Raw genomic sequence first — 63,378 nt, forward strand, 5'->3', positions numbered from 1 at the left:
ATCAGAATATTACAGATACAGAACACTGAAGACCCAGCAGAATATTACAGATACAGAACACTGAAGACCCATCAGAATATTACAGATACAGAACACTGAAGGTCCATCAGAATATTACAGATACAGAACACTGAAGACCCATCAGAATATTACAGATACAGAACACTGAAGACCCATCAGAATATTACAGATACAGAACACTGAAGGTCCAGCAGAATATTACAGATACAGAACACTGAAGACCCATCAGAATATTACAGATACAGAACACTGAAGACCCATCAGAATATTACAGATACAGAACACTGAAGACCCATCAGAATATTACAGATACAGAACACTGAAGGTCCATCAGAATATTACAGATACAGAACACTGAAGACCCATCAGAATATTACAGATACAGAACACTGAAGACCCATCAGAATATTACAGATACAGAACACTGAAGACCATCAGAATATTACAGATACAGAACACTGAAGACCCATCAGAATATTACAGATCCAGAACACTGAAGACCCATCAGAATATTACAGATACAGAACACTGAAGACCCATCAGAATATTACAGATACAGAACACTGAAGACCCATCAGAATATTACAGATCCAGAACACTGAAGACCATCAGAATATTACAGATACAGAACACTGAAGACCATCAGAATATTACAAACCCATCAGAATATTACAGATACAGAACACTGAAGACCATCAGAATATTACAGATACAGAACACTGAAGACCCATCAGAATATTACAGATCCAGAACACTGAAGACCATCAGAATATTACAGATACAGAACACTGAAGACCATCAGAATATTACAAACCCATCAGAATATTACAGATACAGAACACTGAAGACCATCAGAATATTACAGATACAGAACACTGAAGACCCATCAGAATATTACAGATACAGAACACTGAAGACCCATCAGAATATTACAGATACAGAACACTGAAGACCCATCAGAATATTACAGATACAGAACACTGAAGACCCATCAGAATATTACAGATACAGAACACTGAAGACCCATCAGAATATTACAGATACAGAACACTGAAGACCCATCAGAATATTACAGATACAGAACACTGAAGGTCCAGCAGAATATTACAGATACAGAACACTGAAGGTCCATCAGAATATTACAGATACAGAACACTGAAGGCCCATCAGAATATTACAGATACAGAACACTGAAGACCCATCAGAATATTACAGATACAGAACACTGAAGACCCATCAGAATATTACAGATACAGAACACTGAAGACCCAGCAGAATATTACAGATACAGAACACTGAAGGCCCATCAGAATATTACAGATACAGAACACTGAAGGCCCATCAGAATATTACAGATCCAATTACATTTAATTACAAACAGAAAGTAAAGTAGTCTGAACAATAAAGAAAACTACGCTTTGTTCAAAGCTTCTCTTTTCTTAAAGCATTTCTTAACTCTCTCTCTCTCTCACACACACACACACACACACACACACACACACACACACACACACACACACACACAGACACAGACACACACAGACACAGACACACAGACACAGACACGTGTGCACACACACACACACACACACACACACACAGACACAGACACAGACACAGACACAGACACACACACGCACGCACGCACGCACACACGCACGCACGCACGCACGCACACACACACACACACACACACACACAAGGGACTTAATAAGATTGCATTCTGTCTCATTGAAAGAGGCATTTCAATTTATATTCAAGCCACTAAAGCAGAGACGCTCTGTCACTGTAGAATAATGACTAGTCAAGCCTAAACTAACCAACAGCTGAGACAGAGGCACACAGATTCTCACTACAACCCAAACAGATGTGGAATGTTGAAGAAAACCACACAAATGATGGAGAAGTACTATTTTCATGGACTGTCACCTTACAATGACTATGTCTGTCTCTCTCTCTGTCTGTCTCTCTCTGTCTCTCTATCTCTCTCTCTCTGTCTCTCTCTCTCTGTCTCTCTCTCTCTGTCTCTCTCTCTCTGTCTCTCTCTCTGTCTCTGTCTCTCTCTCTGTCTCTGTCTCTCTCTCTGTCTCTCTCTCTCAATTCAATTCAATTCAATTCAAGGGCTTTATTGGCATGGGAAAAATGTGTTAACATTGCCAAAGCAAGTGAGGTAGATAATATATAAAGTTAAATAAACAATAAAAATTAACAGTAAACATTACACATACAGAAGTTTCAAAACAATAAAGACATTACAAATGTCATATTATATATATACAGTGTTTTAACAATGTACAAATGGTTAAAGGACACAAGATAAAATAAATAAGCATAAATATGGGTTGTATTTACAATGTTGTTTGTTCTTCACTGGTTGCCCTTTTCTTGTGGCAACAGGTCACACATCTTGCTGCTGTGATGGCACACTGTGGTATTTCACCCAATAGATATGGGAGTTTATCAAAATTGGATTTGTTTTCGAATTCTTTGTGGATCTGTGTAATCTGAGGGAAATATGTCTCTCTAATATGGTCATACATTGGGCAGGAGGTTAGGAAGTGCAGCTCAGTTTCCACCTCATTTTGTGGGCAGTGAGCACATAGCCTGTCTTCTCTTGAGAGCCATGTCTGCCTACGGCGGCCTTTCTCAATAGCAAGGCTATGCTCACTGAGTCTGTACATAGTCAAAGCTTTCCTTAATTTTGGGTCAGTCACAGTGGTCAGGTATTCTGCCACTGTGTACTCTCTGTTTAGGGCCAAATAGCATTCTAGTTTGCTCTGTTTTTTTGTTAATTCTTTCCAATGTGTCAAGTAATTATCTTTTTGTTTTCTCATGATTTGGTTGGGTCTAATTGTGCTCTCTCTCTCTCTCTCTGTCTGTCTGTCTTTCTCTCTCTCTCTCTCTCTCTCTCTCTCTGGGAGCCCGGCATTCCACTCAACAATGACACGATTCACTGCGTGCAGGCGCAGAATGCATTAAGCGCTGCGCGTCGTCAACGGGATTAAATGTCATTGATGGAATTCCTCGTTTAATCGCTTGAGAACTACTCTCGTTTAGCCAATTCAATGAAAGCCACAAACTTTCCGTCCCACTTAACGCGCTTTTTATTTTTGGAACAGGCGGAAAAGGGTCCGATTGTCTTCTAAAAAAAAGTTTTGAATCTTCTTCATCGTGCCGTGCAATTTGAGGGACAAAAGTCAACCGTCAGATCTAAGCAGCTTTGGGCCGTTGGATATATAGAACTGTGTCGCTGATTTGTCCGTTCAGGTCGCTTACCTACACAACCTGTCTGTCTGCTGAAACAACCTCACCTCTATTAAGCTCGCAAGCTGTTCTAAACCGCCGAGATCCAGGAAATACGTTTAAACTATGATATAATTAGTCTGGGTGCTTCTACATATTTGAAGGAGACACTAACTGCATTGCTTGAATTTCAGAGTCATTTTCTTGGGAAATCGGAAAACGCTTTCAGAAAACATTTGTGCCCTCTACGACTCTCCGCGGGTCTGGTGCTGATCTCCTGCAACAACAAAAAAACATCAGTCCTGGATGGGTCTCACTCAAGAAGAGGAAACTTAGCGATTTTAGCACAGACCAGACACCGGACCACGCGTGCTGCAGGACGACCGGGAATAATGCATAGATGAAACCCCGTTCCAGTAACGCCGTTCTCGCACGGAAAAGGCGTCGCAGAATCTCCGGGCGACAATGTCGGACAACTTCACCGATTTCGAATTCAACAGCACGACGCAGCCGGTGGCAGCTGCCGTGGCTCCAGACTACAACTTTCCAGCTCTTATATTCGGGATATTGCTAATCATTGTGATTATCGGTGGAAATGTGCTTGTGTGTCTTAGTGTTTACATGGAAAAAGCTTTAAAAACTACAACAAACTATTTCATTGTGAGTTTGGCTGTTGCGGACCTACTCTTGGCAGTGCTGGTGCTGCCACTGTTCGTGTTCGCAGAGGTAAGTAGCTTAGGTTTTAGCCCTTAGCCTACCTGAGATATGTTGTTTAGTTAATTAATAATACCTGCTTGGCCTATTTCACATGTTTAGTCATGTGGTGGCCGGTTGGTAGGCTATATATATGTTTTATTTTAAGTTAATTTATTTCACTAGGGGACGACTAGGCTATTGGTTATGATTATGAATCAAATTATACTATTTATTCGCCTCTAAATTACCATAATTATAATCATGCATAATATCAGCTGTCTAATAGTTAGTTGCACGGTATTATAGTACCGGTAAATAATAGCGGCTTAACCCTCTAATCATCCAAATCAGAGTCATCAGACCAACCCATTAAGTTCATTACTAAAGAGGGGGCAAGAACATCCCGTTCCATTCTCTACTCTTGTTCTCTCTGTGTCTCTCACCTGTTCATTTCTCAATTACTATCGAACTGGGAAAGGTCAGTCGTTTTATACTGCACAACGTCTTCTGCGTCATCTTGAAATGCTATAGGCTACGGCCAATTCGTTTGATTCAAACTATCAACAACAACAGACTAACAGTGGAATCAGATCTATCAAGGAGGTTAACTCAAAGCTGTTAAAATGAGAATGACTGAGATATTACATAACATTAATTGGTAGTGTCTATTGTTGAGAACAGGTATGCATGTGTGTGTGTGTGTGTGTGTGTTTGTTTGTGTGTCTGTGTGTGTGTGTGTGTGTGTGTGTGTGTGTGTGTGTCTGTCTGTCTGTCTCGCTCTCTCTATTGTGGTTGACTACTGAATAGTCTTTACTTAGAGAATTAAGGGATGTCTGTCTGTCTGTCTGTCTGTCTCTCTCTCTCTCTCTCTCTCTCTCTCTCTCTCTCTTGTGGTTGACTACCCAATAGTCTTTACTTAGAGAATGTCTGTCTGTCTGTCTGTCTGTCTCTCTCTGTCTCTCTCTCTCGCTCTCTCTCTCTCGTGGTTGACTACTCAATAGTCTTTACTTAGAGAATTAAGGCATGCCTGTGTGTGTGTGTGTGTGTGTGTCTGTCTGTCTGTCTGTCTGTCTGTCTGTCTGTCTGTCTGTCTGTCTGTCTGTCTCTCTCTCTCTCTCTCTCTCTATTGTGGTTGACTACTGAATATTCTTTACTTAGAGAATTAAGGCATGCCTGTGTCTGTCTGCCTGTGAGAGACCAGTGCCTAAGTCTTCCTAAATTGTGACGCCATTATCTCGTTACAGGAGAGTTGTTCCAGATAGGTAATCTACTGAGCCAGCCAGGCAGAGTGTTAACATGCTCGTTACAGGAGAGTTGTTCCAGATAGGTAATCTACTGAGCCAGGCAGTGTTAACATGTCGTTACAGGAGAGTTGTTCCAGGTAGGAAATCTACTGAGCCTTTAGTTTGTGGCTTGTTCACCTGATGGTGAAGGGCAGGCTGAAAGTCAACTTCATTATACTATTGATAAGCCAAGAGAGGCTGATCATTAGTATGGACAATAGAAGACAGAGAGAGAGAGAGAAAGGGGAGAGTATGGAGACAGAGAGAGAGAGAGAGAGAGAGAGAGAGAGAGAGAGAGAAAGGGGAGAGTATGGAGACAGAGAGAGAGAGAGAAAGGGGAGAGTATGGAGACAGACAGAGAGAGAGAGAGAGAGAGAGAGAAAGGGTAGAGTATGGAGACAGACAGAGAGAGAAAGAGAGAGAGAGTGGAGAGTATGGAGACAGACAGAGAGAGAGAGAAAGGGGAGAGTATGGAGACAGAGAGAGAGAGAGAAAGAGAGAGAGAGAAAGGGGAGAGTATGGAGGCAGAGAGAGAGAAAGAGAGAGAGAGGAAGGGGAGAGTATGGAGACAGAGAGAGGGAGAAAGAGAGAGAGAGAGGGGAGAGTATGGAGACAGACAGAGAGAAAGGGGAGAGTATGGAGAAAGAGAGAGAGAGAGAGGAAGAGAGAGAGAGAGAGAAAGGGGAGAGAGGAAGGGGAGAGTATGGAGACAGAGAGAGAGAGAATGTTAACACATGTTTCCCATGCCAATAAAGCCCTTGAATTGAATTGAATTGAAAGAGAGAGAGAGAGAGGGGAGAGTATGGAGACAGACAGACAGAGAGAGAAGAGAGAGAGAAAGGGGAGAGTATGGAGACAGAGAGAGAGAGAACGAGAGAGAGAGAGGGGAGAGTATGGAGACAGACAGACAGAGAGAGAAAAGAGAGAGAGAAAGGGGAGAGAGAGAAAGGGGAGAGTATGGAGACAGACAGAGAGAGAGAAAGGGGAGACTATGGAGACAGACAGACAGAGAGAGAAGAGAGAGAGAGAAAGGGGAGCGTATGGAGGCAGAGAGAGAGAAAGAGAGAGAGAGGAAGGGGAGAGTATGGAGACAGAGCGAAAAGAGAGAGAGAGAGAGGGGAGAGTATGGAGACAGACATAGAGAGAGAAAGGGGAGAGTATGGAGACAGTGAGAGAGAGAAAGGGGAGAGTATGGAGACAGACAGATAGAGAGAAAGGGGAGACTATGGAGACAGACAGACAGAGAGAGAAGAGAGAGAGAGAAAGGGGAGCGTATGGAGGCAGAGAGAGAGAGAAAGAGAGAGAGAGGAAGGGGAGAGTATGGAGACAGAGAGAAAGAGAGAGAGAGAGAGAGAGGGGAGAGTATGGAGACAGACATAGAGAGAGAAAGGGGAGAGTATGGAGACAGTGAGAGAGAGAAAGGGGAGAGTATGGAGACAGAGAGAGAGAGAAAGAGAGAGAGAGAGGGGAGAGTATGGAGACAGACATAGAGAGAGAAAGGGGAGAGTATGGAGACAGTGAGAGAGAGACAGGGGAGAGTATGGAGACAGAGAGAGAGAGAAAGAGAGAGAGAGAGAGGGGAGAGTATGGAGACAGACAGAGAGAGAAAGGGGAGAGTATGGAGACAGTGGAGACAGAGACAGACAGAGGTAATAGAAGCAGCACTACACATGGTTTCTGAGATTAATAGTTTCTCAGATTGACACCTGATCAACATAATCAATGTCCACACGTTTTTCATAGACATGATGCTGTCTGTTGTGTTCAGTTCCAGGGTGGTGTGTGGTCCCTGAACATGATGCTGTGTGTTGTGTTCAGGCCCAGGGTGGTGTGTGGTCCCTGAACATGATGCTGTGTGTTGTGTTCAGGCCCAGGGTGGTGTGTGGTCCCTGAACATGATGCTGTCTGTTGTGTTCAGTTCCAGGGTGGTGTGTGGTCCCTGAACATGATGCTGTGTGTTGTGTTCAGGCCCAGGGTGGTGTGTGGTCCCTGAACATGATGCTGGGTGTTGTGTTCAGTTCCAGGGTGGTGTGTGGTCCCTGAACATGATGCTGTGTGTTGTGTTCAGGCCCAGGGTGGTGTGTGGTCCCTGAACATGATGCTGTGTATTGTGTTCAGGCCCAGGGTGGTGTGTGGTCCCTGAACATGATGCTGTCTGTTGTGTTCAGTTCCAGGGTGGCGTGTGGTCCCTGAACATGATGCTGTGTGACGGTCTGATGTCCATGGATGTGATGCTGTGCACAGCCTCCATCTTCAACCTCTGTGCCATCAGCGTCGACAGGTCAGTCAGACACACACACACACACACACACACACCGAACCCCAGGTCCCTCTACCATTATGGTTTAAGTCGTCAGGTTTTCAGACAAGGTTCTCATTAGGCCAGAGAGGTTTTGGGATCCGACTCTGTTAAAGGAGGTAAACATGACGTTTATTTGGTGCTTTACTTTATACTGTGTGTTTCCTGTCCCAGGCTTCCTGCTGTGTAATTATCAACAGTCCCAACTAAGGGCCTCCCGGGTGGCGCAGTGGTTAAGGGCGCTGTACTGCAGCGGCAGCTGTGCCATCAGAGTCCCTGGGTTCGCGCCCAGGCTCTGTCGTAACCGGCCGCGACCGGGAGGTCCGTGGGGTGACGCACAATTGGCCTAGCGTCGCCCGGGTGGGAGGGATTGGTCGGTAGGGATCTCCTTGTCTCATCGCACACCAGCGACTCCTGTGGCGGGCCGGGCGCAGTGCACGCTAACCAAGGTGGCCAGGTGTGCTCCGACACATTGGTGCGGCTGGCTTCCGGGTTGGATGCGCGCTGTGTTAAGAAGCAGTACGGCTGGTTGGGTTGTGTATCGGAGGACGCATGACTTTCAACCTTCGTCTCTCCCGAGCCCGTACGGGAGTTGTAGCGATGAGACAAGATTGTAGCTACTACAACAATTGGATACCACGAAATTGGGGAGAAAAAGGGGTAAAAATAAACAGTCCCAACTATCCACATGGTGTCCAGGGCTAACAATATCTGAAGCGTTAGCAGAAATACTTCCAAAACGCTGCTGCGTTGAGTCCATCTAATGAACTGCTTCCTGAAACAGACAGACACGTTCCCCAACTGATGTTTGATGCATTAAAAATGTATACATTTCCATTCATAGCTAGTCAGGACGTATAGCCCGAATCTCCCTAACAGACAGACACATCTCATCTTCTCCTTACTGAGTCTCTCTACTTCTAATGGTGTTGACCCCTCTACTTCCTGAGTCTCTCTACTTCTAATGGTGTTGACCCCTCTACCTCCTGAGTCTCTCTACTTATAATGGTGTTGACCCCTCTACTTCCTGAGTCTCTACTTCTAATGGTGTTGACCCCTCTACCTCCTGAGTCTCTCCACTTCTAATGGTGTTGACCCCTCTACCTCCCGAGTCTCTCTACTTCTAATGGTGTTGACCCCTCTACCTCCTGAGTCTCTACTTCTAATGTTGTTGACCCCACTACCTCCTGAGTCTCTACTTCTAATGGTGTTGACCCCTCTACCTCCTGAGTCTCTACTTCTAATGGTGTTGACCCCTCTACCTCCTGAGTCTCTCTACTTCTAATGGTGTTGACCCCTCTACCTCCTGAGTCTCTACTTCTAATGTTGTTGACCCCTCTACCTCCTGAGTCTCTCTACTTCTAATGGTGTTGACCCCTCTACCTCCTGAGTCTCTACTTCTAATGGTGTTGACCCCTCTACCTCCTGAGTCTCTACTTCTAATGGTGTTGACCCTTCTACCTCCTGAGTCTCTACTTCTAATGTTGTTGACCTCTCTACCTCCTGAGTCTCTCTACTTCTAATGGTGTTGACCCCTCTACCTCCTGATTCTCTCTACTTCTAATGGTGTTGACTCCTCTACCTCCTGAGTCTCTCTACTTCTAATGGTGTTGACCCTTCTACCTCCTGAGTCTCTACTTCTAATGGTGTTGACCCCTCTACCTCCTGAGTCTCTACTTCTAATGGTGTTGACCCTTCTACCTCACCTCTCCATATCTCAGGGTCTGCTGTTGAGAGATAAATAAACACATTGTGTGAAATGCGATGCGATGGGACCAAACTAAAAACCATTACTTAGTTGGAGAAAAATAAGCCCCGGCATAGCAATGTCTGAAAGCCACCCACAGTGATTCTAATAGATTTATAACATTTTAACATTTTGACCAATTTGAGAGTATAAATATATTTACATAAATTAATAAATTAATTTAATAATGTTTAGCCTCGGTCAATAGTGACCTGATGCAAATGCAAATTCATAACAGAAATAGACTGTTGACGCAAGGGAAACATGTGCGCTTGTTTATTAACAGGAAAGGACTGTAAATAAACAATAAACAAGCATACATTTTTCCCTTTGCTAGAAATGTGCTCTTGTTTATTAACAGGAAAACACTGTAAATAAACAATAAACAAGCATACATTTTTTTTCCTTGTGTCAACAGTCTATTTCTGTTATGAATTTTCATTTGCATCAGGTCACTATTGACTTGTTGCATCGGGCTGAGAAACAACCAATTCACGACTTTCACTCAAATCCTGCATTTGTATCAGTAGAAGTTCTGCACTAAAGTTTAAATGAATCCAAGTGAAGAGTCATACTGTAGGTAAAGGGTCATACTGTAGATAAAGGGTCATACTGTAGGTAAAGGTCATACTGCAGGTAAAGGGTCATACTGTAGGTAAAGGTCATACTGCAGGTAAAGGGTCATACTGTAGGTAAAGGGTCATACTGTAGGTAAAGAGTCATACTGTAGGTAAAGGTCATACTGCAGGTAAAGGGTCATACTGTAGGTAAAGGGTCATACTGCAGGTAAAGGGTCATACTGTAGGTAAAGGGTCATACTGTAGGTAAAGGGTCATACTGTAGGTAAAGGGTCATACTGTAGGTAAAGAGTCATACTGCAGGTAAAGAGTCATACTGCAGGTAAAGAGTCATACTGTAGGTAAAGGTCATACTGCAGGTAAAGGTCATACTGCAGGTAAAGGGTCATACTGTAGGTAAAGAGTCATACTGCAGGTAAAGAGTCATACTGTAGGTAAAGGTCATACTGCAGGTAAAGGGTCATACTGTAGGTAAAGGTCATACTGTAGGTAAAGAGTCATACTGTAGGTAAAGGTCATACTGCAGGTAAAGAGTCATACTGTAGGTAAAGGATCATACTGTAGGTAAAGAGTCATACTGTAGGTAAAGGGTCATACTGCAGGTAAAGAGTCATACTGTAGGTAAAGGGTCATACATACTGCAGGTAAAGAGTCATACTGTAGGTAAAGGGTCATACTGTAGGTAAAGGGTCATACTGCAGGTAAAGAGTCATACTGTAGGTAAAGGGTCATACTGCAGGTAAAGAGTCATACTGTAGGTAAAGAGTCATACTGTAGGTAAAGGGTCATACATACTGCAGGTAAAGGGTCATACTGTAGGTAAAGGGTCATACTGCAGGTAAAGAGTCATACTGTAGGTAAAGGGTCATACATACTGCAGGTAAAGGGTCATACTGTAAGTAAAGAGTCATACTGTAGGTAAAGGGTCATACATACTGCAGGTAAAGGGTCATACTGTAGGTAAAGAGTCATACTGTAGGTAAAGGGTCATACTGTAGGTAAAGAGTCATACTGTAGGTAAAGGGTCATACTGTAGGTAAAGGGTCATACTGTAGGTAAAGGGTCATACTGTAGGTAAAGGGTCATACTGTAGGTAAAGGTCATACTGTAGGTAAAGGGTCATACTGTAGGTAAAGGGTCATACTGCAGGTAAAGGGTCATACTGTAGGTAAAGGGTCATACTGTAGGTAAAGGTCATACTGTAGATAAAGGGTCATACTGTAGGTAAAGGGTCATACTGTAGGTAAAGGGTCATACTGTAGGTAAAGGTCATACTGTAGGTAAAGGTCATACTGTAGGTAAAGGGTCATACTGTAGGTAAAGGTCATACTGTAGGTAAAGGGTCATACTGTAGGTAAAGGGTCATACTGTAGGTAAATGTCATACTGTAGATAAAGGGTCCTACTGTAGGTAAAGGGTCATACTGTATGTAAAGGTCATACTGTAGGTAAAGGTCATACTGTAGATAAAGGGTCATACTGTAGGTAAAGGTCATACTGTAGGTAAAGGGTCTTACTGTAGGTAAAGGTCATACTGTAGGTAAAGAGTCATACTGTAGGTAAAGGGTCATACTGCAGGTAAAGGGTCATACTGTAGGTAAAGGGTCATACTGTAGGTAAAGGTCATACTGTAGGTAAAGGGTCATACTGTAGGTAAAGGGTCATACTGCAGGTAAAGGGTCATACTGTAGGTAAAGGGTCATACTGTAGGTAAAGGTCATACTGTAGATAAAGGGTCATACTGTAGGTAAAGGGTCATATTGTAGGTAAAGGTCATACTGTAGGTAAAGGGTCATACTGTAGGTAAAGGTCATACTGTAGGTAAAGGTCATACTGTAGGTAAAGGGTCATACTGTAGGTAAAGGTCATACTGTAGGTAAAGGGTCATACTGTAGGTAAAGGGTCATACTGTAGGTAAAGAGTCATACTGTAGATAAAGGGTCCTACTGTAGGTAAAGGGTCATACTGTATGTAAAGGTCATACTGTAGGTAAAGGTCATACTGTAGATAAAGGGTCATACTGTAGGTAAAGGTCATACTGTAGGTAAAGGTCATACTGTAGGTAAAGGTCATACTGTAGGTAAAGGGTCATACTGTAGGTAAAGAGTCATACTGTAGGTAAAGGGTCATACTGTATGTAAAGGTCATACTGTAGGTAAAGGTCATACTGTAGATAAAGGGTCATACTGTAGGTAAAGAGTCATACTGTAGGTAAAGAGTCATACTGTAGATAAAGGGTCATACTGTAGGTAAAGAGTCATACTGTAGGTAAAGGTCATACTGCAGGTAAAGAGTCATACTGTAGGTAAAGAGTCATACTGTAGGTAAAGAGATACTGTAGGTAAAGAGTCATACTGTAGATAAAGGGTCATACTGTAGGTAAAGAGTCATACTGCAGGTAAAGAGTCATACTGTAGGTAAAGGTCATACTGTAGGTAAAGAGTCATACTGTAGGTAAAGGGTCATACTGTAGGTAAAGGTCATACTGTAGGTAAAGGGTCATACTGTAGGTAAAGGTCCTTTGTCACTAAAGAGTCTCTAGAAGAAGATTTTACATTTGATGATCGTGATACACCTGCGCTTCATCAGACTCACCTGGACTCCATCACCTCCCTGATTGCCTGCCCTATATATGTCACTCCCTTTGGTTCCTTCCCTATATATGTCCCTCCCTTTGGTTCCTTCCCTATATATGTCCCTCCCTTTGGTTCCTTCCCTATATATGTCTCTCCCTTTGGTTCCTTCCCTATCTATGTCCCTCCCTTTGGTTCCTTCCCTATCTATGTCCCTCCCTTTGGTTCCTTCCCTATCTATGTCCCTCCCTTTGGTTCCTTCCCTATCTATGTCCCTCCCTTTGGTTCCTTCCCTATCTATGTCCCTCCCTTTGGTTCCTTCCCTATCTATGTCCCTCCCTTTGGTTCCTTCCCTATCTATGTCCCTCCCTTTGGTTCCTTCCCTATCTATGTCCCTCCCTTTGGTTCCTTCCCTATATATGTCCCTCCCTTTGGTTTCTTCCCTATATATGTCTCTCCCTATGGTTCCTTCCCTATATATGTCCCTCTCTTTGGTTCCTTCCCTATCTATGTCCCTCCCTTTGGTTCCTTCCCTATCTATGTCCCTCCCTTTGGTTCCTTCCCTATCTATGTCCCTCCCTTTGGTTCCTTCCCTATCTATGTCCCTCCCTTTGGTTCCTTCCCTATCTATGTCCCTCCCTTTGGTTCCTTCCCTATCTATGTCCCTCCCTTTGGTTCCTTCCCTATCTATGTCCCTCCCTTTGGTTCCTTCCCTATCTATGTCCCTCCCTTTGGTTCCTTCCCTATCTATGTCCCTCCCTTTGGTTCCTTCCCTATCTATGTCCCTCCCTTTGGTTCCTTCCCTATATATGTCCCTCTCTTTGGTTCCTTCCCCAGGCATTATTGTTTCTGTTCCAGTGTCATGTCTGTGTGTTGTTTGTGTTTCTTCCCTATATATGCCCCTCTCTTTGGTTCCTTCCCCAGGCGTTATTGTTTCTGTTCCAGTGTCATGTCTGTGTGTTGTTTGTGTTTCTTGTCTATATATGCCCCTCTCTTTGGTTCCTTCCCCAGGCGTTATTGTTTCTGTTCCAGTGTCATGTCTGTGTGTTGTTTGTGTTTCTTCCCTATATATGTCCCTCTCTTTGGTTCCTTCCCCAGGCGTTATTGTTTCTGTTCCAGTGTCATGTCTGTATGTTGTTTGTGTTTCTTCCCTATATATGCCCCTCCCTTTGGTTCCTTCCCCAGGCGTTATTGTTTCTGTTCCAGTGTCATGTCTGTGTGTTGTTTGTGTTCCTTCCCCAGGCGTTATTGTTTCTGTTCCAGTGTCATGTCTGTGTGTTGTTTGTGTTCCTTACCCAGGCGTTATTGTTTCTGTTCCAGTGTCATGTCTGTGTGTTGTTTGTGTTCCTTCCCCAGGCGTTATTGTTTCTGTTCCAGTGTCATGTCTGTGTGTTGTTTGTGTTCCTTCCCCAGGCGTTATTGTTTCTGTTCCAGTGTCATGTCTGTGTGTTGTTTGTGTTTCTTGTTTTGTATTTAGTTGCATTTATTTATTAAAACACTCCCTCCCTGAACTTGCTTCCCGACTCTCAGCGTACTCATTACTCTGCCACTGTGTACTCATTACTCTGCCACTGTGTACTCGTTACTCTGCCACTGTGTACTTATTACTCTGCCACTGTGTACTCGTTACTCTGCCACTGTGTACTCATTACTCTGCCACTGTGTACTCGTTACTCTGCCACTGTGTACTCATTACTCTGCCACTGTGTACTCATTACTCTGCCACTGTGTACTCGTTACTCTGCCACTGTGTACTCGTTACTCTGCCACTGTGTACTCTCTGTTTAGGGCCAAACAGCATTCTAGTTTGCTCTGTTTTTTTTGTTAATTCTTTCCAATGTGTTAGGTAATTATCTTTTTGTTTTCTCATGATTTGGTTGGGTCTAATTGTGTTGCTTTCCTGGGGCTCTGTGGGGTGTGTTTGTGTTTGTGAACAGAGCCCCAGGACCAGCTTGCTTAGGGGACTCTTCTCCAGGTTCATCTCTCTGTAGGTGATGGCTTTGTTATGGAAGGTTTGGGAATCGCTTCCTTTTAGGTGGTTGGAGAATTGAACGGCTCTTTTCTGCATTTTGATAATTAGTGGGTATCGACCTAATTCTGCTCTGCATGCATTATTTGGTGTTCTACGTTGTACATGGAGGATATTTTTGCAGAATTCTGCGTGCAGAGTCTCAATTTGGTGTCTGTCTTTCCTGTGGAAATAAATGTTAGTTTTTTTTGCCCATTTTAACTGCTACACTTGTTTGTGTACATGGATACATGCATTTTATAATGGAGGATGTTCTTCCCCCGACACCACTTTCCATTCATTTGTACAACCCTCATGCCAAATTGAGTCAAGCTTTTTTGAAATCAACAAAGTGTAACGGTCTGAGTGTAGTGGGTGAGGAGTCAGGCGCAGGACGCAGAGAGTTCAGGGGAGTGCTATTTTAATGCACTGATAAACGCTGAACATAAGCCAACCCTCACAAAAACACAGGGCGTACTGAACAAACAAATGCCCCAAACAGGGGGACTTAAACTGTCCAGGGAAAAACCCACAAAATGGGAAAACACACAACCCAATAGACGTGCACACAAGTACACCAAACAGACGATCACAATAATTAATCCCGCACAAGGAACCCTGCGGGCCGGCTGACTAATAAAGCCTACTACCTAACTCAAAACAGGTGCACACAATCAACACATAAGGAGGGGGAGCAGCTAGTAGGCCGGCGACGACGACCGCCGAGCGCCACCCGAACGGGAAGGGGAGTGTCCTTCGGTCGGAGTCGTGACACAAAGTATGAGAGAACTTTACATGTTTGTTTGTCAATTAGGGTGTGCAGGGTGAATACATGGTCTGTCGTACGGTCATTTGGTATATAAAAAAAGCCAATTTGACGTTTGCTCAGTACATCTGGTGTTAACTATAATGCAGAGGATTTTCCCAAGGTTGCTGTTGACGCATATCCCACGGTAGTTATTGGGGTCAAATTTGTCTCCACTTTTTGGTGGATTGGGGTGATCAGTCCTTGGTTCCAAATATTGGGGGAGATACCAGAGCTGAGGATGATGTTAAAGAGTTTAATAATAGCCTAATTGAGTCTGTATATTTAATCATTTCATTTAGGAAACCATCAACCCCACAGGCCTTTTTGGGTTGGAGGGTTTGTATTTTGTCCTGTAATTCATTCCATGTAAATGTAATTCTCTCTCTACCCCCCCCCCCCCCCCCCCCCCCCCCCCCCCCTTCCCTCAGGTTCATTGCTGTGTCAATCCCTCTGAACTACAACAGGAAGCACGTTGACCAGCGTCAGATCATCCTGCTGTCAGGCACCTGGCTCATAGCCCTGGCCGTGGCCTCCCCAGTCATGTTGGGTATCAACAACATCCCACACCGGGACCCCACCGAGTGTAAACTGGAAGATGACAACTACGTGATTTACTCCTCTGTCTGTTCCTTCTTCATCCCCTGTCCCATCATGCTCCTCCTCTACTTCGGCATGTTCCAGGGCCTGAAGAGGTGGGAGGAGGCGCGCAAGGCCAAGCTGAGGAACAGCATCCAGACATGCAGGAAGCTTCAGCATGCAGCCGCAGCCGCCGCCATGCCGACCTCAGGGACCATCCCCGGGCCGCTGCCCATGCCCCTGCCCAGGATCATCGAGAGGGACCTGGCTCAGGCCCGGCTGGGGCTGGAGGATACCGATGACTATCTGCAGCCAGACTGCCCCCCGTTCCCCTCGGCGTACAGGGAGAGGATCAGCTCCGTGCCGTCTATCTCCTACCAGCAGAAGCCGCCGCAGAAGAGGAAGCGAGCCAAGATCAACGGCAGGGAGAGGAAGGCCATGAGGGTTCTTCCTGTTGTGGTGGGTAAGTGCCACAGATTAAAGTTACAGACTTGTCAAAAAGTTGTCAAAAAACTCACAAAAGGCTCCCCTGACTTGTCAAAAACGATTAAGTTCCCCTCAAACCTGTCAAAAACTTACAAAGGTTTCCTTCAAACTTTCGAGTCAGAGTCCTATGAGTCCAGAATCAAGTTTCAAGTGTTTGTGACTGACTCAAGTCCCCATCTCTGCTCCTCCCCCTTTCTCTTTTCTACTGAGGCCTCATAGGGTAGGTTCTACTGAGGCCTCATAGGGTAGGTTCTACTGAGGGCTCATAGGGTAGGTTCTACTGAGGGCTCATAGGGTAGGTTCTACTGAGGGCACATAGGGTAGGTTCTACTGAGGGCTCATAGGGTAGGTTCTACTGAGGGCTCATAGGGTAGGTTCTACTGAGGGCTCATAGGGTAGGTTCTACTGAGGCCTCATAGGGTAGGTTCTACTGAGGGCTCATAGGGTAGGTTCTACTGAGGGCTCATAGGGTAGGTTCTACTGAGGCCTCATAGGGTAGGTTCTACTGAGGGCTCATAGGGTAGGTTCTACTGAGGGCTCATAGGGTAGGTTCTACTGAGGGCTCATAGGGTAGGTTCTACTGAGGGCTCATAGGGTAGGTTCTACTGAGGGCTCATAGGGTAGGTTCTACTGAGGGCACATAGGGTAGGTTCTACTGAGGCCTCATAGGGTAGGTTCTACTGAGGGCTCATAGGGTAGGTTCTACTGAGGGCTCATAGGGTAGGTTCTACTGAGGCCTCATAGGGTAGGTTCTACTGAGGGCTCATAGGGTAGGTTCTACTGAGGGCTCATAGGGTAGGTTCTACTGAGGGCTCATAGGGTAGGTTCTACTGAGGGCACATAGGGTAGGTTCTACTGAGGCCTCATAGGGTAGGTTCTGACTGGTCGTGATCAGACCTGGGTCAAATGCATGTTTTGGGTTCATACTGAATAAACCCCTTATGGCCGGCCTCAAAGCACACATTGCTTTCTCCAAAGGCTTAAATAAAATAAAAAATTAAATACATAATTAAAACACACACGTTGGGAGCCCTAAAAGCTAGACTAGACAGTCACTATCAGATAGTACTGGGAACCGGTTCTCCAGTTATAATGACAGGCTACATTTATAAAATGATGAGAGTATTGTGTTTCCAGCTTCTGATTCACTGACCTGCTTAATGGATGACAATGTTCATCAAACCAGAACCTGGAAATGGATAGAAATGTTAAATCATGAGATGAAGTGATGAAAAGGATAAAATACCCAGCAGGCCGAGCTGGTTGATAGGATGTCATCCAGTTTGGTCCACTGGGAGAGTATTGTGTTTCTCTGGAGTCACACTGACCTGGACATTGATTAAGGGGGCCGTAACAGTCTAAATGGAAAAGATGCAGTGATATACCTCGGGGAATTCTCTATCTCTCATTTCTGAACTTATTCACTTTTGGCCACAGCGTCATCATTCATGAATAATTTGAGGTGGTTGAGTCATTTTCTCAGTGTCAGGCTGATGAGGTGCATTTTTTATGAAACATGCACTATGTTTGAGTGGTGGATGCTGGTGGCACATCCTTCATCTTCATCGGTGAGAGAAAAAAAAACAAAAAAAACCTTCTATAAAAAAGGTGCTGTGTCCTGCGGTGCTCTCATGGCTTCCTGATCCGTCACAATGAACTGCTTCACACTTTCAAAAAGGCTTTCAGAAAGAGGTCATTTGGCTGGCCTAATAGGAGAACTCTTTGGAAGAACCTTTTTTGGGGTTCCGGGTAGAACCCTCTGTGAAAAAAAGGGTTCTACATGGAACCCAAAGGGTTCTGCTTGGAATAGGACAACCAAATATCATTTTTTTTTAGGTAGAACGGTAAGTGTGGTGTGCCTACTGCCATGAGCTACTTTTATTTTTAAATGATTAATGGGAGAAACGACCTTTCTAATGTACAGTGAATGCTACAGTGTTGACAGCAGATACACAGCTTGTTAGGAAAATGCTACAGTGTTGACAGCAGATACACAGCTTGTTAGGAAAATGCTACAGTGTTGACAGCAGATGCACAGCTTGTAAGGAAAATACAGAATGCTACAGTGTTGACAGCAGATACACAGCTTGTTAAGAAAATGCTACAGTGTTGACAGCAGATACACAGCTTGTTAGGGAAAATACAGAATGCTACAGTGTTGACAGCAGATACACAGCTTGTTAGGAAAATACAGAATGCTACAGTGTTGACAGCAGATACACAGCTTGTTAGGAAAATACAGAATGCTACAGTGTTGACAGCAGATACACAGCTTGTTAGGAAAATACAGAATGCTACAGGGTTGACAGCAGATACACAGCTTTTAGGAAAATACAGAATGCTACAGTGTTGACAGCAGATACACAGCTTGACAGCAGATACACAGCTTGTTAGGAAAATACAGAATGCTACAGTGTTGACAGCAGATACACGGCTTGTTAGGAAAATGCTACAGTGTTGACAGCAGATACACGGCTTGTTAGGAAAATACAGAATGCTACAGGGTTGACAGCAGATACACAGCTTGACAGCAGATACACAGCTTGTTAGGAAAATACAGAATGCTACAGTGTTGACAGCAGATACACAGCTTGTTAGGAAAATGCTACAGTGTTGACAGTAGATACACAGCTTGTTAGGAAAATACAGAATGCTACAGGGTTGACAGCAGATACACAGCTTGTTAGGAAAATGCTACAGTGTTGACTGCAGATACACAGCTTGTTAGAAAAATGCTACAGTGTTGACAGCAGATTCACAGCTTGTTAGGAAAATGCTACAGTGTTGACAGCAGATTCACAGCTTGTTAGGAAAATGCTACAGTGTTGACAGCAGATACACAGCTTGTTAGGAAAATGCTACAGTGTTGACAGCAGATTCACAGCTTGTTAGGAAAATGCTACAGTGTTGACAGCAGATTCACAGCTTGTTAGGAAAATGCTACAGTGTTGACAGCAGATACACAGCTTGTTAGGAAAATGCTACAGTGTTGACAGCAGATTCACAGCTTGTTAGGAAAATGCTACAGTGTTGACAGCAGATACACAGCTTGTTAGGAAAATGCTACAGTGTTGACAGCAGATGCTAAATTATTATGCACTATTCATCAATAATGAAAAGTTAATGATAAGCAACTACATGTTGTCGGCAAGCAACACAAAACAAATGGTCAAACAGGTTAAAAACATTTACCAATCAAATCATACCAAAAGGTCATCAGACCCAGCCCATAGCTAATACTGTATACCTAGGAGGCTGTGTTTACTAAACCCAAATTAGGAAAGCCCTTGGACATCAGTAGCATCTTATCGGAGAAACTGATGACGAGGGACTACACTTTATCATGTAGGCTCCTGTAGACTTCCCAGGCAACATAACTAAGGTAAAGGTTTGTGGTCATCAGACGTTAGGTCTGACAGAAGGTCTGTAGTCATCAGATGCTAGGTCTGACAGGAGGTCTGTAGTCATCAGATGCTAGGTCTGACAGAAGGTCTGTAGTCATCAGATGCTAGGTCTGACAGAAGGTCTGTAGTCATCAGATGCTAGATCTGACAGAAGGTCTGTTAGACAGAAGGTCTGTAGGCATCAGACACTAGGTATAACAGAATGTCTGTTAGACAGGTCTGTAGTCATCAGATGCTAGGTCTGACAGAAGGTCTGTAGTCATCAGATGCTAGGTCTGACAGAAGGTCTGTAGTCATCAGATGCTAGATCTGACAGAAGGTCTGTTAGACAGAAGGTCTGTAGGCATCAGATGCTAGGTATAACAGAATGTCTGTTAGACAGGTCTGTAGTCATCAGATGCTAGGTCTGACAGAAGGTCTGTAGTCATCAGATGCTAGGTCTAACAGAAGGTCTGTAGTCTTCAGATGCTAGGTCTGACAGAAGGTCTGTAGTCATCAGATGCTAGGTCTGACAGAAGGTCTGTTAGACAGAAGGTCTGTAGTCATCAGATGCTAGGTCTAAAAGAAGGTATGTAGTCATCAGATGCTAGGTATAACAGAAGGTCTGTTAGACAGAAGGTCTGTAGTAATCAGATGCTAGGTCTGACAGAAGGTATGTTAGACAGAAGGTCTGTAGTCATCAGATGCTAGGTCTAACAGAAGGTCTGTAGTCATCAGATGCTAGGTCTGATGGAAGGTCTGTAGTCATCAGATGCTAGGTCTGACAGAAGGTCTGTTTGACAGAAGGTCTGTAGTCATCAGATGCTAGGTCTAATAGAAGGTCTGTAGTCATCAGATGCTAGGTCTGACAGAAGGTCTGTAGTCATCAGATGCTAGGTCTGACAGAAGGTCTGTAGTCATCAGATGCTAGATCTGACAGAAGGTCTGTTAGACAGAAGGTCTGTAGGCATCAGACGCTAGGTATAACAGAATGTCTGTTAGACAGGTCTGTAGTCATCAGATGCTAGGTCTGACAGAAGGTCTGTAGTCATCAGATGCTAGGTCTAACAGAAGGTCTGTAGTCATCAGATGCTAGGTCTGACAGAAGGTCTGTAGTCATCAGATGCTAGGTCTGTCAGAAGGTCTGTTAGACAGGAGGTCTGTGGTCATCAGATGCTAGGTCTAACAGAAGGTCTGTAGTCATCAGATGCTAGGTCTGACAGAAGGGCTGTTAGACAGAAGGTCTGTAGTCATCAGATGCTAGGTCTAAAAGAAGGTCTGTAGTCATCAGATGCTAGGTATAACAGAAGGTCTGTTAGACAGAAGGTCTGTAGTCATCAGATGCTAGGTCTGACAGAAGGTCTGTAGTCATCAGATGCTGGGTCTAATAGAAGGTCTGGACATCAGATGCTAGGTCTAATAGAAGGTCTGTTAGACATGAGATGCTAGGTCTAATAGAAGGGCTGTAGTCATCAGATGCTAGGTCTGATGGAAGGTCTGTAGTCATCAGATGCTAGGTCTGACAGAAGATCTGTAGTCATCAGACGCTAGATATAACAGAATGTCTGTTAGACATGTCTGTAGTCATCAGATGCTAGGTCTGACAGAAGGTCTGTAGTCATCAGATGCTAGGTCTAACAGAAGGTCTGTAGTCATCAGATCCTAGGTCTGACAGAAGGTCTGTTAGACAGGTCTGTAGTCATCAGATGCTAGGTATAACAGAAGGTCTGTAGTCATCAGATGCTAGGTCTGACAGAAGGTCTGTAGTCATCAGACGCCCGGTCTGACAGAAGGTCTTTTGTCATCAGATGCTAGGTCTGACAGAAGGTCTGTTGTCATCAGGTGCTAGGTCTGACAGAAGGTCTGTAGTCATCAGATGCTGGGTCTAATAGAAGGTCTGGACATCAGATGCTAGGTCTAATAGAAGGTCTGTTAGACATCAGATGCTAGGTCTAATAGAAGGTCTGTAGTCATCAGATGCTAGGTCTAATAGAAGGGCTGTAGTCATCAGATGCTAGGTCTGACAGAAGGTCTGTTAGACAGAAGGTCTGTAGTCATCAGACGCTAGGTCTGACAGAAGGTCTGTAGTAATCAGATGCTAGGTTTGACAGGTCTGTTAGACAGAAGGTCTGTAGTCATCAGATGCTAGGTCTGACAGAAGGTCTGTAGACATCAGATGCTAGGTTTGACAGAAGATCTGTTAGACAGAAGGTCTGTAGTCATCAGATGCTAGGTCTGACAGAAGGTCTGTAGTCATCAGATGCTAGGTCTGACAGAAGGTCTGTAGTCATCAGATGCTAGGTCTGACAGAAGGTCTGTTAGACAGAAGGTCTGTAGACATCAGATGCTAGGTCTGACAGAAGGTTCGTAGTCATCAGATGCTACGTCTGACAGAAGGTTCGTAGTCATCAGATGCTAGGTCTGATAGAAGGTCTGTAGTCATCAGATGCTAGGTCTGACAGAAGGTCTGTTAGACAGAAGGTCTGTAGACATCAGATGCTACGTCTGACAGAAGGTCTGTAGTCATCAGATGCTAGGTCTGACAGAAGGTCTGTAGACCTATTAGAAGTGTGACTTTAGGCCGCCGTTCTCCACCTGACTAAGTTTAGCTTAAAGCCTTCAATCCAGACATTATGTACCACTTTGGATCGTCTTAACCCCACGACACACATGACCACAGGTTTAAGTATAGAGGTGCCTACTGATTCGTTCACGGCTTCAACTAATGAGCAGAAACAGATGGAAGTGTTGAGGAGAGTTAAATGTCTTCATTAGTCTCCAGCCAGACTGACGGATGTTCCTCTCTGTCTTTGGTAATCTATGTGGGAGACCATGTGCGTGGTGACTCATTACACAGATAGTCATTTCACAGTACCATGCCCAATCCAAACATAATGTGGATATTGTCAGCAAAAGTTCCAGAAACTATGATTGTGATCTGCGTAATCAGGTCAGCTCTGTACAAGCTTGGTTTGCTTCAGCAGTGTGAAAAGCCCATCTGCGTTTCTAATAAACAAACAGAGTTTAAAGTAAGAACAAACAACAAAGAATCGCTGCTGTTCAACAGATCAGGGTAGACTAGTGGTTAGAGTGGAGGGGCGGCAGCGTAGCCTAGTGGTTAGAGTGGAGGGGCGGCAGCGTAGCCTAGTGGTTAGAGTGGAGGGGCAGCAGGGTAGACTAGTGGTTAGAGTGGAGGGGCGGCAGGGTAGACTAGTGGTTAGAGTGGAGGGGCGGCAGGGTAGACTAGTGGTTAGAGTGGAGGGGCGGCAGCGTAGCCTAGTGGTTAGAGTGGAGGGATGGCAGGGTAGACTAGTGGTTAGAGTGGAGGGGCAGCAGGGTAGACTAGTGGTTAGAGTGGAGGGGCAGCAGGGTAGCCTAGTGGTTAGAGTGGAGGGGCGGCAGGGTAGACTAGTGGTTAGAGTGGAGGGCCGGCAGGGTAGACTAGTGGTTAGAGTGGAGGGGCGGCAGGGTAGACTAGTGGTTAGAGTGGAGGGGCGGCAGCGTAGCCTAGTGGTTAGAGTGGAGGGGCAGCAGGGTAGACTAGTGGTTAGAGTGGAGGGGCGGCAGCGTAGCATAGTGGTTAGAGTGGAGGGGCAGCAGGGTAGACTAGTGGTTAGAGTGGAGGGGCGGCAGGGTAGCCTAGTGGTTAGAGTGGAGGGGAGGCAGGTAGCCTAGTGGTTAGAGTGGAGGGGCGGCAGCGTAGCCTAGTGGTTAGAGTGGAGGGGAGGCAGGTAGACTAGTGGTTAGAGTGGAGGGGCGGCAGGGTAGACTAGTGGTTAGAGTGGAGGGGTGGAGGGGCGGCAGGGTAGACTAGTGGTTAGAGTGGAGGGGCAGCAGGGTAGCCTAGTGGTTAGAGTGGAGGGGCGGCAGGTAGACTAGTGGTTAGAGTGGAGGGGCGGCAGCGTAGCCTAGTGGTTAGAGTGGAGGGGCAGCAGGGTAGACTAGTGGTTAGAGTGGAGGGGCGGCAGGGTAGACTAGTGGTTAGAGTGGAGGGGTGGAGGGGCGGCAGGGTAGACTAGTGGTTAGAGTGGAGGGGCGGCAGCGTAGCCTAGTGGTTAGAGTGGAGGGGCGGCAGCGTAGCCTAGTGGTTAGAGTGGAGGGGCGGCAGCGTAGCCTAGTGGTTAGAGTGGAGGGGCGGCAGCGTAGCCTAGTGGTTAGAGTGGAGGGGCGGCAGGGTAGACTAGTGGTTAGAGTGGAGGGGCAGCAGGGTAGACTAGTGGTTAGAGTGGAGGGGCGGCAGGGTAGACTAGTGGTTAGAGTGGAGGGGCGGCAGGGTAGACTAGTGGTTAGAGTGGAGGGGCGGCAGGGTAGACTAGTGGTTAGAGTGGAGGGGCGGCAGGGTAGACTAGTGGTTAGAGTGGAGGGGCGGCAGGGTAGACTAGTGGTTAGAGTGGAGGGGCGGCAGGGTAGCCTAGTGGTTAGAGTGGAGGGGCGGCAGGGTAGGCTAGTGGTTAGAGTGGAGGGGCGGCAGGGTAGACTAGTGGTTAGAGTGGAGGGGCGGCAGGGTAGACTAGTGGTTAGAGTGGAGGGACGGCAGGGTAGACTAGTGGTTAGAGTGGAGGGACGGCAGGGTAGACTAGTGGTTAGAGTGGAGGGGCAGCAGGGTAGCCTAGTGGTTAGAGTGGAGGGGCAGCAGGGTAGCCTAGTGGTTAGAGTGGAGGGGCGGCAGGGTAGACTAGTGGTTAGAGTGGAGGGGCGGCAGGGTAGACTAGTGGTTAGAGTGGAGGGGCGGCAGCGTAGCCTAGTGGTTAGAGTGGAGGGGCGGCAGGGTAGACTAGTGGTTAGAGTGGAGGGGCGGCAGGGTAGACTAGTGGTTAGAGTGGAGGGCCGGCAGGGTAGACTAGTGGTTAGAGTGGAGGGCCGGCAGGGTAGACTAGTGGTTAGAGTGGAGGGGCGGCAGGGTAGACTAGTGGTTAGAGTGGAGGGGCGGCAGGGTAGACTAGTGGTTAGAGTGGAGGGGCGGCAGGGTAGACTAGTGGTTAGAGTGGAGGGGCGGCAGGGTAGACTAGTGGTTAGAGTGGAGGGCCGGCAGGGTAGACTAGTGGTTAGAGTGGAGGGGCGGCAGGGTAGACTAGTGGTTAGAGTGGAGGGGCGGCAGGGTAGACTAGTGGTTAGAGTGGAGGGGCGGCAGGGTAGACTAGTGGTTAGAGTGGAGGGGCGGCAGGGTAGACTAGTGGTTAGAGTGGAGGGGCGGCAGGGTAGACTAGTGGTTAGAGTGGAGGGGCGGCAGGGTAGACTAGTGGTTAGAGTGGAGGGGCGGCAGCGTAGACTAGTGGTTAGAGTGGAGGGCCGGCAGGGTAGACTAGTGGTTAGAGTGGAGGGGCGGCAGGGTAGACTAGTGGTTAGAGTGGAGGGGCGGCAGGGTAGACTAGTGGTTAGAGTGGAGGGGCGGCAGGGTAGACTAGTGGTTAGAGTGGAGGGGCGGCAGGGTAGACTAGTGGTTAGAGTGGAGGGGCGGCAGGGTAGACTAGTGGTTAGAGTGGAGGGGCGGCAGGGTAGACTAGTGGTTAGAGTGGAGGGGCGGCAGCGTAGACTAGTGGTTAGAGTGGAGGGGCGGCAGCGTAGCCTAGTGGTTAGAGTGGAGGGGCGGCAGCGTAGCCTAGTGGTTAGAGTGGAGGGGCGGCAGGGTAGACTAGTGGTTAGAGTGGAGGGGCGGCAGGGTAGACTAGTGGTTAGAGTGGAGTGGCGGCAGGGTAGACTAGTGGTTAGAGTGGAGGGGCGGCAGGGTAGACTAGTGGTTAGAGTGGAGGGGCGGCAGCGTAGACTAGTGGTTAGAGTGGAGGGGCGGCAGGGTAGACTAGTGGTTAGAGTGGAGGGGCGGCAGGGTAGACTAGTGGTTAGAGTGGAGGGGCGGCAGCGTAGCCTAGTGGTTAGAGTGGAGGGGCGGCAGCGTAGACTAGTGGTTAGAGTGGAGGGGTGGAGGGGCGGCAGCGTAGCCTAGTGGTTAGAGTGGAGGGGCGGCAGCGTAGCCTAGTGGTTAGAGTGGAGGGGCGGCAGGGTAGACTAGTGGTTAGAGTGGAGGGGCGGCAGGGTAGACTAGTGGTTAGAGTGGAGGGGCGGCAGGGTAGACTAGTGGTTAGAGTGGAGGGGCGGCAGGGTAGACTAGTGGTTAGAGTGGAGGGGCGGCAGGGTAGACTAGTGGTTAGAGTGGAGGGGCGGCAGGGTAGACTAGTGGTTAGAGTGGAGGGGAGGCAGCGTAGCCTAGTGGTTAGAGTGGAGGGGCGGCAGGGTAGACTAGTGGTTAGAGTGGAGGGGCGGCAGCGTAGCCTAGTGGTTAGAGTGGAGGGGCGGCAGGGTAGACTAGTGGTTAGAGTGGAGGGGCGGCAGGGTAGACTAGTGGTTAGAGTGGAGGGGCGGCAGGGTAGACTAGTGGTTAGAGTGGAGGGGCGGCAGGGTAGACTAGTGGTTAGAGTGGAGGGGCGGCAGGGTAGCCTAGTGGTTAGAGTGGAGGGGCGGCAGGTAGACTAGTGGTTAGAGTGGAGGGGCGGCAGGGTAGACTAGTGGTTAGAGTGGAGGGGCGGCAGGGTAGACTAGTGGTTAGAGTGGAGGGGCGGCAGGGTAGACTAGTGGTTAGAGTGGAGGGGCGGCAGGGTAGACTAGTGGTTAGAGTGGAGGGGCGGCAGGGTAGCCTAGTGGTTAGAGTGGAGGGGCGGCAGGTAGACTAGTGGTTAGAGTGGAGGGGCGGCAGCGTGGACTAGTGGTTAGAGTGGAGGGGCGGCAGGGTAGACTAGTGGTTAGAGTGGAGGGGCGGCAGGGTAGACTAGTGGTAAGAGTGGAGGGGCGGCAGGGTAGCCTAGTGGTTAGAGTGGAGGGGCGGCAGGTAGACTAGTGGTTAGAGTGGAGGGGCGGCAGGGTAGACTAGTGGTTAGAGTGGAGGGGCGGCAGCGTAGCCTAGTGGTTAGAGTGGAGGGGCGGCAGCGTAGCCTAGTGGTTAGAGTGGAGGGGCGGCAGCGTAGACTAGTGGTTAGAGTGGAGGGGCGGCAGCGTAGACTAGTGGTTAGAGTGGAGGGGCGGCAGCGTAGCCTAGTGGTTAGAGTGGAGGGGCGGCAGCGTAGCCTAGTGGTTAGAGTGGAGGGGCGGCAGCGTAGCCTAGTGGTTAGAGTGGAGGGGCGGCAGGGTAGACTAGTGGTTAGAGTGGAGGGGCGGCAGGGTAGACTAGTGGTTAGAGTGGAGGGGCGGCAGGGTAGACTAGTGGTTAGAGTGGAGGGGCGGCAGGGTAGACTAGTGGTTAGAGTGGAGGGGCGGCAGGGTAGACTAGTGGTTAGAGTGGAGGGGTGGAGGGGCGGCAGCGTAGACTAGTGGTTAGAGTGGAGGGGCGGCAGGGTAGACTAGTGGTTAGAGTGGAGGGGTGGAGGGGCGGCAGGGTAGACTAGTGGTTAGAGTGGAGGGGCGGCAGCGTAGACTAGTGGTTAGAGTGGAGGGGCGGCAGGGTAGACTAGTGGTTAGAGTGGAGGGGTGGAGGGGCGGCAGCGTAGCTTAGTGGTTAGAGTGGAGGGGCGGCAGGGTAGACTAGTGGTTAGAGTGGAGGGGAGGCAGGTAGACTAGTGGTTAGAGTGGAGGGGAGGCAGGTAGACTAGTGGTTAGAGTGGAGGGGTGGCAAGTAGCCTAGTGGTTAGAGTGGAGGGGCGGCAGGGTAGCCTAGTGGTTAGAGTGGAGGGGCGGCAGCGTAGCCTAGTGGTTAGAGTGGAGGGGCGGCAGCGTAGCCTAGTGGTTAGAGTGGAGGGCCGGCAGGGTAGCCTAGTGGTTAGAGTGGAGGGGCGGCAGCGTAGCCTAGTGGTTAGAGTGGAGGGGCGGCAGCGTAGACTAGTGGTTAGAGTGGAGGGGCGGCAGCGTAGCCTAGTGGTTAGAGTGGAGGGGCGGCAGCGTAGCCTAGTGGTTAGAGTGGAGGGGCGGCAGGGTAGCCTAGTGGTTAGAGTGGAGGGGCGGCAGCGTAGACTAGTGTTTAGAGTGGAGGGGCGGCAGGGTAGCCTAGTGGTTAGAGTGGAGGGGCGGCAGCGTAGCCTAGTGGTTAGAGTGGAGGGTCGGCAGGGTAGCCTAGTGGTTAGAGTGGAGGGGCGGCAGGGTAGCCTAGTGGTTAGAGTGGAGGGGCGGCAGCGTAGCCTAGTGGTTAGAGTGGAGGGGCGGCAGGGTAGCCTAGTGGTTAGAGTGGAGGGGCGGCAGGGGAGCCTAGTGGTTAGAGTGGAGGGGCGGCAGGGTAGCCTAGTGGTTAGAGTGGAGGGGCGGCAGGGTAGCCTAGTGGTTAGAGTGGAGGGGCGGCAGGGTAGCCTAGTGGTTGGACTAGTAACCGGAAGGTTGCAAGTTCAAACCCCCGAGCTGACAAGGTACAAATCTGTCGTTCTACCCCTGAACAGGCAGTTAACCCGCTGTTCCTAGGCCGTCATTGAAAATAAGAATTTGTTCTTAACTGACTTGCCTAGTTAAATAAAGATAAAATAAATATACTTTTTTTTTTTTTAAACAGATCAGGGTTGTTTTCCAGCTGACTTTGAATTTAAGTTGATCCTTAAATTTGATCGTGTCCCAGGACAGGAGGCAGTTGGTATCAGGTAACACTCAGAGCGTCACATCAATTAGTATTAGCAGGAAACACAGTTTACCATGCAGGGCCCTCTGCTGGGGACACGACAGGCTGTCCCTCATAACATCAGGCAGTCAGTGAGGGTGGTTCCTGTTGAAGACAACACAAATCAACACAAATGTCGGCCGTATCCACTCAGTAGATACACGGCTGGGTGTCAAATAGTTGGGAAATTAACAGAAAAATTTGTCTGTTCTGTGGTCAGAGACGAGGCTGTGCACGGCCGGCGTTCGTGTTGGTCTTGTTCTTTACATTGAGGGTAGACATTAAGATGTCATTGAGGGTAGTGATTCCTACACGGAACGTTGGGAACATAAGAGGGGAAAGGAAGGAGAAGCATTTAGCTAATACAGACAGACAGATAGACAGGCAGGCAGGCAGACAGACAGACAGACAGACAGACAGACAGACAGACAGACAGACAGAAGATCCTCTCCTACTAGACAGACAGACAGACAGACAGACAGACAGACAGACAGACAGACAGACAGAAGATCCTCTCCTACACAGACAGACAGACAGACAGACAGACAGACAGACAGACAGACAGACAGACAGACAGACATCAGATCCTCTCCTACTAGACAGACAGACAGACAGACAGACAGACAGACATCCTCTATTTTTCCTCTTTGGCAACAACACTTATTCTGTCGAAGGGTTAAAGGACAGACAATTTTCTGTTTCCAATTTGTAAAAAGCATTTGTTGACTGTAATTGTTTGATTGCTTTATGGGGAAGCTCAATAAGGAAGCTCAATAAGGAAGCTCAATAAGGAATAGGGAAGCTCAATAAGGAAGCTCAATAAGGAAGGAGCACAGAATCCTTCCAGGGGTGCTCCGGATGAGTTAGGGACTGGCAAGCAGGGTTCAAATGACCCAGTGGAAATTGGAAACATTTATGAAGGTTAATCCAACTGACATTTTGGGATGTTCTAGGGGGGTTGCCCATACTCTCTAGGGCGTGCCCGACATATCTTGGGGGTGTCTGACATCAAAGTGTTTGACTTGTGGGGGGGGGTCCACATCGATATTAAAATGATCACCCCCGTTTATGCATGGAGATGAAGACAGACTGTCCCTTAAGAGTAAAGTCTCTCCAGATGAAGACAGACTGTCTCTTAATTAAGAGTATAGTATCTCCAGAGGAAGACAGACTGTCTCTTAATTAAGAGTAACGTCTCTCCAGAGGAAGACAGACTGTCTCTTAATTAAGAGTATAGTATCTCCAGAGGAAGACAGACTGTCTCTTAATTAAGAGTATAGTATCTCCAGAGGAAGACAGACTGTGTCTTAATTAAGAGTATAGTATCTCCAGAGGAAGACAGACTGTCTCTTAATTAAGAGTATAGTATCTCCAGAGGAAGACAGACTGTCTCTTATTTAAGAGTAAAGTCTCTCCAGAGGAAGACAGACTGTCTCTTAATTAAGAGTAACGTCTCTCCAGAGGAAGACAGACTGTCTCTTAATTAAGAGTATAGTATCTCCAGAGGAAGACAGACTGTCTCTTAATTAAGAGTATAGTATCTCCAGAGGAAGACAGACTGTCTCTTAATTAAGAGTATAGTATCTCCAGAGGAAGACAGACTGTCTCTTAAGAGTAAAGTCTCTCCAGAGGAAGACAGACTGTCTCTTAATTAAGAGTATAGTATCTCCAGAGGAAGACAGACTGTCTCTTAATTGAGTATAGTATCTCCAGAGGAAGACAGACTGTCTCTTAATTGAGTATAGTATCTCCAGAGGAAGACAGACTGTCTCTTAATTAAGAGTATATTATCTCCAGAGGAAGACAGACTGTCTCTTAATTAAGAGTAAAGTCTCTCCAGAGGAAGACAGACTGTCTCTTAATTAAGAGTAACGTCTCTCCAGAGGAAGACAGACTGTCTCTTAATTAAGAGTAACGTCTCTCCAGAGGAAGACAGACTGTCTCTTAATTAAGAGTAACGTCTCTCCAGAGGAAGACAGACTGTCTCTTAATTAAGAGTATAGTATCTCCAGAGGAAGACAGACTGTCTCTTAATTAAGAGTAAAGTCTCTCCAGAGGAAGACAGACTGTCTCTTAAGAGTAAAGTCTCTCCAGAGGAAGACAGACTGTCTCTTAAGAGTAAAGTCTCTCCACCTCCCAGAGAGTTGAGGGTATAAATTCAGCCCCTCGTCCAATGAACACCTAACCAATGAATCATACAACGCATGGAGACACTCCAGACAAATGGCTTCTATCTACTGTCAGTTGCCTCTTGATTAAGTGTCCAGGGAAGCTCTGATTCACAGCTGTAGGTGGTTGGTGGGTCTTGATTAAGTGTCTGTCCAGGGAAGCTCTGATTCACAGCTGTAGGTGGTTGGTGGGTCTTGATTAAGTGTCTGGCCAGGGAAGCTCTGATTCACAGCTGTAGGTGGTTGGTGGGTCTTGATTAAGTGTCTGTCCAGGGAAGCTCTGATTCACAGCTGTAGGTGGTTGGTGGGTCTTGATTAAGTGTCTGTCCAGGGAAGCTCTGATTCACAGCTGTAGGTGGTTGGTGGTCTTGATCAAGTGTCTGTCCAGGGAAGCTCTGATTCACAGCTGTAGGTGGTTGGTGGGTCTTGATCAAGTGTCTGGCCAGGGAAGCTCTGATTCACAGCTGTAGGTGGTTGGTGGGTCTTGGTTAAGTGTCTGTCCAGGGAAGCTCTGATTCACAGCTGTAGGTGGTTGGTGGGTCTTGATTAAGTGTCTGGCCAGGGAAGCTCTGATTCACAGCTGTAGGTGGTTGGTGGGTCTTGATTAAGTGTCTGGCCAGGGAAGCTCTGATTCACAGCTGTAGGTGGTTGGTGGGTCTTGATTAAGTGTCAAGGTAAGCTCTGATTCACAGCTATAGGTGGTTGGTGGGTCTTGATTAAGTGTCCAGGGAAGCTCTGATTCACAGCTGTAGGTGGTTGGTGGGTCTTGATTAAGTGTCCAGGGAAGCTCTGATTCACAGCTGTAGGTGGTTGGTGGGTCTTGATTAAGTGTCTGGCCAGGGAAGCTCTGATTCACAGCTGTAGAGGGAAACTAAGCTTATTAGGTTGCAGTATCAGTTCCAGAGGGAGGAAGAGCTTCCCTGTTCAGGAGCTGGTACTACCTAGATTATATCCCAAATAGCAGCCTATTCCCTATTTAGTGCACTACTTTTGTCCAGAGGTTTATGACGGTTCTAGTCAAAAGTAGTGCACTACATAGGGAATAGGGTACAGTTTAGGGCGCAACCCTAATCTGTATCGCTACTCAACCCCGACCTCCAAGCACTTGACTGAGTATTTATAGCAATCCCATCAACATTCCTGCATTATTCACCTCACCAGAGAGGCACGTTTCTAATCTACAAGGACATCAGCCATGCTGTCCATTTATCTCACTCTCATCGCCATATTGTAAACACTTTTTTTTGGGGGGGGGGGGGGATTCATCCCAAATGGCACCCTATTCCCTACATAGTGCACTACTTTTGACCAGGAATAGGGCGCTATTTGGGATTCCCCCGTATTAATGTTGACGGGGTCTAGGCAGTGTAAATGAGTGTTACCCAGCCGCGGAGGTGTCGTTGTGAATTGATTGCGTGTGAAGAAATAGCTTGGGTTGCTAACCCTGTGGCAACATTAAATGATCAACCGGCTGTACATTTACTTACCCTCTCATGGTTGGAAAAGGACATTAACAAATGTTTTACCCAGAATGAGCTCTCTCTCTCTCTCTGTCTCTCTCTGTCTCTCTCTCTCTCTCTGTCTCTCTCTGTCTCTCCCTGTCTCTCCCTGTCTCTCTCTCTCTCTCTCTCTCTCTCTGTCTCTCCCTGTCTCTCTCTCTCTCTCTCTCTCTCTCTCTCTCTCTCTGTCTCTCCCTGTCTCTCTCTCTCTCTCTCTCTCTCTGTCTCTCTCTCTCTCTGTCTCTCTCTGTCTCTCCCTGTGTCTCTCTCTCTCTCTCTCTCTGTCTCTCTCTCTCTCTCTCCTCTCTCTCATTAGTGTGTGTCGGTCTTTGTAAAGCGTCAACACGGCACTTTATAAAATGGAGTGTTTTCTGCTTCAGGGGCAAAAGGAGAATAAAAAATAATTGTAAAAAATGTGTGAAGGTTAAACTGCTGATTAATGTTTCTTTGAGTTAAGTCTCCATGAAATAGCAATAAGACTGACGTGGTAGATTGGCTGTGCTTCACTTATCAGATCAGATGGGGTTGGCAGTGGAACAGTAAAGTCTGTGGTTGTAGGGAGATTTTACACCACTTTGACTCAGCTTCTGCTTGGTCTTGGTAACAACGGTTATAAAGACCTACAGTAGGTAGATAAAGACCTACAGTAGGTAGATCATAGGTAGATAAAGACCTACAGTAGGTAGATAAAGACCTACAGTATGTAGATAAATACCTACAGTATGTAGATAAAGACCTACAGTAGGTAGATAAAGACCTACAGTATGTAGATAAAGACCTACAGTATGTAGATAAAGACCTACAGTAGGTAGATAAAGACCTACAGTAGGTAGATAAAGACCTACAGTAGGTAGATAAAGACCTACAGTAGGTAGATAAAGACCTACAGTAGGTAGATAAAGACCTACAGTAGGTAGATAATAGGTAGATAAAGACCTACAGTAGGTAGATAAAGACCTACAGTAGGTAGATAATAGGTAGATAAAGACCTACAGTATGTAGATAAAGACCTACAGTAGGTAGATAAAGACCTACAGTAGGTAGATAATAGGTAGATAAAGACCTACAGTATGTAGATAAAGACCTACAGTAGGTAGATAAAGACCTACAGTAGGTAGATAATAGGTAGATAAAGACCTACAGTAGGTAGATAAAGACCTACAGTAGGTAGATAATAGGTAGATAAAGACCTACAGTATGTAGATAAAGACCTACAGTAGGTAGATAAAGACCTACAGTAGGTAGATAATAGGTAGATAAAGACCTACAGTATGTAGATAAAGACCTACAGTATGTAGATAAAGACCTACAGTAGGTAGATAATAGGTAGATAAAGACCTACAGTATGTAGATAATAGGTAGATAAAGACCTACAGTAGGTAGATAAAGACCTACAGTAGGTAGATAAAGACCTACAGTAGGTAGATAATAGGTAGATAAAGACCTACAGTAGGTAGATAAAGACCTACAGTAGGTAGATAAAGACCTACAGTAGGTAGATAATAGGTAGATAAAGACCTACAGTATGTAGATAAAGACCTACAGTATGTAGATAAAGACCTACAGTATGTAGATAAAGACCTACAGTATGTAGATAAAGACCTACAGTAGGTAGATAAAGACCTACAGTAGGTAGATAATAGGTAGATAAAGACCTACAGTATGTAGATAAAGACCTACAGTATGTAGATAAAGACCTACAGTAGGTAGATAAAGACCTACAGTATGTAGATAAAGACCTACAGTATGTAGATAAAGACCTACAGTAGGTAGATAAAGACCTACAGTAGGTAGATAAAGACCTACAGTAGGTAGATAAAGACCTACAGTAGGTAGATAAAGACCTACAGTACGTACATAAAGACCTACAGTATGTAGATAAAGACCTACAGTATGTAGATAAAGACCTACAGTAGGTAGATAAAGACCTACAGTAGATAGATAAAGACCTACAGTAGGTAGATAAAGACCTACAGTAGGTAGATAAAGACCTAGATATAAGTTGATTGATTTATAATTGATGGGATATTTTCCAGACTCTCAATGCTCTTACATAGTAAGAAGGTAAAGTCACCTCATCTAATGAATCAATCATCCGTGAATCAATTAATGGATCCATTATTCAGAACAGTCCCCTAACCTCTCCTCTCCTCCTCCTCCTCCCCTCAGGTTGCTTCCTGTTCTGCTGGACCCCGTTCTTCGTCGTCCACACCACCCGGGCCCTGTGTGCTACCTGCTACATCCCGCAGGCCCTGATAAGCACCGTCACCTGGCTGGGCTACGTCAACAGCGCCCTCAACCCCATTATCTACACGGTCTTCAACACAGAGTTCAGGAAGTTCTTCAAGAAGTCCCTCCACTCATTCAGCTGCTGCTGACGTCAGCCCCACACCGCAGGAACAATGGTAGCGCTAACCGTACTCTCACAGAAGGCGTATATTACTGCACAGGCATTTCCAGTTGGGGTCAGTTCAGAAGGTACACAAAAAAAAATGTCCAATTATCTTCAATGCTTTTCGGTGAGGAGAATGTGGAATTGACTTTCTTAATTGCCTGGGGATGGCCCAGGGCTAAATCTGTATGTATTGCTCTGGGGTGGCCAACCCTCCTCCTGGACAGCTACTTAGTGAACAGGTTTTTGCTACAACCCTACCCTAAACAGATGACCTTGATCAGCAGGGATGGAGCCAGCACACCCTGTAGATCTCCAGGAGGAGGTTACAAGTTAAACCTTCATTTAACTAGGCAAGTCAGTTAAAGAACACATTCTTATTTACAATGACGGCCTACCGGGGATCAGTGTGTTAACTGCTTTGTTCAGGGGCAGAACAACAGATTTTTACCCTTGTCAGCTTGGGGATTCGATCCAGCAACCTTTAGGTTACCGACCCAACGCTCTAACCACTAGGCTACATGCTGGTTACTGACCCAACGCTCTAACCACTAGGCTACCTGCTGGTTACTGACCCGACGCTCTAACCACTAGTCTACCTGCTGGTTACTGACCCAACGCTCTAACCACTAGGCTACCTGCTGCCTCAACCCCATAGTCATGCCACTGAGATATGGGTATATGAGTGTTGTGGGTGGGCGGAGTTGGGTGGGCGGAGTCTGAGACCATTCCAATTGTTCTAAAGTAACATCGCTATCCATCCTGGATACCATGGCGATGCTGGCTTTGCATTGTTTATTACAGGTGTGGTATGAGGCTTAATACTAGCATTATAACAGTCTTACGACGGTGTTATTACAGCCCTGTGATTACACCTTTAAATCTGAAGTTATTTAGCTGACAGCATTATGAAGAACAGAAGCTAATCAATGAATGCATTCATACAGTGTGTATGATACTGAAGCTTTAGCCTGTAACCTCGTATACAAATCCATTCAAATGTTGTTTTATTTCATTTTTGAAAGTTTGTTGTAATGTTGTTTGTTTTTGCCATTTTAACTGAAGCCAATACTTTGACTGTGTCTGCCTGTAACAGCAGTCTGTTTGTCGGGTCATTGACAGTGCCTACTGTTTTACCATATCCACGTTTTATGTGGAAAGCTTTCCAATAAAATAAAAGACACCTATTTGTAAAGCAATGCCTTGTTCTCATCAGTATCAGCAATAACACCAGTTTGTCAGCTAAAAACTCCTTGCAGGAACAACAACTTAGGCGGTCGTCCCCTCGCCCATACCCGGGCGCGAACCAGGGACCCTCTGCACACATCAACAACTGACACCCACGAAGCATCGTTACCCATCGCTCCACAAAAGCCACGGCCCTTGCAGAGTAAGGGGAACTACTACTTCAAGGTCTCAGAGCGAGTGACGTCACCGATTGGAACGCTATTTAGCGCTGCACCACCGCTAACTAAGCTAGCCGTTTCACATCCGTTACATACACATGCACACAAAAAAATAACTAGGTCTAGATATCAACACATCAGCTTTCCCAGCGAAATAATCTATCTAGCAAAACTTGGCAGATATGTATTTTACATTTAAAGGACTTTCAGTCAGTCAGACAAAGTGGCAGAGGAAAATTAGGAGAATTGTGCCTTTTCCTCTCAGTTCTGTGGCTAGTTTCCTCTCCGTTCTGTGGCTAGTTTCCTCTCCGTTCTGTGGCTAGTTTCCTCTCCGTTCTGTGGCTAGTTTCCTCTCCGTTCTGTGGCTAGTTTCCTCTCCGTTCTGTGGCTAGTTTCCTCTCAGTTCTGTGGCTAGTTTCCTCTCAGTTCTGTGGCTAGTTTCCTCTCAGTTCTGTGGCTAGTTTCCTCTCAGTTCTGTGGCTAGTTTCCTCTCAGTTCTGTGGCTAGTTTCCTCTCCGTTCTGTGGCTAGTTTCCTCTCAGTTTTGTGGCTAGTAGTTCAGAGAGCAATTTAAACACTCAGGCAGAGAGAGAGAGAGAGACAGAGAGGTGGCAACAAGGACCGATGAAACCATGAGAAACTCTGGGAACATCAGAGATCCAACTGCAGTTGGTGACATGATTTACTGAGAGAGAAGAGAGAGAGAGGAGAGAAGAGAGAGAAAAGAGAGAGAGAGAGAAGAGAAGAGAGAGGAGAGAGAGAAGAGAGAGAGAAGAGAGAAGAGAGAGGAGAGAAGAGAGAGGAGAGAAGAGAGAGAGAAGAGAGAAAGAGAGAGAGAAGAGAGAGAGAAGAGAGAGAGAGAGAATTGAATTGAGAGAGACGGCAAATGTGACCATTTTGATGACGTACACAATGCAAGAAAGAGACGTGATGACACACTATAATGATCGTCACCCAGAGGCTCTCTCTGCTCCACCTAGCCATGCTGAGTGGTTCGGAGGCTCTCTCTGCTCCACCTAGCCATGCTGAGTGGTTCGGAGGCTCTCTCTGCTCCACCTAGCCATGCTGAGTGGTTCGGAGGCTCTCTCTGCTCCACCTAGCCATGCTGAGTGGTTCGGAGGCTCTCTCTGCTCCACCTAGCCATGCTGAGTGGTTCGGAGGCTCTCTCTGCTCCACCTAGCCATGCTGAGTGGTTCGGAGACTCTCTCTGCTCCACCTAGCCATGCTGAGTGGTTCGGAGACTCTCTCTGCTCCACCTAGCCATGCTGAGTGGTTTGGAGACTCTCTCTGCTCCACCTAGCCATGCTGAGTGGTTCGGAGACTCTCTCTGCTCCACCTAGCCATGCTGAGTGGTTCGGAGGCTCTCTCTGCTCCACCTAGCCATGCTGAGTGGTTCGGAGGCTCTCTCTGCTCCACCTAGCCATGCTGAGTGGTTTGGAGACTCTCTCTGCTCCACCTAGCCATGCTGAGTGGTTAGGAGACTCTCTCTGCTCCCCCAGCCACCTAGCCATGCTGAGTGGTTCGGAGGCTCTCTCTGCTCCACCTAGCCATGCTGAGTGGTTCGGAGGCTCTCTCTGCTCCACCTAGCCATGCTGAGTGGTTTGGAGACTCTCTCTGCTCCACCTAGCCATGCTGAGTGGTTTGGAGACTCTCTCTGCTCCACCTAGCCATGCTGAGTGGTTCGGAGACTCTCTCTGCTCCACCTAGCCATGCTGAGTGGTTCGGAGGCTCTCTCTGCTCCACCTAGCCATGCTGAGTGGTTCGGAGGCTCTCTCTGCTCTCTCATGTAAGTTCAAACGGGATCATATCCTGGATATGATTCAATCAGAGTTCCCCCAGGGCTCTGATAACAGTCTGAGATAGAGGGATACACTGTTATCACTGTTACCTCACCAGGTGTCCTGGTCCAGGTCTGTCCCAGGTTCTCTCCCTATAACCAGGTGTCCTGGTCCAGGTCTTTCCCAGGCTCTCTCCCTATAACCAGGTGTCCTGGTCCAGGTCTGTTCCAGGCTCTCTCCCTATAACCAGGTGTCCTGGTCTGTCCCAGGCTCTCTCCCTATAACCAGGTGTCCAGGTCTGTCCCAGGCTCTCTCCCTATAACCAGGTATCCAGGTCTGTCCCAGGCTCTCTCCCTATAACCAGGTATCCAGGTCTGTCCCAGGCTCTCTCCCTATAACCAGGTGTCCAGGTCTGTCCCAGGCTCTCTCCCTATAACCAGGTATCCAGGTCTGTCCCAGGCTCTCTCCCTATAACCAGGTATCCAGGTCTGTCCCAGGCTCTCTCCCTATAACCAGGTATCCAGGTCTGTCCCAGGCTCTCTCCCTATAACCAGGTATCCAGGTCTGTCCCAGGCTCTCTCCCTATAACCAGGTATCCAGGTCTGTCCCAGGCTCTCTCCCTATAACCAGGTCTGTCCCAGGCTCTCTCCCTATAACCAGGTATCCAGGTCTGTCCCAGGCTCTCTCCCTATAACCAGGTATCCAGGTCTGTCCCAGGCTCTCTCCCTATAACCAGGTATCCAGGTCTGTCCCAGGCTCTCTCCCTATAACCAGGTATCCAGGTCTGTCCCAGGCTCTCTCCCTATAACCAGGTATCCAGGTCTGTCCCAGGCTCTCTCCCTATAACCAGGTATCCAGGTCTGTCCCAGGCTCTCTCCCTATAACCAGGTATCCAGGTCTGTCCCAGGCTCTCTCCCTATAACCAGGTATCCAGGTCTGTCCCAGGCTCTCTCCCTATAACCAGGTATCCAGGTCTGTCCCAGGCTCTCTCCCTATAACCAGGTATCCAGGTCTGTCCCAGGCTCTCTCCCTATAACCAGGTATCCAGGTCTGTCCCAGGCTCTCTCCCTATAACCAGGTGTCCTGGTCCAGGTCTGTCCCAGGCTCTCTCCCTATAACCAGGTGTCCATTTTTTTTGTTGATCCTTGGAAACTGCAGACAGTTTTATTTATTCACTTCATCTTCATGTTACCAGGTTGGAAGGCAGTCTGTTGAGGTTGAGAGAGCCTTTAAAACGTGGATGGGAACGACGGTTGTCATTCCATTTACACGGTTAGACGAACACGCGGTTTGTTCAGCAGTAAAGTGGAGCGGAACGATGATCCAACAGAGGATAATCAAGATGAAATGAGTAAGGAGGAGTGGGCTTCCCTCTGGACCGGACAGCAGAGTGTCACTCATCTCTGATTGACAGGTGAGTGATCATGACGACGGTTGTCATGACGTTGTGACTTGGAAATGGAATGTTGTATTTTTCACCCTGGGTGAAAGGATTCCTTTTAGTTCCTCTTTGTTAGGGTGTTAGTGTCTTTCCAAAATGTCCGCTATCTATAGTGCACTCCGCATGACCACAGCCCTATGGGCACTATCAAATCAAATCAAATGTTATTTGTCACATGCGCTGAATACAACAGATTTGACTGTGAAATGCATCATTACAGAGCCCTCCCTTATAATGCAGAGTAAAAACAAAAGGAATACATTGTAAATCAAGAGGAATAAAATAAAAAAAACACAAGAATGGTGCTATATACAGGAAGTACCAGTACTATATACAGGAAGTACCAGTACTATATACAGGAAGTACCAGTTCTATATACAGGAAGTACCAGTACTATATACAGGAAGTACCAGTACCAGATCACTGTGGTGCTATATACAGGGAGTACCAGTACCAGATCACTGTGGTGCTATATACAGGGAGTACCAGTACTATATACAGAGAGGAAGGACAAAGATCTTACATTTTGGAGAAATGTCCTCTGGTCTGACGAAACAAAAATAGAACTGTTTGGCCATAATGACAATCGTTATGCTTGGAGGAAAAAGGGGGAGGCTTGCAAGCCAAAGAACACCATCCCAACCGTGGAGCACGGGGATGACAGCATCATGTTGTGGGGGTGCTTTGCTGCAGGAGGGACTGGTGCACTTCACAAAATAGATGGCATCATGAGGTAGGAAAATTAAGTGGATATATTGAAGCAACATCTCAAGACATCAGTCAGGAAGTTAAAGCTTGGTCTCAAATGGGTCTTCCAAATGGACAATGACCCCAAGCATACTTCCAAAGTTCTGTCAAAATGGCTTAAGGACAACAAAGTCAAGGTATTGGAGTGACCATCACAAAGCCCTGACTTCAATCCCATAGAAAATTTGTGGGCAGAACTGAAAAGAGTGTGTGAGCAACGAGGCCTACAAACCTGACTCTGTTACACCAGCTCTGTCAGGAGAAATAAGCCAAAATTAACCCCAATTTATTGTGGGAAGCTTGTAGAAGGCTACCCGAAATGTTTGACCCAAGTGAAACAATTTAAAGGCAATGCTACCAAATACTAATTGAGTGTATGTAAACGTCTGACCCACTGGGAATGTGATTAAAGAAATTAAAGCTGAAATAAGTGATTTTCTCTGCTATTATTCTGACATTTCACATTCTTAAAATAAAGTGGTGATCCTAACTGACCTAAAACAGGGAATTTTTTACAAGGATTAAGTGTCAGGAATTGCGAAAAACTGAGTTTAAATATATTTGGCTAAGGTGTATGTTAACTTCCGACTTCAACTGTATATGCTACTCTATCATATTGGTCCTAGTTTACGTCAGGATGCTACTGGGTCAGTTATTACATTCTATTGTATTGGTAGTAGTTTACTAGGTCAGTTATTACATTATTCTATCGTATTGGTAGCAGTTTACTGGGTCAGTTATTACATTATTCTATCATATTGGTAGCAGTTTACTGGACCAGTTATTACATTATTCTATTGTATTGGTAGCAGTTTACTGGGTCAGTTATTACATTATTATATTGTATTGGTAGCAGTTTACTGGGTCAGTTATTACATTATTCTATTGTATTAGTAGTAGTTTACTGGGTCAGTTATTACATTATTATATTGTATTGGTAGTAGTTTACTGGGTCAGTTATTACATTATTCTATCATATTGGTAGCAGTTTACTGGGTCAGTTATTACATTATTCTATCATATTGGTAGCAGTTTACTGGGTCAGTTATTACATTCTATTGTATTGGTAGTAGTTTACTGGGTCAGTAATGACATTATTCTATCGTATTGGTAGTAGTTTACTAGGTCAGTTATTACATTATTCTATCGTATTGGTAGCAGTTTACTGGGTCAGTTATTACATTATTCTATCATATTGGTAGCAGTTTACTGGGTCAGTTATTACATTATTCTATCATATTGGTAGCAGTTTACTGGGTCAGTTATTACATTATTCTATCATATTGGTAGCAGTTTACTGGGTCAGTAATTACATTATTCTATCATATTGGTAGCAGTTTACTGGGTCAGTTATTACATTATTCTATCATATTGGTAGCAGTTTACTGGGTCAGTTATTACATTATTCTATCATATTGGTAGCAGTTTACTGGGTCAGTTATTACATTATTCTATTGTATTGGTAGTAGTTTACTGGGTCAGTTATTACATTATTCTATCATATTGGTAGCAGTTTACTGGGTCAGTTATTACATCGTATTGGTAGTAGTTTACTGGGTCAGTTATTACATCGTATTGGTAGTAGTTTACTGGGTCAGTTATTACATTATTCTATTGTATTGGTAGTAGTTTACTGGGTCAGTTATTACATTATTCTATCATATTGGTCCTAGTTTACTGGGTCAGTTATTACATTCTATTGTATTGGTAGTAGTTTACTGGGTCAGTTATTACATTATTATATTGTATTGGTAGTAGTTTACCGAGTCAGTTATTACATTATTCTATCATATTGGTCCTAGTTTACTGGGTCAGTTATTACATTATTCTATTGTATTGGTAGTAGTTTACTGGGTCAGTTATTACATTATTCTATTGGTGGTAGTTTACTGGGTCAGTTATTACATTATTATATTGTAGTGGTAGTAGTTTACTGGGTCAGTTATTACATTATTCTATTGTATTGGTAGTAGTTTGCTGGGTCAGTTATTACATTATTCTATCATATTGGTCCTAGTTTACTGGGTCAGTTATTACATTATTCTATTGTATTGGTAGTAGTTTACTGGGTCAGTTATTACATTATTCTATTGTATTGGTAGTAGTTTACCGGGTCAGTTATTACATCGTATTGGTAGTAGTTACTGGGTCAGTTTTTACATTATTCTATTGGTAGTAGTTACTGGGTCAGTTATTACATCGTATTGGTAGTAGTTACTGGGTCAGTTATTACATTATTCTATTGGTAGTAGTTACTGGGTCAGTTATTACATCGTATTGGTAGTAGTTACTGGGTCAGTTATTACATTATTCTATTGTATTGGTAGTAGTTTACTGGGTCAGTTACAACATTATTCTATCATATTGGTAGTAGTTTACTGGGTCAGTTATTACATTATTCTATTGGTAGTAGTTACTGGGTCAGTTATTACATCGTATTGGTAGTAGTTACTGGGTCAGTTATTACATTATTCTATTGTATTGGTAGTAGTTTACTGGGTCAGTTACAACATTATTCTATCATATTGGTAGTAGTTACTGGGTCAGTTATTACATTGTATTGGTAGTAGTTACTGGGTCAGTTATTACATCATTCTATTGTATTGGTAGTAGTTTACTGGGCCAGTTACAACATTATTCTATCATATTGGTAGTAGTTTACTGGGTCAGTTATTACATTCTATTGTATTGGTAGTAGTTTACTGGGTCAGTTACAACATTATTCTATCATATTGGTAGTAGTTTACTGGGTCAGTTATTACATTCTATTGTATTGGTAGTAGTTTACTGGGTCAGTTATTACATTATTCTATTGAATTAGTAGTAGTTTACTGGGTCAGTTATTACATTCTATTGTATTGGTAGTAGTTTACTGGGTCAGTTATTACATTATTCTATTGTATTGGTAGTAGTTACTGGGTCAGTTATTACGTTCTATTGTATTGGTAGTAGTTTACCTGGTCAGGATGATCCTCCTTACACTGGGTCAGTTATTACACATCTCCTAGTGATTCTGTGGTTCTATATTCAGCTCCATGTCTCTTATCAGCCTCTGTGTCATTTCACCACCCTACAGGAGATGATGGTGGGCCCACCAATGCAGAAATACAATTATAACTCACAAAATGGACACACAATCTCAATTGATTAGAACAGATTGAGGTCTTCTGTTGGCGTGGGTTTCAGTGAGCAGGGCAACATCAGTACCTTCATTATGTGTGACAATCAATACTGTTAGCAGCCTATAAGGTAATGGCTGTGGGCTACAACATAGATTAAACTCAATCTAATGGCTGTGTGCTACAACACAGAATAAACTCATTCTAATGACTGTGGGCTACAACACAGATTAAACTCATTCTAATGACTGTGGGCTACAACACAGATTAAACTCATTCTAATGGCTGTGGAGTACAACAGATTAAACTCATTCTAATGAATGTGGGCTACAACACAGATTAAACTCATTCTAATGGCTGTGGGCTACAACACAGATTAAACTCATTCTAATGGCTGTGGGCTACAACACAGATTAAACTCCTTCTAATGGCTGTGGGCTACAACACAGATTAAACTCATTCTAATGGCTGTGGGCTACAACACAGATTAAACTCATTCTAATGGCTGTGGATTACAACAGATTAAACCTCATTCTAATGGTTGTGGGCTACAACACAGATTAAACTCATTCTAATGACTGTGGGCTACAACACAGATTAAACTCATTCTAATGGCTGTGGAGTACAACAGATTAAACTCATTCTAATGGCTGTGGAGTACAACAGATTAAACTCATTCTAATGAATGTGGACTACAACACAGATTAAACTCATTCTAATGGCTGTGGGCTACAACACAGATTAAACCTCATTCTAATGGCTGTGGGCTACAACACAGATTAAACTCATTCTAATGGCTGTGGGCTACAACACAGATTAAACTCCTTCTAATGGCTATGGACTACAACACAGATTAAACTCATTCTAATGGCTGTGGCGGGGGATTCACAGTAGAGGAAGAGAGTGGCCAGTCAGACAGATTCAGACCAAGCTAAAAATCAGTATGATTACAACATAATAAGGTATTCATATGAATAATATCCTCTTAAGGATCCGCTCACTTTTGTCCATTTTCTTCTAAAATGACAAATCTAACTTCCTGTACCTCAGGCCCTGAAGCAAGGATATACATAGTATTGGCACCATTTGAAAGGAAACACTTTAAGGTTTGTGGAAATGTGAAAGGAATGTAGGTAGAATATAAATCTGATTTTGCATTGTTTTTTACCATCATTTTTTAAATGCAAGATAAAGGCCATAATGTTATTATTCCAGCCCAGGTGCAATTTAGATGTTGGTCACTAGATGGCAGCAGTGTATGTGCAAAGTTTTAGACTGATCCAATGAACCATTGCATTTCTGTTCAATATTTTGTAACAAGACTGACCAAATGTCAACTTCTGTCAGTGAAATGAATCCACTGTGGTGTGACTAACCTTCTATCTAGAGGTATTTATCAGCTAGTTAAGTGTCTCATTGCCTCGTTCCAGTCACCTACTACTATTGAGAGAATCTGACGTCTGCTATATTATGTTCTGTACCCAATGTGCATCTCTTTGATGCAAACCTGTCAGGACAGTATAGAAACAAGTTAAATTATGAATGGTGTTATTTAACAGTAGTATGGGGTGTGACAGGTAGTCAAGGCTGTGTAGCAGGGTGGAAGCCGTGGAAGGGCATTTCAAAGGGTCCTATAGTATTACCATCATCTAGTGTGTGTGTGTGCACGTTGGGAGGAGAGGAGGATGGGGGGGGGGGGGGGGTAGCCATAGCCCTGGAAGATCTACCATTGTCCTCATCCTGTGGCTTTCAGCAGCATTGTCCATTAGGAAGTTCACAGGTCAATGGATTTGACCTTAAACAAAGTAGAACTGCATTGATTGAATTCCATTTAATGAATCAGTGACCTATTTGAGTTCAAGAGGGCTGAACGGAGTTCACAATACTGTACTTTAGCTCCATCTGGTGGTCACATGGACACATACATATATATATATATACATACATACACATATACAGATATATATACAGATATATACAGATATATACATATATATACTTGTATATACACACACACACACACACACACACACACACACGTGTATATACACACACACACACACCCTTCATGCTAAGAGTTCCAATTGTTGTTCAGCTTTATTAGCAGCGTAATCTCTCGTGACTGACAAAACAGAGGAGCTGATTTGGTTTCAAAAGTGCCACGATCATTAGCAACATCATGGTCAACAGGTCTGGTCGATGACATTGACAACAAAACCAGCCCTGTACGGGTCTTTATGTTAATTATTTACTGCAAAAACTGTACATGAGACAGAATTTTTTTAAAGCATAAAAGAATATCTCAAGATATTTACACATTTCACAGAAAACGAATAACTATAATCTATTAAACCAACCCAATACATTGCCTATTTGTCCTAAATGTCTTCCTCCATTGCTGCCTCTGTGTTGTGCTGATTGGCCGTTGTGTGGATCAAAGTCTGTTGAAGAGAGTTCCTTTAATGACAGATTCTCTGCTGAGCAGACAGTCTGCTGTAGTCCTGAGCTATGAGGCAGGTGGACTGAGGTGGACTGCAGCGGTGAGGCATTCTGAATGCTATCTTACAAGACACCGACCCGTCTTTATTCCTCCTCCTCTGTAGCCTGCAGATTAAAAACAAAACAAAACAGAAGATCCACATAGTGGAGGTTGAAGTTTATATTTTGAAGTGGTCCTGTGTAGCTCAGTGCAGCTTCCGGGATAGTGCTGCTCCATTCCCAGGACCACACGTATGTAACATGGATGTACGGAACTAAGTCACATTGGATAAAAACAGCTGCTCAATGGCATGCACTATAATACAGGGATTCTTGAAAGATGAGGAAATAAACTTTTTTTTTTTTTTTTAACACATATTTTTCTTAAATATTACAAATGAATAGTGAACGCTGTCAGACACCTTAAACGGCTTTACATTTCTACGTTTATTGTTCAAACAAGTGTTTAAATGCCTTGGTTGTTTAATTCTAACATTCGATTATTCAAGAGCTGTTCTTAGGCACGACGCATCGCAGAGTGCCTTGGACACAGCCCTTAGCCGTGGTATATTGGCCTTATATCACAAACCCAATAAGAGCCTTATTGCTATTATAAACTGGATTACCAACGTAATAAGAGCTGTAAAACTAAATGTTTTGTCATATCTATGGTATATGGTCTTTCAGCCAATACGAATTTCAGGGCTCAAACCACCCAGTTTCGAGCCCTGAATGCTGATTAGCTGGCTCCGCGTTGTGTCGTGCCTGAGAACGGCCCTTAGCTGTGGTATATTGGCCATATTGTTGAATACTTGTTTCTGATTGGCTTGAAGGGCATTCTAGAGTGTGCAGTATTTCCCTATAACCCACGCATGGTATATTTGCATGATAGAATTCATTGGCTATCGTTCATTCTTACATGTTCTATGTTTGAGCTGCTTTTGAAAGCAAACGTCCAATTGAAAACATCATTGCCATTGTTGAATTCGATGTTCCTAAAGGCAAACTAGGACTGCTGGTTTGGTTCGCTAAACTAGCAAGTCTTGTTTGGTTACCATGGCAACTCCTGAAGCTGTCTAGCAAACTCGCTAGCTACTTCAGTGGATATTGAACACATTTCTACCGGAAAATGAACACATTCCTAACAGCAAATATGTTAAAATTATAGCTTTGGTATAAAAGGGATAATCAACTAAAGATTCTATATATTCTTTAGAAAATAATGTAACTCTGTGGAAGGTCAGTTCCACTCCGTGAACACACCTTCCACGTCGTTCATTATTTTCCATAGATTGTCCCTTACATTAAAATCTCCAAACTTCCTTTTGTTTTGTTTTATAGCGCTATATAAAAGGCTAATTTCATTAGCATGTTGATATGTTTTTCTATATTCAGAACATAAAACAAAATGTACAAAACATTATCCCTTAGGTCTAGGACAGGAAGTACTTCAATAGTTGAAGTATATGTTTCAGAACGACGTATCTTAAGGGGGTTTAGCCGTCTGTGACGGAGTTGACAAGTCACTGATGAAGTGGACAACAAACACTCAAAACAGACATTTTTTTTTTTACCTCTGAAAAATAGAAGTTCAACACAAAGGTTTAGTAAAATATAGAAAATAATTCATTTGAAAATTTTCCAATAAAAGCATCAATCTATCAGGTTTTTCAGACAGAATTTACGTTACATGAAAATCTGAGGAGTTTGTTTTACTGAGTAGAAAAAAAATTTAAATGTTTATTCATTCAAGTTGTATACAAAGTAGCAATTTAGTTTTTCCTCGGGTGCTTCATGACTCTAAAATCTCATTTAAAATAAACATATTTGAACCAAAATTCCCATCCTATCAGGGAGATGGAGTTGACAGTTTATGGTTGTGGCCATAGTGATTTGAATATTGTTTGTTTAATTCTATCAACATTTGAGAACTTTCCAGACCATGAGTGGCCTTGTTGCACTCCATGTAATGAGGACATGAATAAGGGGTCCTTATGGTAGTAGAGCTGTCCCTGCTCATTCCTGATTCATTTAGGATTTCAGACAAATCTGACTGAGTCGACCAAATCTCCAGACACATTTTTTAGGAATCACAGTTTTGAGAGAAATATTATTTAAAGTCAAATAACGGAACAATTTGTAATTTTGTCCATACATTAAGTCTCTGAATGCTCTGAAAATCAGTGAATGCAAAGAGCCCAGGGTTTAGGTGCATTTTTGTGTTAAATGCGTACGTGACACGTGTGTAAATCAGATGATTTCCCATGAACCAACCTTCTTAGCATTGGCAGCCATGAGAGCCTCCAGCTGGTGGTTCCAGCCCAGGACATCAGCCAGCATCTGCACCCCACCGACCACATCCCCTAGCTGGGCCACATCATTGTGTCGCGGGGTCCCCCAAGCGAAGGGCCCCACCAGGTCTCTGTTGATAAGTAGGCGAGGGACAGAGTCCCTCACAGCTCCGGCCAGACTGGCAAAGGGCTCCACCTAGTGTATTGACATGGAACAACATGTTTTAAGTCTCCAGTAAATAAATAAAAAATAAATAAAAATAATAATAATAAATAAATGTAAAAATATATATATATATACACACACACACACCGGAGATATCTTTTATAGGAACCCTGGACTGAGTGAAACCCTGTCCTGCCTGATTGACAGGTGAATAACAGGAGAATAGCGTGTTAACTGGTTTATAACATGTTTATAACTGTGAATAACAGCTTACTAACAGCCACATAACGTGTGTATAACATCTTAATAACACATTGACAGCAGTGTTCCTCACCTCCAGAGAGGTACCCATGATAATGAGGAGGTCTGCCAGGGGAAAGTCCTTCAGGTAGCTGAAGTAGTGAGGAGGTAGTTCCTCCCCAAAGAAGACAATGTCAGGCTTCACCACACCCTTACAAGTGGGACACTTAGGGATTGTCCCCTTCATAATGTCAGGCTAAGAAGTAGACAAACACACAGGAGAAATACAGGAAATCAAAACTAGATATATTTTAACAACAAGCCACTGCATCAAACTATTATCTTTCAAACTTAAGAAACTTTCACAAATGACAGTATCGGAGCTAGATGGATTGAAGTCTCTCAATAATATGAATCAGTTGTAACAGGGAAATGCTCTGAGAATGGTGTGATAGTTAACCGACTCACACGTAGCTCCTCCCCCTTGTAGTCTCTGAGACACACAGTACAGGTAGCAGTAGCAAACGAGCCGTGTGCCTCCACCAGTTTCTCAGGGGGGATTCCTGCCACTAGAGTCACACACACACAGTGAAACACAGCGAGATAGACAGAGAGGGAGAGAGGCAGTGAAACAAATCAAATCAAATGTTATTTGTCACATACACATGGTTAGCAGATGTTAATGCGAGTGTAGCGAAATGCTTGTGCTTCTAGTTCCGACAATGCAGTAATATCCAATGAGTAATCTAACCTAACAATTTCACAACAACTACCGTATACACACAAGTGTAAAGGAATGAATAAGAATTTGTACATAAAAATATATGAATGAGCGATGGCCCGAACGGCATAGGCAAGATGCAGTGGATGGTATAGAGTACAGTATATACATATGAGATGAGTAATGTAGGGTATGTAAACATTATATGAAGTGGCATTGTTTAAAGTGGCTAGTGATACATTTATTACATCAATTTTTCCATTATTAAAGTGTCTGGAGTTGAGTCAGTATGTTGGCAGCAGCCACACAGCGTGTGTGAGAGAGAGAGAGAGAGAGAGAGAGAGAGATGACAGGCTCCTGTGTGTATTATCTGAACTGTTTTTCAATATGGTCACACTAGTGGATCCACTTACGTCTCTCCAGGCCGTCGATATTCTGCGTGTACATTCTGAGGAGCTGGCCCTTGTCATGAAGCAGACGTATGAAATAGTGTGTGAGGTTGGGTTGGTAGTTGCCTGGGTACAGCTCTTTGGCCAGGGCAAAGAAAGGGTTGGGGTTGTGATGGAAGTAGTTGATCTCGAAGATGGCTTCTGCGTAAGGAAGATTATACTGCTGGAGGTTGTCATAGAGACCACTGCCAGGGGACCTGTCCAAGGAAAGTAGGGAGAAAAAGGTTTCCTACAAAGTCTGTGCATTCATTGTATTCCTGACATGGATTGACTGAACATCTCAAACACTTTCCAAATATTTGAGGTTGCATTTGATGGAACTTCAACCAATGGAATCATCCCAAAAGTGCAAAACCGTACCTTGCCCACCAGTCAAGTGCACCTCAAGCATTTAAAATATACCGCTTGTCACCTGAAGTCTGGGATACCACTAGGTGTGCTGATCCCAGCCCCTGCCATCACTATGATCCTCTTGTACTGTCCGCCTCTGATGTTCTTAGTGAGGTCCTCTAGCGTCTGCTGCTTGGAGTCCTCCACTCCTCCTCTACAGAACAGTCCTCGAAACCCAGGCCACCAGACTGTCTTGTCTTGGCTTGGACGTAGACCGTGGACATCCCTTTGCCTTGGAGCGAGGAATAATGTTCTTTGCTGTTGATCTGAGAAGGTAATGCATGTGGTGAAGTTACTGAGTAACTAGCTACTATCCTCATCGATCATCGTAGGTCTATGTAATGTTCACATCAATCTCAAAAGCAGCTTTCAAATTACAATTCGTTTCAAATCGATATTTAGGCTCTTGCTTACGTTTGAGTTTGATGAATCTAGCTGTACTCGATGTAATAGTATGATACAGATATAACCTGCCCTTGTAGACCAGTGGCGAGGACATGAAATAAGTCATAGCTAGCTGCAAGAAATACACAGTATATTTGTAGCCTTCTCTAGAGCCGCATCTTCATTTTGGAAGCAGGCAGTTGAAGCGCATGTTTTTACACAAGAAGAACCATTTCAATAGCATAACTCTCCTAAGCTTTAGCTACATTTCATAATGCACAACATTCGCTCAAAACAAATGTGAGCCACTGCATTAGTCTGTTGTTGCTCTGGTTACCTTTGAACTCGTATACCGTAAAATATGTAAAATTATATAATACAGTTTAGAATAAACAATTTAAATATACGTGCTCACTGTCATTATTTTATAAATTGTAAATATCAGTTTGGTTCACTAATATCGAGTAATTAAACCACTTATCGTGATTACATCTCTAATATATATATATATACATATATGGGGTAATAAAAAAACACGTAAAACACGTAAACGCGTATTTATTAGAAACATTACGGTAGATGTTCCTGTGTCAGCTCAGCTCCCATGAGTCTTTGCGTCTGCTCTTTGCTTGTGGTGCTAGCTGTTCAGTTAGCTAGCTAGCAATTATAGATACAAGTTGTCAACGCGTTTCTTATTCGGTATCTAAAATCTAAACCTACCGCGACAATGAAAGATGTTACCGGGTACCTCAAAACGCAACAGAGCATCAGTTCGACTCCGGAGATGGCATCGGAATGGCACACACTGGAGGAGTTTTACAACAAAAAGTAAGGAAAGCGTCTTGTCTACGTTAGCTAGTTTTTGTATGTCATTCATGCGCTGAGTCATGGAGTTAGCCTACTAATGCTACAGTAGCTAGCTAAACACCAACCATCAGTGAATGACACACAAACAATCCACCAACTGTGAATTGTGTAGAGTGGAATAAAACATGAAATATATTTTATTCGTAACATGTGACTAACGTTACCGAAAATAAAATGTTATGATAGTCGTCATGTCCACAATCTTCCTTGATGCTATGCGGTTAACGGTTGCTAAAATGCTTCAGTAGACAGGGAGGATAGCTAGTTAGTTAACGTTAGTTTTTTTTTTTTTGCGTTTAGAGACTTTTGCAATCTTGCAAGGCCATAGGTATTCATAGTCTCCGTCTTCCCTTCATCAGGCGGCAGGTAGACTAGTGGCCAGAGAGTTGGACTAGTAAGTTAACAGAAAATATCGAATTCCCAAACTGACAAGGTAAACATCAGTCGTTCTGTCCCTGAACAGGCAGTTACCACTGTTCCTAGGCTGTCATTGAAAATGAGATTTTGTTCTTAACTGACTTGCCTAGTTAAATAAAGGTAAAATATATCCGACCAGCTGCCACTAACCCCATTCAGTGCAGGATTGTTTCTTATTCATCATTCATCATTATTCATCTAACAATTTTTTCAGAATGGCACAAATTCCCCGATATCAGGGTACTCATGTCAACATGTTTGCTTTCAGAGCATATTTGATCCCAAATTATAAGGGGGAGAGATACCCCCTTCTAGTACCTAACCATACCTCGTCTTTCCATTGACAGGTTGTGGCATCAGTTGACCCTAAAGCTCACAGACTTTGTAAAAGACCCTTGCTTTGCCACAGGAGATGGCCTCATACAACTGTACGATAACTTCCTCAGTGACTTTGACCACAGGTAGGACCAACACCAACCTACAGTAATAACTGCTTCTCTGACAATTGGAATAGTAGCTAGAATTACAACACTGTTTAGTAGTCTAATCTCTGAGTGTTCAGTTGTAACCTTTTCTTTCTCTATCTCTCTGTCGTTTCTAGAATCAACCCCCTGTCTCTGGTGGAGATAATCCTGTATGTTGCCAGACAGATGACAGGTAAGAACACAGTCGGGACATGCAGTCTGTAGTCCTATCACCTTTTTCGCTGATGCTAAGTAATTGAACTTGAATCCACTCAGATCCACGCGTGCGATTTCAACCAGCTCAACCAAGTTCTCCTTTTCAGATCCTAAAGATGCTATCACTTTCCTTGAGAAGACTAAGGAGAAGGTGAAGAGCAACGATGAGTCGGTCATTCTGTGCAAGACATCTATTGGAGCCCTTAAACTGGAGATAAATGACCTTCCAGCCACAAAGGTAACACACTGTCTGGGCATACAGTAACTTGTAGGTAAAAAACCTGGAAAACAAACATCTCAATGGAGACCTGTCCCAAGACGGCAGTAATCAAAACAATCAAAAGCATACAATAGCTTACTGAAGCCAGATGTACATGTATGTACATTTCAATCCAATGTATCTGTATGCGAACCCTGCCAGTCCACCGCTCTAGCCACTAGTCTACCCTGCCTTCCGTCCTGCAGATATTAATTGAGGAGGTGGAGGAGACGCTGAATAACTTGCCGGGTGTGACGTCAGTCCACGGGCGATTCTACGACCTGTCCAGCAAATACTACCGCATCGTGGGGAACCACGCCTCTTACTACAAGGACGCTCTGCGCTACCTCGGCTGTGTCGACATCAAAGACCTGCCAGGTAACATCTGTTTACAATGTACAGAGGCAGTATGTTGCACTGAAATCATACAGCAGAATTTAATGTTGGTAAAATCACAAAAGCATCATTAGAATTATTATTTTTTTTTTTTACAATTGTTTGAAGGCGTTATTAGTTTTTTGTGTGCTAGTACTCACTAGCTGTCATAACTGATATCTTTATATCCATCAGAGACAGAGAAGCAGGAGAGGGCTTTCACACTGGGTCTGGCTGGACTCTTAGGAGAAGGAGTTTACAACTTCGGAGAGCTGGTAATTACCCATCACCACCCTTGTGATAGTTGTGTTTTTGAGGTATCCTCCCATTTGGTGAGATATTAGTCTGTCTGATAATAAGCATCAAGCAGCCATTTTAAAGCTAGATTTGGCTGAGCTACAGCCACAAAAGTTTGGGCTCAAGTTTTACCTTCAAAGCACCAGATGGCTTTGACAGCCTTTGTTTGACAGCCTGTCTCTGCTTGTGTTTTTAGCTGATGCACCCAGTACTGGAGTCCCTAAGGAGCACAGACAAGCAGTGGCTGATAGACACATTGTACTCCTTCAACGGAGGCAACGTGGAGAAGTTCCAGGCCTACAAGTCTGCCTGGGGAGCGCAGGTAACCAGCACAACTGGCTATAGTACGGCCTACAACAGCCGGGTTGAATGTACTCTATGGAAACTATCGCTGCAAGAAATAAAGATTGAAAACTATTGTCGCTCCCGTTGTCTCGTTCCAGAATGTGTTATTGTTTATTCGCATGGACATGGGGTTTTGTTGAGGTGCTATGATTGGAGGCCCATTTTTTTAAAAATGATAATGCAAGTTAATAATGTTACAATAATCACAGAAGATTAGAAATCACCTGTCATTTAACCAACAAACACTGCTCATTTCAACGTGTGTCTGTGTTGCAGCCTGACCTGGCAGCCAACGAAGCCAAACTGATGCAGAAGATTCAGCTGCTGTGTGTGATGGAGGTGGGTTCTCCTTTCTCTCTCTTCTTCTTCTCTACACGGCAGAACTAATGCTCTCTCTAATTGAATGTTTTATAGTGCAGGAGAACTGACGTTTGGATACAGGTTTTACTTTTCACAATGAATGTGTTTTACCCAAGGGTAGGAACTGAGAAATGTCATATTTTTAGAGGAACAGAATCTGAACCGGGAACGAAAGTGATCTATGCTGTTCCAGAACAGTTATTTTGAAAGCCTGGGAACCGATTAATAACTTTACATTTCGGGTATTTTTTTCTAGTCCCACAAAAAAAACACAACAAAGTGGTTATGCAAAGCCCTCCCTCTGTCACTCAGAAACTTCTTTCAGTGTCTGCCTGCCCCTCCCCCTCCTTCCGAAGCCCTCCCTCTGTCACTCAGAAACTTCTTCCAGTGTCTGCCTGCCCCTCCCCCTCCTTCTGAAGCCCTCCCCCTGTCCTCCCTCAGTGTCTGCCTGCCCCTCCCCCTCCTTCCGAAGCCCTCCCTCTGTCACTCAGAAACTTCTTCCAGTGTCTGCCTGCCCCTCCCCCTCCTTCTGAAGCCCTCCCTCTGTCCTCCCTCAGTGTCTGCCTGCCCCTCCCCCTCCTTCCGAAGCCCTCCCTCTGTCACTCAGAAACTTCTTCCAGTGTCTGCCTGCCCCTCCCCCTCCTTCAGAAGCCCTCCCTCTGTCCTCCCTCGGTGTCTGCCTGCCCCTCCCCCTCCTTCTGAAGCCCTCCCTCTGTCCTCCCTCAGTGTCTGCCTGCCCCTCCCCCTCCTTCTGATGCCCTCCCTCTGTCACTCAGAAACTTCTTCCAGTGTCTGCCTGCCCCTCCCCCTCCTTCAGAAGCCCTCCCTCTGTCCTCCCTCGGTGTCTGCCTGCCCCTCCCCCTCATTCTGAAGCCCTCCCTCTGTCCTCCCTCAGTGTCTGCCTGCCCCTCCCCCTCCTTCTGAAGCCCTCCCTCTGTCACTCAGAAACTTCTTCCAGTGTCTGCCTGTCAGATCTTTGCCAGTGTGTGAGTGTGTGGGCTACTGTAGCCTCCCCCCTCTGAAGCATAGGCTACTGTAGCCCCTCCCCCCTCTGAAGCATAGGCTACTGTAGCCCCTCCCCCCTCTGAAGCATAGGCTACTGTAGCCTACTGATGGTATAGGCATGATAACAGAAGAACAGCTTCAATTTTTCAATGCTAGTTAATGATACCATAGTTATCAAATTTTATTTGTCACATACACATGGTTAGCAGATGTTAATGCGAGTGTAGCGAAATGCTTGTGCTTCTAGTTCCGACCATTCACAACAACAACAACCTTATACACACAAGTGTAAAGGAATGATTAACAATATGTACATAAAAATATATGAATGAGCGATGGCCCGAACGGCATAGGCAAGATGCAGTAGATGGTATAGAGTACAGTATATACATATGAGATGAGTAATGTAGGCTATGTAAACATTATATAAAGTGGCATAGTTTAAAGTGGCTAGTGATACATTTATTACATCCTGAGTCACATTTTTTTTTAATGGTTCAGAATGAAACGATTGGAAAATAAATTAGCTTCCAACACCTGATTTTTACCAGCTTACTGTTGGATGCACTGATTGGTCAGTCTCTCTGGGTCACAGCGCCTGCTTAATGACGAGGATACATGTAAATGATGCTCTCAAACAGCCCTAACAGGTCTACCTCTTCTTCTTCTCTCCTCCGTCTAGATGACGTTCACTCGTCCCGCCAACAACAGACAGCTGACCTTCCATGAGATTGGACAGAGTGCCAAGATCCCCGTGAACGAGGTCAGTTGGTCATCAATTCACCAATCGTATGTCACTTATGACAAATCATTCATATCTGGAGGCTTCCTATGATCATAGGTCTGTATCCGTGGTCACCTGGTCCACAGGCGATTTCCCAGCACAATAACACCCAATTAAAATAACATTTAGTTGAGTCGGTGCTTTACTGTCTGGAACTATAGGCCTGCACATCCTGTGGCTCCACCTCCGGGGTTGGTGACAACTGGGGTTTATCTGGGGACCAGGGTTGGTGACAACTGGGGTTTATCTGGGGACCAGGGTTGGTGACAACTGGGGTTTATCTGGGGACCAGGGTTGGTGACAACTGGGGTTTATCTGGGGACCAGGGTTGGTGACAACTGGGGTTTATCTGGAGACCAGGGTTGGTGACAACTGGGGTTTATCTGGAGACCAGGGTCGGTGACAACTGGGGTTTATCTGGAGACCAGGGTTGGTGACAACTGGGGTTTATCTGGAGACCAGGGTTGGTGACAACTGGGGTTTATCTGGAGACCAGGGTTGGTGACAACTGGGGTTTATCTGGGGACCAGGGTTGGTGACAACTGGGGTTTATCTGGGGACCAGGGTTGGTGACAACTGGGGTTTATCTGGGGACCAGGGTTGGTGACAACTGGGGTTTATCTGGAGACCAGGGTTGGGGTTTATCTGGAGACCAGGGTTGGGGTTTATCTGGAGACCAGGGTTGGTGACAACTGGGGTTTATCTGGAGACCAGGGTTGGGGTTTATCTGGAGACCATGGTTGGTGACAACTGGGGTTTATCTGGGGACCAGGGTTGGTGACAACTGGGGTTTATCTGGGGACCAGGGTTGGTGACAACTGGGGTTTATCTGGAGACCAGGGTTGGGGTTTATCTGGAGACCAGGGTTGGTGACAACTGGGGTTTATCTGGAGACCAGGGTTGGTGACAACTGGGGTTTATCTGGAGACCAGGGTTGGTGACAACTGGGGTTTATCTGGAGACCAGGGTTGGGGTTTATCTGGAGACCAGGGTTGGGGTTTATCTGGAGACCAGGGTTGGGGTTTATCTGGAGACCAGGGTTGGGGTTTATCTGGAGACCAGGGTTGGTGACCACTGGGGTTTATCTGGAGACCAGGGTTGGGGTTTATCTGGAGACCAGGGTTGGTGACAACTGGGGTTTATCTGGGGACCAGGGTTGGTGACCACTGGGGTTTATCTGGAGACCAGGGTTGGAGTTTATCTGGAGACCAGGGTTGGAGTTTATCTGGAGACCAGGGTTGGGGTTTATCTGGAGACCAGGGTTGGTGACAACTGGGGTTTATCTGGGGACCAGGGTTGGTGACAACTGGGGTTTATCTGGGGACCAGGGTTGGTGACAACTGGGGTTTATCTGGCGATCAGGGTTGGGGTTTATCTGGAGACCAGGGTTGGTGACAACTGGGGTTCATCTGGAGACCAGGGTTGGTGACAACTGGGGTTTATCTGGGGACCAGGGTTGGTGACAACTGGGGTTTATCTGGAGACCAGGGTTGGGGTTTATCTGGAGACCAGGGTTGGGGTTTATCTGGAGACCAGGGTTGGGGTTTATCTGGAGACCAGGGTTGGGGTTTATCTGGAGACCAGGGTTGGGGTTTATCTGGAGACCAGGGTTGGGGTTTATCTGGAGACCAGGGTTGGTGACCACTGGGGTTTATCTGGAGACCAGGGTTGGTGACAACTGGGGTTTATCTGGGGACCAGGGTTGGTGACAACTGGGGTTTATCTGGGGACCAGGGTTGGTGACAACTGGGGTTTATCTGGGGACCAGGGTTGGTGACAACTGGGGTTTATCTGGAGACCAGGGTTGGGGTTTATCTGGAGACCAGGGTTGGTGACAACTGGGGTTTATCTGGAGACCAGGGTTGGTGACAACTGGGGTTTATCTGGAGACCAGGGTTGGGGTTTATCTGGAGACCAGGGTTGGGGTTTATCTGGAGACCAGGGTTGGTGACAACTGGGGTTTATCTGGGGACCAGGGTTGGTGACAACTGGGGTTTATCTGGAGACCAGGGTTGGGGTTTATCTGGGGACCAGGGTTGGTGACCACTGGGGTTTATCTGGGGACCAGGGTTGGTGACCACTGGGGTTTATCTGGAGACCAGGGTTGGTGACAACTGGGGTTTATCTGGAGACCAGGGTTGGGGTTTATCTGGAGACCAGGGTTGGGGTTTATCTGGAGACCAGGGTTGGTGACCACTGGGGTTTATCTGGGGACCAGGGTTGGTGACAACTGGGGTTTATCTGGAGACCAGGGTTGGTGACAACTGGGGTTTATCTGGGGACCAGGGTTGGGGTTTATCTGGGGACCAGGGTTGGTGACAACTGGGGTTTATCTGGAGACCAGGGTTGGTTACCACTGGGGTTTATCTGGAGACCAGGGTTGGGGTTTATCTGGGGACCAGGGTTGGGGTTTATCAGGAGACCAGGGTTGGGGTTTATCTGGAGACCAGGGTTGGTGACCACTGGGGTTTATCTGGAGACCAGGGTTGGGGTTTATCTGGGGACCAGGGTTGGGGTTTATCTGGAGACCAGGGTTGGGGTTTATCTGGAGACCAGGGTTGGGGTTTATCTGGAGACCAGGGTTGGGGTTTATCTGGAGACCAGGGTTGGGGTTTATCTGGAGACCAGGGTTGGTGACCACTGGGGTTTATCTGGAGAGTTGATTGTAAACGGTTTGAACCTGACTTGGTCTGGTTGTGATTCTTGGTTGTCCCCTGCAGGTGGAGCTGCTAGTGATGAAAGCTCTGTCTGTGGGTCTGATCAAAGGAAACATTGACGAGGTGGACCAGAAGGTTCAGATGACCTGGGTGCAGCCCCGAGTACTGGACCTGCAGCAGGTACATGCATTCTCCTTAACATATTCATATTCACGGGCCCAGGAATAATGATCGATCAATGAGAAGCACCGGTTCTCAGGGGCTGGACACGACTCCTGGTTTGGACCAGAAACAGGGGAATATTCTGTTTTACTATAATGTCCTCTGTAACGCAAGACATTGAGACCAATCCTAGTTGTGGTTAAAATAAGTTGGCTTTGAGCTATAGAAATCATCCTCGACATATGGAAAAGCTTGTGAATGTTAACCTTTGACCCTGACTCTCTTCCTTGTCCCTGTTCAGATCAAGGGCATGAAGGACCGGTTGGACCTCTGGTGTGGGGATGTGAAAAACATGGCTGTGTTGGTGGAACAGCAGGCCCACGATATCCTCACCTAGACAGGCCTCCTCCCCTTGGTTTAGCCTCACCTAGACAGGCGCCCCCCCCCCCCCCCCCCCCCCCCCCCCCCCCTTGGTTTAGCATCACTTAGACAGGCCTCCTCCCCTTGGTTTAGCATCACCTAGACAGGCCTCCTCCCCTTGGTTTAGCATCACCTAGACAGGCCTCCTCCCCCTGGTTTAGCCTCACCTAGACAGGCCTCCTTCCCTTGGTTTAGCCTCACCTAGACAGGCCTCCTTCCCTTGGTTTAGCCTCACCTAGACAGGCCTCCTCCCCCTGGTTTAGCCTCACCTAGACAGGCCTCCTCCCTCTGGTCTCCTCCATGGCCCTAACCAGAACAACCCCCTAACCTCTAGACACTTGTAGAGATCAGAGAAGATTTATTTGATAGGTTTATGCAGTATGATGATAGTACCTTGCCCTCTGATAGTCTAGGTAGAGTTTTGGCCATATTGCTTACACCAGTCAGATCCTCTCAGACAAGGGTCTAAGGTGTAGGTGCCAGAATGTTCTTCTGGACAGGGCCCTTCCCCCAGCCTGTTCACCCCTAGAACAGACACCATCACAGGAATCCTCTCAGACAAGGGTCTAAGGTGTAGGTGCCAGGATGTTCTTCTGGACAGGGCCCTTCTCCCAGCCTGTTCACCCCTAGAACAGACCCCCATCACAGGAATCCTCTCAGACAAGGGTCTAAGGTGTAGGTGCAAGGATGTTCTTCTGGACAGGGCCCTTCCCCCCGCCTGTTCACCCCTAGAACAGACACCCATCACAGGAATCCTCTCAGACAAGGGTCTAAGGTGTAGGTGCCAGGATGTTCTTCTGGACAGGGCCCTTCTCCCAGCCTGTTCACCCCTAGAACAGACCCCCATCACAGGAATCCTCTCAGACAAGGGTCTAAGGTGTAGGTGCAAGGATGTTCTTCTGGACAGGGCCCTTCCCCCCCGCCTGTTCACCCCTAGAACAGACCCCCATCACAGGAATCCTCTCAGACAAGGGTCTAAGGTGTAGGTGCCAGGATGTTCTTCTGGACAGGGCCCTTCTCCCCGCCTGTTCACCCCTAGAACAGACCCCCATCACAGGAATCCTTCCTTCCTCTACCTACCTATCTCCCAGAAGGACTGATGCATCCAACTTTTTCAGTTTTTTTATTTTATTTGTATTTTTGTTGGGGTTCTGTGTACGTTCTTGTTACTTTATAGCAGTACATAAATACAAGGAAACATTGTTCAATTTTGAAATAAAAATGACAAATGCTTGTTGGTGAAACATTACCCTTCAAACATGAATTGTGGATGTGACTGTGTTTAGACCTATTGGTTGTATTGACTAATAGAATGACAGTTTCTCCAACCCTGGATCCTGAGGTATGTTTAAATGTTTAACCAGAAGGTCATATTGTGTTTAGGAGAGTTGTAACAACATACGCCTCTTGAGTTGGCACTTGCTGAAATTACATTCAATGTTCTCAAGAAATGTTCTAGATCACATCCTCTGTTGCCCCCTGCTCTGCCCCCTGCTCTGCCCCCTGCTCTGCTCCCTGCTCTGCCCCCTGCTCTGCACCCTGCTCTGCTCCCTGCTCTGCCCATATGCCAGAACAATATGTGGTTTCCAAGACATCTCTAATACACTCAAGGCACCTTCACATTAAGGTCAGTCCATATGGCTAACAGTTGATTTAATAGTTCTATAGAAGCAGATGTAATGTTTCTGGGGGGGGGGGGGGGGTGAACCCAGGGGTACATGAGGTCCAGGACTAGAGGGGTATGGTGAACCCAGGGGTACATGAGGTCCAGGACTAGAGGGGTATGGTGTGAACCCAGGGGTACATGAGGTCCAGGACTAGAGGGGTATGGTGTGAACCCAGGGGTACAGGAGGTCCAGGACTAGAGGGGTATGGTGTGAACCCAGGGGTACAGGAGGTCCAGGACTAGAGGGGTATGGTGAACCCAGGGGTACAGGAGGTCCAGGACTAGAGGGGTATGGTGTGAACCCAGGGGTACAGGAGGTCCAGGACTAGAGGGGTATGGTGTGAACCCAGGGGTACAGGAGGTCCAGGACTAGAGGGGTATGGTGTGAACCCAGGGGTACATGAGGTCCAGGACTAGAGGGGTATGGTGTGAACCCAGGAGTACATGAGGTTCAGGACTAGAGGGGTATAGTGTGAACCCAGGAGTACATGAGGTTCAGGACTAGAGGGGTATAGTGTGAACCCAGGAGTACATGAGGTTCAGGACATGGGGGAAACTGTTCATATAATTAATATTCCATCATTTCAGTTATTTTCTATTCATCTCTTCAACTACTGTGCTTAAAAGCCTACTGATATACGTTGAGTAGCCGTACCAAACATTAGGAACATCTGCTTACTATTGAGTTTGTCCTCAGAACAGCCTCAATTCATCGGTGCATGGACTCTACAAGGTGTTAAAAGCCTTCCACAGGGACTCTACAAGGTGTTAAAAGCCTTCCACAGGGACTCTACAAGGTGTTGAAAGCCTTCCACAGGGTCTCTACAAGGTGTTGAAAGCCTTCCACAGGGTCTCTACAAGGTGTTAAAAGCCTTCCACAGGGACTCTACAAGGTGTTAAAAGCCTTCCACAGGGACTCTACAAGGTGTTGAAAGCCTTCCACAGGGTCTCTACAAGGTGTTAAAAGCCTTCCACAGGGTCTCTACAAGGTGTTGAAAGCCTTCCACAGGGACTCTACAAGGTGTTAAAAGCCTTCCACAGGGACTCTACAAGGTGTTGAAAGCCTTCCACAGGGTCTCTACAAGGTGTTAAAAGCCTTCCACAGGGTCTCTACAAGGTGTTGAAAGCCTTCCACAGGGACTCTACAAGGTGTTGAAAGCCTGCCACAGGGACTCTACAAGGTGTTGAAAGCCTTCCATAGGGACTACAAGGTGTTGAAAGCCTTCCACAGGGACTCTACAAGGTGTTGAAAGCATTCCACAGGGTCTCTACAAGGTGTTGAAAGCCTTCCACAGGGTCTCTACAAGGTGTTAAAAGCCTTCCACAGGGACTCTACAAGGTGTTGAAAGCCTTCCACAGGGACTCTACAAGGTGTTGAAAGCCTTCCACAGGGACTCTACAAGGTGTTGAAAGCCTTCCACAGGGTCTCTACAAGGTGTTAAAAGCCTTCCACAGGGACTCTACAAGGTGTTGAAAGCCTTCCACAGGGACTCTACAAGGTGTTGAAAGCCTTCCACAGGGTCTCTACAAGGTGTTGAAAGCCTTCCACAGGGACTCTACAAGGTGTTGAAAGCCTTCCACAGGGTCTCTACAAGGTGTTGAAATCCTTCCACAGGGTCTCTACAAGGTGTTGAAAGCCTTCCACAGGGTCTCTACAAGGTGTTGAAAGCCTTCCACAGGGACTCTACAAGGTGTTGAAAGCCTTCCACAGGGACTCTACAAGGTGTTGAAAGCCTTCCACAGGGACACATGTATTTATCCTCATTAGTCATTTAGGTCAACATGGGATCATTCAGAGATCCTCACTGAACTTCTGGAGAGAGTTTGCTGCACTGAAAGTAACGCCCAATTTTTCAGTTTTTGATTTGTTAAAAAAGTTTGACATATCCAATAAATGTCGTTCCACTTCATGATTGTGTCCCACTTGTTGTTGATTCTTCACAAAAAAATACAGTTTTATATCTTTATGTTTGAAGCCTGAAATGTGGCAAAAGGTCGCAAAGTTCAAGGGGGCCGAATACTTTCTCAAGGCACTGTACATAACCACATTATCAGGCTATGAACTACATAACCACATTATCAGGCCATGAACTATATAACCACATTATCAGGGTATGAACCACTGTACAAAACCACATTATCAAAATGCCACCTTGATTATCATAGGGGAAACATTGAGGTGATATATATGTAATTGAACATCTGAAACTGTTATGAATTAAAATAAAATATATATGATGTGAAAACAGAAAACAACTTTAAAAAACGTAAAAACGTTGATTTAATCAGGTATTTAATCATTATTAAAATGATGAGATCATCTTAATTTATGAAGATGACCTTGCTTTTATTTTAATGCACTTTTATAAGAGAGAAAATGTGGAAAATGTGCGGTTCTTATCCAAGAAAAGGGTTCAAGACTCTCCCAATAGCTTCATATTGGCAGACAGCGAAAAGACGTGGGAGGTTCTGATTATCTGCGGTGTTATCAGAGTGAATTGTGTTATTGACTGTGGGTGCGGCTCAAATGGCCCCCTGTTCCCTATGGAGCCCTACGGTCCCTGGTGGAAAGTAGTGTACCAATACAGGGAATAGGGTGCCATTTGAGTCGTAGGCTGTGATGTCATCCGTGTTAAATGGCTACATACTGAACACAGTGTAAATACAGTTAAGCTACACATTATTACACCGGGCATACGAACCCGTTACCTGTGTGCCGCACAATAATCAAGGATTTGCAAATAAACTAAAACGATAATCCTAGGCTGGTAGGTGTAGCCACAATCAATGAGTTTGTTTAGCACAGAATCAAAAGGCCAACATGCTGTAAACAGGAAGAACAATCCGTACCTACACTATAATCACCCTGTTGAACCGGCCTAATGGAACTACCATGTAATTATACATGCTACTACCAGTAATGTGGTCATATCGTATGGTTTTCCTTGTCTCTTGTCTTACGCCACTGTTCATTTAAAAAAGATATATATTTATTTAACCTTTATTTAACTAGGCAAGTCAGTTAAGAACACATTCTTATTTACAATTGTGTGCCGCCCTATGGGACTCCCAATAACGGCCGGTTGTGATACAGCCTGGAATCGAACCAGCGTCTGTAGTGACGCCTCTAGCACTAAGATGCAGTGCCTTAGA

At 45.5% G+C, this 63,378-nt stretch overlaps 3 protein-coding genes across 4 annotated transcripts; 2 read left to right on the forward strand and 1 right to left on the reverse strand.

Moving 5' to 3' along the window:
* Positions 1-3,444: 3,444 nt before the first annotated feature.
* Positions 3,445-34,311, forward strand: LOC139397791 (D(4) dopamine receptor-like). Its single transcript, XM_071144221.1, has 4 exons — positions 3,445-3,990; positions 7,412-7,524; positions 15,684-16,294; positions 34,100-34,311. The coding sequence occupies exons 1-4, from the start codon at positions 3,730-3,732 to the stop codon at positions 34,306-34,308; spliced, it is 1,194 nt and encodes a 397-aa protein (XP_071000322.1). The 5' UTR covers positions 3,445-3,729; the 3' UTR covers positions 34,309-34,311.
* Positions 34,312-44,884: 10,573 nt separating this feature from the next.
* LOC139397790 (NAD-dependent protein deacetylase sirtuin-3-like) lies at positions 44,885-50,282 on the reverse strand. Of its 2 annotated transcripts, XR_011631125.1 has the most exons (8): positions 49,962-50,277; positions 49,570-49,813; positions 49,122-49,354; positions 48,456-48,556; positions 48,082-48,243; positions 47,895-47,943; positions 47,565-47,777; positions 44,888-45,416 (listed from the first exon to the last, which is right to left on the reverse strand). XR_011631125.1 is itself a non-coding variant. In XM_071144220.1 (7 exons), the coding sequence occupies exons 1-7, from the start codon at positions 50,056-50,058 to the stop codon at positions 45,396-45,398; spliced, it is 1,071 nt and encodes a 356-aa protein (XP_071000321.1). In that variant the 5' UTR covers positions 50,059-50,282; the 3' UTR covers positions 44,885-45,395. The 2 variants fall into 2 exon arrangements, 1 of the variants encoding a protein (XP_071000321.1); XM_071144220.1 differs by lacking the exon at positions 47,895-47,943 and having other exon boundaries at positions 44,885-45,416; positions 49,962-50,282.
* A 261-nt stretch (positions 50,283-50,543) lies between these two features.
* LOC139397789 (26S proteasome non-ATPase regulatory subunit 13-like) lies at positions 50,544-58,583 on the forward strand. The gene is made up of 11 exons (XM_071144219.1): positions 50,544-50,759; positions 51,563-51,676; positions 51,817-51,872; positions 52,003-52,133; positions 52,361-52,532; positions 52,725-52,804; positions 53,023-53,148; positions 53,448-53,510; positions 55,219-55,299; positions 58,041-58,157; positions 58,441-58,583. The coding sequence occupies exons 1-11, from the start codon at positions 50,659-50,661 to the stop codon at positions 58,534-58,536; spliced, it is 1,137 nt and encodes a 378-aa protein (XP_071000320.1). The 5' UTR covers positions 50,544-50,658; the 3' UTR covers positions 58,537-58,583.
* The last annotated feature ends 4,795 nt before the right edge of the window (positions 58,584-63,378 follow it).

Source organism: Oncorhynchus clarkii, unplaced genomic scaffold (genome assembly GCF_045791955.1).
Source record: "Oncorhynchus clarkii lewisi isolate Uvic-CL-2024 unplaced genomic scaffold, UVic_Ocla_1.0 unplaced_contig_9042_pilon_pilon, whole genome shotgun sequence".
NCBI classification, from domain to species: Eukaryota; Metazoa; Chordata; class Actinopteri; order Salmoniformes; family Salmonidae; genus Oncorhynchus; species Oncorhynchus clarkii.

Coding starts and splice junctions, on each gene's coding strand:
- LOC139397791 (XM_071144221.1), top strand. CDS start 3,730: ATGTCGGACAACTTCACCGATTTCGAATTCAACAGCACGACGCAGCCG. Junction 7,525..15,683: donor TGTGCCATCAGCGTCGACAG/GTCAGTCAGACA, acceptor CCCTTCCCTCAG/GTTCATTGCTGTGTCAATCC. Junction 16,295..34,099: donor GGTTCTTCCTGTTGTGGTGG/GTAAGTGCCACA, acceptor TCCTCCCCTCAG/GTTGCTTCCTGTTCTGCTGG.
- LOC139397790 (XM_071144220.1), bottom strand. CDS start 50,058: ATGACTTATTTCATGTCCTCGCCACTGGTCTACAAGGGCAGGTTATAT. Junction 49,355..49,569: donor AGTGGTATCCCAGACTTCAG/GTGACAAGCGGT, acceptor TTCCTTGGACAG/GTCCCCTGGCAGTGGTCTCT. Junction 48,557..49,121: donor TATCGACGGCCTGGAGAGAC/GTAAGTGGATCC, acceptor GTGTGACTCTAG/TGGCAGGAATCCCCCCTGAG.
- LOC139397789 (XM_071144219.1), top strand. CDS start 50,659: ATGAAAGATGTTACCGGGTACCTCAAAACGCAACAGAGCATCAGTTCG. Junction 52,134..52,360: donor ATGACCTTCCAGCCACAAAG/GTAACACACTGT, acceptor TCCGTCCTGCAG/ATATTAATTGAGGAGGTGGA. Junction 53,149..53,447: donor AGTCTGCCTGGGGAGCGCAG/GTAACCAGCACA, acceptor TCTGTGTTGCAG/CCTGACCTGGCAGCCAACGA.